Source organism: Nicotiana tomentosiformis, chromosome 7, assembly GCF_000390325.3.
Source record: "Nicotiana tomentosiformis chromosome 7, ASM39032v3, whole genome shotgun sequence".
NCBI lineage: Eukaryota > Viridiplantae > Streptophyta > Magnoliopsida > Solanales > Solanaceae > Nicotiana > Nicotiana tomentosiformis.
Window position 1 is genome coordinate 19,755,673 of NC_090818.1, and position 72,089 is coordinate 19,827,761.

Sequence of the window (72,089 nt, forward strand, 5' to 3'; positions counted from 1 at the left end):
CCTCCCAGCCTATCGGGAGTTCATCCGGTTTTCCATGTATCTATGATCCGGAAGTATCATATCGACCTATCACATGTGTTAGACTTCAGCACAGTTCAGCTAGATAATAGCTTGGGTTATGAAGATGAGCCAGTTGCCATTATTGATAAACATGTTCGCCAGTTGAGGTCCAAGAGGATTTCTGCAGTTAAAGTCCAGTGGAGGGACCAACCAGTCGAGAAAGCGACTTGGGAGGCCGAAGAAAACATGCGGAGCAGATATCCACACTTATTTAGCACTTCAGGTATAATTCTAAACCCATTCGAGGACGAACGTTTGTTTAAGAGGTAGAGAATGTGATGAACCAAAATGTCATCTTTAAATTTAATAATTAATTATGTGTTCTAAGACCTTGAAAAGTACTATTTATCATTCCTCGACTTGCGTGCACAGTCCGTAAAATTTTCTAGAAAGCTTTTATGTGAAAAAAATATATTAAAATATGGATTAGAGCTTTAAAACTTAATTGGGTTAACTTTGGTCAATATTTTGAGCGAACGGACTCGGATCAGTATTTTGACAATTCTGGTAGGTCCGTATCGTGATTTGGGACTTGGGCGTATGCCCGGAATCAAATTCCGAGGTCCCTAGCCCGAGATATGGAATTTTGATGAAAAATTAAAATGTTTAAGTTCAAATAGTGACCGGATGTCTAATTATGTGAAAACGACCCCGGAATAGAATTTTGATGATTCCAACAACTTCGTATGGTGATTTTGGACTTAGGAGCGTGTTTGAAATTTTATTTGGAGGTCCGTAGTTAAATTAGGCTTGAAATGGCTAAAAACAAGAATTTAAGTTTGGAAGTTTGACCGAGGAGTTGACTTTTTGATATCGGGGTCGGAATCCAGTTTTGAAAATTTTCACAGCTCCGTTATGTCAATTATGACTTGTGTGCAAAATTTGAGGTCAATCGAACTTGATTTGATAGGTTCCGGCATCGAATGTAGAAGTTGAAAATTCTTAGTTTCATGAAGCTTGAATTGGGGTATGATTCGTGGTTTTAGCGTTGTTTGATGTGATTTAGAGGTTCGACTAAGTTCAAATGAGGTTTTAGGACTTGTTGGTATATTTGATTGAGGTCCCGAGGGGCCTCGGGTGATTTTCGAATGGTTAATGGATCAAAAATTGGACTTAAACAGCTGCTGCAATTTTTTTCTCTTCTGTTGGAAATTTGGGGCTGTGATCGAGGCCCAAAATCGAGCTCCCAAGATCGAGCTCTCGAGATCGAGCTCCCGAGATTGATCTCCCAAGATTGAGCTCCCATGATCGAGCTCCCCTGATCGAGCTCCCTTGATTGAGCTCCCAAGATCGAGATCTCATGATCGAGCTCCCAAGATCGAGCTCCCAAGATCGAGCTCCCATGATCGAGCTCCCATGATCGAGCTCTCATGATCGAGCTCCCTGATCGAACTGGACAGATCTGTAAGTTATAAAAACAGAGGCATTCGACCCATTTAATGGATCAAAAATTGGACTTAAACAGCTGCTGCAATTTTTTTCTCTTCTGTTGGAAATTTGGGGCTGTGATCGAGGCCCAAAATCGAGCTCCCAAGATCGAGCTCCCGAGATCTAGCTCCCGAGATGGATCTCCCAAGATCGAGCTCCCATGATCGAGCTCCCCTGATCGAGCTCCCTTAATCGAGCTCCCAAGATCGAGCTCCCATGATCGAGCTCCCAAGATCGAGCTCCCGAGATCGAGCTCCCGAGATCGAGCTCCCATGATCGAGCTCCCTTGATCGAGCTCCCATGATCGAGCTCCCTTGATCGAGCTCCCAAGATCGAGCTCCCATGATCGAGCTCCCGAGATCGAGCTCCCGAGATCGAGCTCCTGAGATCGAGCTCCCATGATCGAGCTCCCTGATCGAACTGGACAGATCTGTAAGTTATAAAAACAGAGGCATTCGACCCATTTGCCATTTTTGACAAACTTGAGCTTGAGCAGAGGCGAATTTTGATAGATTTTCAAGAAAAGATATTTGGGGTAAGTGATTCCAACTCGGATTTGGTCTATACATACAAATATATCATTGTTTTCACCATTTAATTAGTGTTTTGAGATTGAAATTTGGAAAATTTTAGAAATCTCATAGAAACGAATTTTTGAGATTTCGGTATCGATTCGGAGTCGGATTTGAGTGAAACTGGTATGGTTGGACTCGTAATTGAATGGGTTGTCAGATTTCATAACTTTTGTCGGATTCCGAGACATGGGCCCCACAGACAAATTTTTAATTAATTTCGGAATTTTTATTAAACATATAGTATTTTCTTATAGAATTGATTCCTATAACTTTTAGTGATTGTATCGAATAATTTTGGCTAGTTCGAGCCAGACAGAGTTGGATAATCGTGGAAAAGGCCATATAGTGGATTAAATTGGAGCAAGACGAGGTAAGTCTCTTGTCTAATCTTGTGAGGGGAAAATTACCACATAAGTGATTAAAATTAAATAATTGATGCTAATTGTGGGGGTTACGTATGCACGAGGTGACGAGAGTCCGTGCGTAGCTACTATTAATGCTAAAGTTCGGGTAGTTTAGAACTCAAAGTATGAATTACTTGTGTAAATTGTATTCTTTGTTTAATTAATATTATTTGATATATACATATATTGTGAATTGTTAGATAAAAATATTAAAGGATGAAAATCTCATATACTTGATTTTTTTTTAAATTAATTAATTGTTAAGAGAAATTATTCTTCATCCTGAATTTATCTTATAATAAATATACTCTCCTTCCGGAGGTACATAAGAAAATGTCCTCTTTTCTTGTGGAGCGGGCCGAACGCCTCGGCACGATAGATGCATCTATGGATTGTGTCGCACGTCCCTCGGCAGTGTACACGACACTCTGGATCGGGTCGTACGTCCTCGGCACAAATCGTGCTTAATAATAATAATCACACGATACTTTAATAGCTTATTTCAGCTTGCGTAGCTAATTGATAAAATTGAGAATCCTTGAAATTTAATGAATTATTATGCCTGATTATTAAGGAATTAATTGTTATTCCTGTAAATGAGATTTAATTAATATATTGAGAATTGTTGCAATTGAAGGAATTTGATTATTTTCGATGGTTAAATGATTTATTGTAAATTCTGTGATCATGCTGATTTAAATATTTTAGTCGTATTTCCATTATTATTATTGACCCATAGTGAGTGTCAAAGTCGGCCATCTCGTCTCTACCACTTTGAGATTAGGCTTGATACTTACGGGGTACACGTTGTTTACGTACTCATACTACACTTGCTGGACTTTTTGTGCAGGACCTGAGGCAAGTACTAGTGGGGGACCTATCGTCTTACACTCACGCTATCCAGGGCCATAGTGGTGAGCTGCTTTTCTGAGTCGTTCTGCAGCTACTAGTGTCTCTCCTTGTATCTTTTTATTCTGCCTATTTTATTTCAGACAGTATTGAGGTTTTGTATAATCTACTAGATGCTCATACACTTGTGACACCAGGTCTTGGCACACACATTGGTAGAATTTGGGCTTTATTATTTTTTTTGATTTTAAATTTTGTCAATATATGCTTAATATATTAACTGGGCTTGCCTAGCTGTAGTGTTGGGCGCCATCACGACCTATACGTGAAATTGGGTCGTGACAGCAAGATAAACAAGTACATACACTTTTACAACCATATAACGGAAAAAAACACTATGTGCATCCTTGATTATTGGGCAGATTAGATGAACTTCCACCAGTAATAGGATTACCACCGACACCCAAACCAGCTGAAGTACATTTACGACGGTCGTGTCCTATTTGCGAGCATATGCCACATTTACCCGCATAAACGATATCACCAACATCCATTTGGTTTCGTATACGCGTTCTTTTTTGCACTTGTAGCTTGCGCAAATACTCCTTGTTACACACCATTTTAAATGGTTCCGACTGCCAATAATGCTCAGCACCCAGTGGCTGCAACTGCCCACTTAAGTATGCAGCAACACTATATTGCTTATCAATATACCGGGTTGCCGCGAAACCTGTATGTTGAAAGCACTTCATGGCATGTGAGCACGGCATGTGGTAGATGGACCATTTCCCATAAGAACACAACCTGATGGCTTCATTTATAGTGTGTGTATTATTCCCATGGTTTTGATAGATAGCGGTGCGAACTTCAAAAATATTTCGCTCGTTGCAATACTATAAAAATGAATGCCAATGTGCCCGCCTCCTGTATTTCTCAAATCTTTTCATTGGTATTGGCATAAATTCAACACCCCTCTCCATCAATTCTGATGTACCTCTATGCCTTTCAACAAAGCTCTCCGCCATCTGTTTGAATGACATCCACACTATGGCAGTGACAGGCAATCCACATACAAACTTCAATAACCCGTTGAAAGACTCTAACATATTTGTAGTCAGGGTTGCCCATCGTCTGCCACCATCCGCATGCAATGTCCACTTGTCAAGCTCATATCACATCAACCAATGATAGCCCATTCCGTCTTCCTACCTGATAGATTCCATGCACCTCTTGAATTTGCACTCCTGGTGATCAGTTGTAGCCATCCACAATAAAATCATGCAAGTCCTTGTTGGGATGTGCCTTCTGGAAATTGGCCTTCATGTGCCTCACACAGTAACGGTGGTATGCATACGATTCCTGCCATTCAGGTAAATGCTGTACAGAACTTAAAATACCGCCATGCCGATCAGATATTAGACAAATACCTGAATGTTGTTTGGCAACGTGCTCCTTCAAGTGGTTCAAAAATAGCGTCCATGTCTCTTGGCTTTCATTGGCACAAATAGCAAAATCTAGGGGAAATAATTGTCCATTAGCATCTACTGCAACGGCGATCAACAGCTTAATATCATACTTTCCATAGACATGAGTGTCGTCTATGGATATTACCGGCCGGCAATGCACAAAACCATCAATTGCTGGTTTGAAGGCCCAGAACACGTATCTGAATATATATTCCGATTATCCCGGACTCTGCTCAGGATTCCATTCAACAACAATTCCGGGGTTAAAGTGTTACAATGCGGCCATGTAACTGGGGTAGAGATGCAAATGACTTATCCCAGTCACCGTAAATAATTTTAAACGCACGTTTGCGCCCGAGAAATGCCTTTCTTTTGGTAATGGTACACCTATATTTCTGGTGGACAGATGTAATACACTCTTTGATTTTGTCCCTTATTGCGGCTTTAATGTGTGGAATTAAGACAAGAGAAATCAAGTCAACATCTAAGTTAAAGTGATTTCCGCTGAATGTGTCCATTTCACAATTGTGGGTGCCAATGTATTTACCCACAACCCACATATTTGTTTTCTTCTTCCTCACACGCATCATCCAATTACAATACGTAAACCCTATACGACAAACAACCTTGTATACATCCGGAGATGACTCCCATACCATCATCTCACGACACTCTTTACGTTGTACATTTTCACCTCCCTGATTAGGCACGCCTTATCAGGAAAAAGCATGCCCTTTGACATCACCGTTGGTCTAGATTCATCACACATTGCTGTCCGAATTTCGTCAATATCCCTTGTGAGGGCATCCACATCCGGCATACTTGGCAAATGATCAAGGTAGGGAATATGCCTTGAATGAAATGGCACGCGGGACTCGTATACTCTTGGTCTAACTGGAGGTGGAGCATGCTCCCTCGTCAAATCAGGTTCGACATTCTCTTCCTCCTCATCATCACCCTCATCAAGGATGGGTGTGTCATCTCCAGACTCATCGGCATTATTGTCATAATCACTATTCGCTTCCTAACTCTGCGCATCTGCTAGATTCCGATTAACTACGTCGTCTTCGGGCAATTGAGTAAGGACAGGACCATCAAGTTGCTCGTTTTCACTGCACAACCAAAGAAATAATGAGTTAGTCAAATTGGCCCAAACAATACATATAACTTTATATATTTACTTACAAATCATAATGTGTTGATATCCCATGATGCACATTATCTTGTTGATGCTGACTCCCGGATGGACCACCATGATCCAACATACCAAAACCCGGCATATTCCAACTGACCGTTGGTTCATAACTTGTAAAATTCATATCTGGTTGGTACCCCCCCTGTGGAATATATGAGTGTTAATACAAATACAATACACAAAAATATACATCGTAATACAAAGGAAAATTGAAGTTACCACTCTGCTTGTGGATTATATATATACTAGGGGAGAAATTATTTCCTCGCTCCTCATTCGCCTGTGGAGATAAGTTTAGATCCGGTCAAACTCTTTCACCCGAAACCTGTTCGGATTTCCCTACTTTGCGCAACCACATTATTGCGAACATCTTCAACCTCGACGTACATTTCCAACATTTTTATTGCAATAAATTCCCAGTATTCATCTGGAGTCCTCAAAAAATTTCTCAGAGTTTCATCGTCTTCGATGTTAAACTCAGCATAACAAGCAACCCCTTGCGGAGTCACAGAATACGGATATCTTCCGGTTATTTTAAGATTCATTGAACGTTTGCTCATACTCATTTTTTTATATAACAACCCATACCAATGTATCGTACTCCATTGTAAGTGACAACTTAACATGAGACTGTAGAGATAAATTGTAGCTTACTGAGTTATTCGCCACCACAACCTCAACCCCCCCTCCCCCCAAATATAATGAAACCCTAATTCTTCGCTCTTCAGACATTATGACAAAATGCAAAACAACTTAACAAAGAAAAATTTCACAACACTTGAAAGTATTTCTGAATGATTTTTTTTCAAAATCCTTAACATCCTTATATAAGGCAAAAACCAGTCCGGGGGTGAATTAGTTGAGGTATAGCGTCTTAGCTTAAGACGCTATACCCAGTTGAATTATTGTTATGTCAGTTAAGTCCAGAAGAATTATTTGTGGGCCCACATAATACATATAACGTCTTAGTGAGTCTTTTTAAAAGACGCTATACTTAACTGGCCAAACGACCGTTAAGGTATAGCGTCTTTTAAAAAGACGCTATATATAATTTGGTGACTATGTATTTTTTCCACATATTTTTGTTCTTTGAATCCAAAAGAATCATATTTTAGTTCCGGACTAAAATTTTATAGGTACCTATAAAATTAATTAAGGTCGCATTAGCTGATTCGGACACGGTTATAAAAAACAAAATTTCGAACCATCAAAGATTCAAACAAACTCGCCTCTAACTTCAGCTTGTCTCCTTTCTATTGTAATTTATTTCTAAGACTACAACAACATACTCAGTATTATTGTTTTCTAAGAGTATTATGAATTTATTAAAATTTAACACTATTACTGTAAAATAAATTTTTTGAGATTATTTCTGTATTTTACCATAAATTAGACTGCATTTGTTTTTTCCGAGTGTCATGATCTTCATCTCCAGAATTTGTAAACCAACTAAATAATAACCTTTTCAAGCAGCTTGAACCAAGAGAGACTTCTCTTTTCTCATTTTTGTTTCCTACATAGTGATAGGGAATTCATAAGTTCCAACTGGAAATAGTAGCTAAACCTCAATTGTTATTCGAACTCGTGACATTACAATTTAGATTTGTCTATTTGTAACATCTTATAAACTAGCTGTCCTCTATTAACACATGTTTCTTCTTGAGTGGATTATATTCTTCGCATGTTTTGAATGTAAACATAGTGGAGTTTTCTTTTCCCTCCGTGCATAGCAGATCATCAAGAGTTTTATTATTGTTCGTATTTATGGGTTGTTTATTAGCACGAAAAATAATGTTCAAATGGGCACTAATAAGATGCATCATATCTTAGCCCATGCCGGGGGGGAGTGAATAACCCAATAAAGTTGGGCTCTGTTTAGAAAAAAGAAATTTCATTTTTGGACTTCTTTCTTCATTTCCCCTAAGTCATAATGGGTGATTTGCACAAATAGGAGATTTTTGTGCCACTATTTTTGTTTTAATTCTGTTTAAATAAGTTTAGGAGAAAAACGTGATTCGGAACTTGGAATTTGCGGGTTTGAACTTGATACATGTCTTGGCGGATCGCCAGAGGTTCGGATGAATGGACAAACACTTGCCTTGTCACAAGTCTTGCAAGTCACCGACCTTTTTAGTGCAAATTGTATCATAATTGTTGGTACAAATGTAAGTCGTTTTGAGAGTTGTAGCCTCGTTCTCATATTTACTACTCATTTTATACTTTATAGCTGTTATGTGATTTACCGGGGTAGTCGGTTCGGGTCTGGAGGGATTTTGGAATGAAATGAGACACTTAGTCTCAAGGTTGAAGCTTAAGTTGAAGTGATTCACCGAATGTGACTTATATGTAAACGACTCCGGAATGAAGTTTTGATGATTCTGTTAGCTTCGTTAGGTGATTTTGGACTTATGAGCTTGTCCGGATTGTGATTTGGAAGTCCGTAGTGGAATTAGGCTTGAAATGGCAAAAATTAGATTTTGGGAAAGTTTGACCGGGAGTGGACTTTTTGATATCGGGGTCGGATTCCGATTCCAGAAGTTGAAATAGGTCTGTAATGTCAAATGTGACTTGTGTGCAAAAATTGGGGCCAATCAGACGTGATTTGATAAGTTTCTGTGTCGTTTGTTTGTTGGAATTCCTTAGCTTCAATAGGCTTGAATAGGGGTGCGATTCGTGTTTTAGATATTATTTGATGTGATTTGAGGCCTCGATTAAGTTCGTATCGTGTTTTAGTACTTGTTGGTATGTTTGGTTGAGGTCCCGGGGGCCTCTGGTTGATTTCGAATGGTTTTCGGATCAAAGTTTGAGTTTGAGAGACTGTTGAAGCTCGGACTCTGCTGGTGTAACCGCACCTGCAGAGCTTTGATCGCAGGTGCGGGCTGTGTTGCGGAGATGCGACTTTTTGAGAGGAGTGTGTAGTGGTCGCAGGTGCGGTAGTGGGATTGCAGAAGCGGAAATGGAAATGGGAGCTGGGTCAGGGGCCGCAGGAGCGGAGGAAGCCGCATAAGCGAGAATGCTGGGCAAATTACTTAAAAACGAGAGTTCGCGATTTTGCTTCATTTTAAACATTTCAAGCTCGGTTTTGGGCGATTCTTGAGAGGATTTTCGAAGGATTTCTTGAGGTAAGTCCCTTGTGCTCATTTTTTATCAATAATCTTGTTTCCCCCATTGAATTTTCCACCTAGTTTTATGTGTATTAAGGTGGAGTTTGGGAGTTTGAGGCTAGGGATTTGAAGAGTTTGATTTGAGGATTTGAGTGACGATTTGGAGTCGGATTTTGGTAATTTTAGTATGGTTGGACTCCTCGATGAATGAGCTTTCGGGTTTTGTGACTTTTATCAATTTTTGAGACGTCGGCCCGAAGGCCGACTTTTGAGCCGTTTTTTGACTTTTGATTAATAACTTAGTATTTTTCTTTTGGAATTGATTCCTTTAGCCCGTGTTGATTATATAGAATTATTTATGGCTAGATTCGAAGCATTCAGAGGCCGTTTCGCGAGGCAAGGGTGTGTTGGGGTAGAGATTTGCTCGGATTGAGGTAAGTAACAGTCTTAAATTTGGTTCTTAGGGTATGAAACCTTGTATATGTGTAATGCGATTGGTTTTGAGGTGACGCACATGCTAGGTGACAGGCGTGTGGGCGTGCACCGTAGAAATTATAACTTATTCAAATTCCATAAAACTGTGTAGTTGAATAATCTATTGTTATCCGTATATTCTCCATGTATTAGAGAAATTTAACTACAAATCATGTTAAAAATCATGTTTAGACTATGTGTTGGCACACTAGGGACCCACATAGGTCGTGTACATTTTGAATTATCTGCTAAATTATTGTTTTATACTCAGTCACAATTTTACTTGCATATTACATCTCAGTTTCTATTGTTCGTTATTGATGCATTATATCATTGATGTTTGGTCTAATTATCATGATTTTCGAGGGCCCGAAAGACTGAAGATGACTTAGTGAGGCGGAGGGCCTGATTGTGAGGATATTTATGGGCCTGGGTTGCATGCCGCAACATGTTTAATTTATTTATACCTTGATTGGCTTGTTATAGTGCTTGTGCTGAAGGAGCCCCTCCCGAGTCTGTACACACCTCCAGTGAGCGCATGTACCTACTGAGTGTGAGTGCCAAGTGCTGAGCGATTGAGAGGAATACGTGACTGAGAAATGAGTGATTGTGAGGCTGGAGTGAATGGAAGGACTGAACGACTGTTGCTCTGAGAGGATGCATTTGACTTTAATTTCTGTTGCACTTCAGCTGTCATATATCACCATCTTGTAATTTCTGGAAGATATTATACTCTGTTTCACTTGAATTTGACATGGATTAACTGTTATGGCCTGAATTGTCGAACTTGAAAGCATGCCTACCTTCCTATGTTGAAATTACTGTAATTGAACTATAACTGTGAAGCTCGTCACTACTTTCAGTCCTTTACTTAGTCTTGTTACTTACTGTGTTGGTTGTACTCACGCTACACCCTGTACTTCGTGTGCAGATCCAGGTATTTCCGGACACGGTGGATGTTGATTCCTTTGCTCAGTTGATCGTTTGAGGATTTCAAGGTAGCTGTCCGACGTTTCGTAGATCTTGTCTCTCCTTCCCTATCTTTCTGCTTTATGTATTTAGTTTGAGACTATTATAGACAGTACTCCTAGATTTGTGATGTTTAGACGCTCATGTACTTAGTGACACCCCGATGTTAGGAATTTTCTATATTGGTTTTGACTTTCTATCCAGTTTTTAGAGTTTGATGAATTTAAACCTGCGTTGTTTTACCTTTTATTTAAAAGTGTTGGAATCATTTTGAAATGTCGGCTTGTCTAGTACCATGTTAGGCGTCATTACGACATGCTACGTTTTGGGCCGTGACAATAAATTATTTATAAGTCTTTGACGGATCACCATAAATTTTTTATGAATGAGGAAAGACTTGCGTTGCTACAAGTCCTATGAGATCATAGACAAATTGTATAATAACCTGTGAACAAAATATTCAGAAATCATAGTGGATAACTAGGAGTTTATAACAGATGGACTTACTTGCATTTGCCAAGAGTCCTAGGGTATTATCAACACTTCAGTTCAAAATTATGTAACAATTTTGGTACAAATTATTCAAAAATCATGATGGATAGTCAAGATTTGTACAAAAATTTCATCAACACAATTTTTTCTGCAAAAATTATACAAATTAACTCCAAATTTGATATCCAACCTTCTAATACCAATCTCAATAATTTTCAATGGTTAGATTAAGTCTAAACTTTCAAAAATCAATACAAGCACCTTGCCAAATTTTTTTATTTTGTCCCTTACACAACTGATACTTGTTGTACGAGACTTCTTTTTTTGTCTCACAATTTTGTAGTTCTCAAAATTTTGTGGATCGAGATGTGTAAGATATGAGTCCACAAATGTGTTTCACAAAAAGAAGCCCCACGCAACTAATGTTAGTTGCGTGAGGCACACAGTAAAATCACTCCACTTTGCCCTTTTCAACATTCAAGTTCAATAAACCTAACAATGTTCTTCTGTAAAAATTTAAAAAAAAGAAAAAGAAAAAAAGCCTAACAATGGTGGTCATAAAATATTCATATCATATGATTAATAAAATAATTATATTTTCCCTGAAAAAAGCGCCACCACTAAAGTTTGAAATCACAATTCCCCGCCAAACCAAATACTGCTGAATTTCTCATTCTTTGTCCCCAATCTCCCATTAGCACCTGCTCAGTCCATGCGTAACTTGCAATTTATGCAGAATAGAGGGAAGAAACAGCGGAACAATGGAAAGTGGAATGATATCAGTGGATCGTTGGAGCAGGGGAAGCCAAGTCTACTTCCTAACTCACCTTCACGCCGACCACGTACGTGGACTTACTCCGAACTGGACACGTGGACCCCTTTACTGCTCACGCATCACTGCTAAGCTCTTTCCCATCAAATTCTCAGGCTTCGACCTTTCTCTCATTCGCATTGTTGAAATTGGTCACTGGCACTCTGTTTCTCTACTGTCTCCTTCCTCGGGTTCTTCTACTACTGTCTATTTCATGGCCATCGATGCTCATCATTGCCCCGGTATAGAGCTTTAATATGCGTAATTTTGTCACTCCTTTTTTTTTTGTGCTCACTACGTGTTTGATTAATTTCCCTATGTGTTTCAAGCTTTTATGTGATTCAATCTCTATAGTTGTCTGCTGGAATAAGATCAACGGGTAGTTGCAGTTTACACGTGGATAGATATTCGCATATAAATTAGTTCTAAGATTGTCTTTACTTATTTACATAGACAAATTAATTGACCATTTTCATATGTTTTTGTCTCAAAATTTTGAACTGTTCAGAGGTCTTGATACTATGAGTATACTAATATATCTCTTGGAGTATTATTACTAATAGCGACTTTTTATTGAGCTTAAATTGCTCGCAGCTTTCTTGTGTTTTTCTTCCACTAAAGTGAAAACACTGATACCAGGAGCAATGATGTATCTGTTTCGTGGTGAATTTGGCTGCACGCTCTATACTGGGGATTTTCGTTGGGAGAGCACAAGTGAGAGAGCACAAAATGGAAGGACCATGCTGCTTAATGCTCTGAAGGATTTACAGCTTGACATGCTTTACTTGGATAATACTTACTGTAACCCTACATACTCATTTCCTTCTCGTGAAGTTGCAGCTAGACAGGTGCATTTTGTAAAATCATAATCGGCCTTCTGTCTTATGACATATTATAATTCCCTTTTCAATCTCAAGCTGCAAAAATCCAACTTGTAGAAATTGTTTAATAATTGTGATACTTGTTTGAGGAAGTTACTACATAGAGCATTGCCAGATTGGTTTAATTTCTGATGAATGATTCCAGGTTTTAAGCATCATATCTAGTCACCCTAATCATGATATTGTCATTGCCGTTGATACACTGGGGAAAGAAAATCTTCTGTTGTACATATCACGTGTCCTGAAAACAAAGGTACGTTTCTATCTATACAAAATAATCAGAGCTACTGTTTCTTTTGAGTCAGTATTACGAGACACCCAAAGTTTACCAGAACTATACAACTTTATCTTTATGATCAGTAGCAATGCAGTTATTCCTGGCAAGAAATTTCCGTATTCTATTGTTTGGAGGTAGAAATCCTAACTTAGGATACTTGATACCAGTAGATGGGCACATCTCTCTCCTCTTGTTATATATTTATTTCTTGCTCTAAAAATTGCAATTTCAAGTTAAAACTGAGTTAATAAATTTTCAGATTGTTTCCCTCTGGATATTATTAGCATAATTGTGTCACTACAGGAACAAAAAAAAGTCCTTTCATTCTGTGCTCTTGGAAACTGCTGCCCCATTGGCAAGCTTTATGCTTCAATTGCTCTTCAACTGCCTTGCAGATTTGGGTGTGGCCAGAACGCTTACAAATTATGCATCTTCTTGGGTTCCATGAGATCTTTACGACTAAAACTTCACTAACAAGGATTCGTGCTGTTCCTCGTTATAGTTTTAACATTGAAACTCTGGAGGAACTGAATACGATACGTCCAACCATAGGGATCATGCCATCTGGTCTCCCTTGGGCGCAAAAATCTGCCAGAGGAAAGGACAACTTTTCCTTTACATGGCACACAAATATTACCACCTCCATTAGCACAAGCAAGACAATTGGAGGTTCACTAACTGCAGGGAGTTATGATAAGTACATATATAGAGTTCCATATTCTGATCACTCATGCTTTCCCGAGTTAGAAACATTTGTTGAGTTTCTCAAGCCAATTAATATCAAAGGCATTGTATCTTCATCTACTTCTTATGTGGAACCCCTTTACCACTTTGGACACCTTTGTCGGACCCAGCAAGAGTCAGAGTTCTTATTTCAGAAGCTGAGAAGTAAAGGATGTGAAAAAGTTGAAGTTATTCATGCAAAGTCTCCCTTTGGAGACACCAGTACAGTGCCATTAGGGAGGAAAAGGAGAATAAGACGAATTTTTAGTACAGGTAATCATGTTAGTAGGGTGAGGTTGTTGAGAAGAGAGAGGCAAGGAGTAAAGATTGTGGACAGAGATCCTGATTAACCTTCTACATGTCCTCCACAGCATTTTTTTTATATACACAGGTTCTGAAGTTAATCCATTGTGTGTAATGATGTAGAACTTCCTTCCACCATAAAAGAGACATTAGAAGCAGAAAAGGAATCTTTGCTTAGATTATGATTTGTATGTCTAGATCTTCTGGAGAACTTAGAAGAGCTCAAGAGTTCATTTTCTTACTTGGTCTCCACATACATGACTCATATTACTCTGCAAAGCTTTTCTTAAGGCTTGTAGACAAGTAATCTTTGTATTTTGTGTTAACATGAATTATTCTTTTTGTACAAATGAGATTATTTACCCGAAAAACGGATATAGTTAAATTTATACGCAGTTCTAAGGATACGTGGTGCAACTTAATACAAATCGCAAGTATAAATGAAAATATCAAGTATGGATTGCGAAAAATGCAAAAATAGACAAGGTTGTAAAGAAGATGAATTTTAGGACTAAACAAGTGGAATCAAATTAAGAAGTTTGAAAGAACAACTCTTCACTGTAAGAGAATATGGTGCTTGAATTACAATGTTAGCCAAAACCTCTTTTCTACAGAAATGATAACCACCCTCTTTATAGTAGAGGGATCTTACTTTAGATATAAAAAAAATACGTAGTGGGAGACCCATGATAAATCAGTTTTCCCACAATTCCTAACAAGATTCTCTCCTCTAGTGGGATTGCAACGGCTCTTGTCTATGAGCTCGATATTGATTCGAGTTTTTCGGTCTTGACTCGAGCTCTCGATCATGGCTTGAGTTCGATTCTGACTCGGACCCTTGAATTGATTCGGGGTCAATATTGGTTGGTCTCTGAATCATAAGCTCGAGAACTTTACTTTGCTTCATAGTTCGATTTGGATTCGAGCTTGATGATAATATCGAGCTCGATATTGATCGGCCCCGCGGACTCGAAGCTTGTTTGTACCATCTTCGGAACCCATCTCGAAGCCTTACTTCGATCGATTATGTTTCGAACTCGATCAATCATACGAAGGTCGAAATCTATTTCAACCGTATACAGATAGTCCCCTCGTTTCTCAGGAAGAATATGGTGAGAAACGATATGATTTTTTCAATGGCTCGATCGGATAATAAGCTGACGTTTACATTGAGCTCGACTATGACGCATGTGACAACTGTTCCGTCGATTTAGTCTTTCAAGGTATTTAATGCATGTCAGACGGTGGTCGGCCACCGCTGATACTGAACCGCCATTGCTTAAACGTATAAATAACCCTTTCTTTAATCATTTATCACTTTTACATCTTCAACCTTCCAAATTTCCCAATTTCTTTTTTGTATTCTCTGAGTTTATACGCAAATCTGTGATTCCTCTTTGCAAAATTCTTCTTCCAAATTACCAAATCTTTGTTACCTTCTTTAAATCCAAAATGGTGAAGACATCCAAAACCGTCTCCCAAAAGGAAAAAGCTTCTTCTTCCCAATCCGCCGCCGATAAAACACCGGTGGATCCTCGCCCTGAGGAGTGCATTCCGGCGGCGTGTGTTCTTACCTCCGATTTCAAACTTGATAAATGTTCGCCGGTTCCTGGCCGATGTGAGCCCGTATCGAGATATATTTGTTTGATAACCCGGGAGCACATCGAGCGGATAAAAAGAGATTGTAACTGGGAGAACAAAGAGGTGGTAGTGCCGTCTCCTGAAGAGGATATTACTACTCACGTGAGAGGGTTTTTAAGCGTGTATACTTACCCTTTCACGTTAGGCCCCCTCGACCCTGTTATCATAGATTTTTGTCGTAAATACTTAATAACCCTAGGTTAGATACATCCTTCCTTTTGGCAAATCATTATTTTGATATGATATTTTGTGAGTAAAATCGAGGGGATGCCTTTCACCCTTGATTATCTTGTCTGATTATACCGTCCTCGCCTTTTTCGAGGAGGGTTAATAAAACTCCAACGTCGAGCTACCAAGGCTTTGTTCTCGAGTATAGACGAGGATAAGGATCGAGGCTGGATGAGCTGGTCCGTTCGAGTGAGGACTTCGGACCTGATCCCGACCGAAAAGATGCCATTTCCCGAGGAGTGGAACTTGAAGCGTAAGTGTAATTCTGCTGTTATCTGCTATTATTTTGTTCTTTCATTTCTTTTCTCACCAATATTCCCCTTTTGTGATGCAGCAGTTCCCTGAATGCCCGGCACAGTGCCCGATCTCAAGAACTGGGTACGTGATCTGGTTTCGACCTCCTCATATGCCGAGCGCTCATGGTGCGACTTGTCAAAGGGCCGATGGGAGGCCAAAAATCACGGTGAGCACCTCTCTCGTATCTTTTGGTAATTTGAATAAGATGCTTTTAACATACTTCAATAAAAATTTCCGTATGCAGGTGTGGGCAAGGATGCGGTTTTGAGGCCCTCGTCTGTCGAGTAAGAGGCTTCGGCCTCTGTCCCAAAGCCGGTGAAAGATAATAAGATGAAAAGAGCCTCTGTCCTCGAAGACCAAAAATCGAAGAAGAGGACGGCTCGTAAGCCGAACAAGAATACCATTCCTTTACCGTAGAATTAGTTCTGCGTCTGAGGGATGAAGAAGAGGAAGAAGAAGAGAACGATGGGTCCGCTCTGGCGGCCCGAACAAAGAAGACCACCGACACTCCACAGGCAGCTGGATCGATGGTGGTTCATAAGGCTCCGCCTCGAACTGAGGATATATCGGAGAGAGATTCGGGTAGAGTCCCCAAGTTGCTGGAGATCGAAGATGTTTCCCATCGAAGCCGACTGATGGGGGATATGTCTGAAGGGGCTCTTCCCAAATCTTTTCGAACCGAAGAGAATGCCCTAGATAACTCATTTGGGGTAGTAGCAATCGAAGGCTCGCCCACCTTCCCTGCTTTTTCTACAGGGGCGATTCGGGAAGCCCAAGCTTTGGGGGCTCTCGAATTAGATAGGCCTCATGATGGAGAGGATCCTTTTCGTGACCTGTTCATCGGCGTCGAAGACACTGCCGGTACAAGTGACGCATCAGATCTTTTTCACGGAGTGCAGCATGCTTTGAATCAGGTAGGTCTTAAATCATATGGCGTTACCCTTAAGTTTGCTTTTCCTTTCTGACTTCGTTTCTTCTTTCTCTGCAGGCCGCGACAGTTCATCGAGAATCATGTTCTCGGTCCCGAACCGAGCTGCGTCGATACGAGGCCGAGCTTCAACGGGTTACGGAGGAGAGGAACTCCTTAAAGCTCCTTTTGGGCCAAAAGGGAGAGGAAATAAAAGACCTCCAAGCTGAGTTGGCCAGGGCTCACCAAGATCAGATCGATCTATCCGAGCAGGTAATAATACTTTTAAAAGCCTATGGGCTTGATACCGGAACGATGGCTAATATTTCAATCTCACAGCTGCAGCAGAAAATCGAGATGATCGAAAAACTCCGTGAAGAAGTTGATGTGATAAGAGCAGAGTCTTTGAAGTGGAAAGTAGGAATGGACCGCTTTGCTGCAAAGAAAGAAACTGCTCGAGCCCAATTGTCATCAGCCGAAAACCAACTTCAAAAAATGAAGGAAAAAAGCTCGGTCCAAGCAAGAGGAATAGAGGAGCTCGAGGCTCGGTTGGCCTCTGTACTTGCCAAGGCCGAATCTGACACCGAAAAGGCAAAGGCCGATGCGGATGCACTCGTGGCCGTCTATCGGGCCGATGCTGAAGCTGCCCAGGTCCAAGCAAGAGAGGTAGCCGAGGCCGCCGATACTCGAGCACATTGGGTCACTGAACTTGCTAAGTTCCGATCTCGGAGAGAGACCCTAGAGGAGATCCATGCTCGAGGTTTCGACCTCGCTGAAGAGATAAAAAGGGCCAAAGAATTCGAAGTCGATGCTGAAGCCTTGGTTTCCGATGACGATGATGATGACAATGATGATGACGATGAGAGTAACAGGGGGGGGGGGAGCCCGATAGAGAAGAGACCGCTCCTGGGGATGACTAGGAAGCTTAGTCCTTAATTTTTACGTTGTAATCAATCATGTAAATAATTTTGTATATAAAAATATCCCCTTTTTTGCCGACTTGCTTCTGTTTTTGTTTCCTGTCTTGTGAAGACTTTATTCACGCCTTATGAATATTTTCACAAGGATTTAAACAACTTAATCAAATTTGGACTTCATAGCCTCCATAACCGAGCGAGTGCTTACTCAAACTTGAAGCGATGTAGCCCTTAGGCTTATTAGTTGAGTCAGTGATTCGAGGTCGAAGAAATATAGCCCGTAGGCATAATGGTCGAGTGAGTGCTTGCTCGAACTCGAAATAAAAATAACCCGTAGGCTTAGTAGTCGAGTGAATGATTCGAACTCGAAATAATGTAGCCCGTAGGCGTAATGGTCGAGTGAGTACTTGCTCGAACTCGAAATAAAAGTAGCTCGTAGGCTTAGTAGTCGAGTGAATGATTCGAACTCGAAATAATGTAGCCCGTAGGCGTAATAGTCGATTGAGTGCTTGCTCGAACTCGAAATAATGTAGCTCGTAGGCTTAATAGTTGAGTGAGTGATTTCGAACTCGAAGTAATGTAGCCCGTAGGCTAAATGGTGGAGTGAGTGCTTGCTCGAACTCGAAATAAAAGTATCCCATAGGCTTAGTAGTCGAGTGAATGATTCGAACTCGAAATAATGTAGCCCGTTGGCGTAATAGTCGATTGAGTGCTTGCTCGAACTCGAAATAATGTAGCTCGTAGGCTTAATAGTTGAGTGAGTGATTTCGAACTCGAAGTAATGTAGCCCGTAAGCTAAATGGTGGAGTGAGTGATTTCTCAAACTCAAGATAAAAGTAGCCCGTAGGCTTAGTAGCCGAGTGAGTGCTTGTTCGAACTCGAGTCGGTGTAGCCCTTGGGCTTCGTTGATTTTCGGTTGGCAGTCCCCGATTTAAGGGGTAGTGGTCGGCCCTTAATCCTGTTTGCATAATAAATCTCGAAATAGAGGAAATTTTTCTTAGATATAAGATGTGGGTTAAGAAGAAAGTTTTCTTTGTAAATCATTATACATGTGTTCATGTTTTGTGTCAGGGATCGGGCCAACTACATGAGCAAGGTTCGTTTTGACCATTTGGCTCTTACAATTTTTCCTATCGGAACCCTGTTCATTATGAAGTAACTTTCTTGCATCGAGCTCGATATGTTTGAGGGGTACTGCCCCCCTAGTATTCGAGGTCGATGGTAAAGAGGCCTCAGATACTGTTGAATTATTCTAAGTTAGCACGATCAATGGTTGCCTTATTAAAAACCTTGCCGAAAAAATCCATTTGGGATAAAACCGGTCTAAGGGAAAAAGAGTGCAACGCGTACTTTCAGACCTAAGGCTTTGTATTGAAGGATCCATCTTAGCTCCTGATCGGACTTCTGCAGGGGTTAGTTTTGAAATGTAAACGAATATGGGAGGGTCGTACCTTAGCAGTAGTATCGTTTTAGATGCGACACATTTCAATTGCTTGATAGTAGTTTGCCGTTTATAATGCCGAGCTTGTATGATCCATTTCCGACGTTTTCGAGAACCTGATATGGTCCTTCCCAGTTCGGTCCTATTTTTCCTTCGTTTGGGTTTCGGGTATTGAGGGTGACTTTCCTTAGCACTAAGTCCCCGGGCTTAAAATGGCGGAGCTTGGTTCTTCGATTATAGTATCTTTCGATTCGTTGCTTTTGAGCGGCCAATTGGACGAGAGCAGCTTCTCGTTTTTCGTCTGATAATTCGAGGCTAGTGTTCATAGCCTCGTTATCTGATTCTTCTGTTGCATATCGAAATCTGGCACTGGGTTCGCCGACTTCGACTGGTATCAAGGCTTCGGAGCCATATACTAAGGAGAACGGGGTTGCCCCCGTACTAGATTTTGATATTGTTCGATATGCCCAAAGGATTCGGGTAGGATTTCTCTCCATTTTCCTTTAGCGTCATTCTGCCTCTTATTTTGGTTTTGAATGATAGTTTTGTTCGTTGATTCAGCCCGTCCGTTCCCACTGGGGTGATACGGTGTTGATAATATCCTTCTTATTTTGTGGTCTTCGAAGAATTTCGTCATTTTGCTGCCGACAAATTGTTTCCCATTGTCACACACTATTTCGGCGGGTATCCCGAAATAACATACGATATGATCCCAGATAAAGTCTATAACCTCTTTCTCTCTTACTTTCTCGAACGCCTATGCTTCAACCCATTTAGAGAAATAGTCAGTCATAAATAAAATGAATTTAGCTTTGCTTGGGGTCGATGGTAGAGGGCCGACGATATCCATTCCCCATTTCATGAATGGCCATGGGGATAAGACTGAGTGAAGTTGCTCTCCGGGTCGATGGATCATTGGTGGAAACCTTTGACATTTGTCATATTTTCGAACAAACTCCTTTGCATCTTTGCCCATATCGATCCAATAATACCTTGCCCTGATTATTTTTCGGACTAATGAATCGGCACCAGAGTGATTCCCACAAGTGCCCTCGTTCACCTCACGTAGGATATAATCGGTATCTCCCGGGCCTAAGCATACTGTCAATGGTCCATTGAATGTCCTTCGGTATAGCGTTCCGTCTGAAGCTAACGTGAATTGAGCAGCTTTGGTTTGTAATGCCCTTGAATCTTTAGGGTCCGATGGGAGCTTTTCGTTCTTTAAGTATTCAATATACTTATTCCTCCAATCCCAGGTTAAGCTTGTAGAATTTATCTCGGCATGACCTTCTTCGATCACGGATCTCGAGAGTTGAACGACAGTCCCCGAGCTTATCTCGCCTTCCTCGATCTATGACCCTAAATTTTCAAGTGCATCGGCCTCATTGTTTTGCTCTCGTGGAACATGCTGTAAAGTACATTCTTTGAAATGGTGCAAAGTGACCTGCAGTTTGTCCAAATACCTTTGCATTCTATCTTCTCGAACTTCGAAGGTTTTGTTTACTTGATTTACCACCAGCAAAGAGTCACACTTGGCTTCAATGACTTCTGCCCCCAAGATTTTAGCTAGCTCGAGACCTGCAATCATGGCCTCATACTCGGCCTTGTTGTTAGTCAACCTGGTAGTTTTGATAGATTGCCTAATAGTGTCACCCGTGGGTGGCTTTAAAACTATGCCTAGCCCGGACCCCTTCACGTTTGAAGCCCCGTCCGTAAAAAAGGTCCATGCCCCCAATGACGTACCCGATTTCAACAAGAGTTCTTTTTCGACTTCGGGTACGAGGGTTGGCATGAAATCGGCCACGAAGTCTGCTAAAATTTGAGACTTGATGGCCGTACGGGGTTGATATTCGATATCGTACCCACTGAGTTCGACGGCCCATTTGGCCGATCGGCCCGATATTTCGGGCTTGTGCAAAATATTACGGAGCGGGTAAGTGGTTAATACGCATATGGGGTGACATTGAAAGTACGGTCTTAACTTTCTAGAGGCGCTTATCAGTGCAAGTGCCAATTTTTCTAGGTGCGGATATCTAGTTTCTGCTTCTCCTAAGGTCTGACTTATATAATAAACGGGAAATTGCGTACCTTGATCTTCTCGAACTAGGACACCGCTTACTGCTATTTCCGATACTACCAAGTACAAGCAGAGTTTTTCGTCTGTTTTTGGAGTATGAAGTAGTGGTGGGCTCGATAGATATCGTTTTAGTTCCTCTAGTGCGTGTTGGCATTCCGGGGTCCAAGCGAAATCGTTCTTTTTTTTTAGTAGAGAGAAAAATTTGTTACTTTGATCTGATGATCTCGAAATGAATTAGCCTAAGGCTGCAATCTGTCCCGTTAGCCTCTGTACAGCCTTCACGCTGTCCACGATGGTGATGTCTTCGATGACCTTGATTTTATCAGGGTTAATCTCGATTCCCCGATTTGACACCATGAAGCCGAGGAACTTGCCCGAACCGACCCCGAAAGCACATTTCTCGAGGTTGAGCTTCATGTTGTATTTCCTCAAAATCTCGAACGTTTCCTGCAAATGGGTCAAATGGTCCTCTGCACGCAGGGACTTAACTAGCATGTCATCAATATAAACTTCCGTCGATTTACCTATTTATTCTTCGAACATTTTATTTACTAGGCGTTGGTAGGTAGCTCCTGCATTGTTTAGCCCGAAGGGCATCACATTATAACAATATGTTCCATATTTGGTGACAAATGAAGTCTTTTCCTGGTCTTCCGGGTTCATCTGGATTTGATTATACCCGGAATAGGCTTCGAGAAAAGTGAGTATCTCGTGGCCGGCCGTGGCATCGATCATGCGATCGATGTTGGGCAGCAGAAAGGAATCTTTGGGGCATGCTTTGTTCAAATCTTTATAATCCACACACATTCTAAGTTTGTTCCCTTTTTAGGCACTACAACTACATTGGCTAACCATTCGGGATATTTTACCTCCCGAACGGACCCTATCTTGAGAAGTTTGGTTACCTCGTCCTTTATGAATGCATGCTTTACCTCGGACTGGGGTCTTCTCTTTTGCTTCACCGGTCTGACCCTAGGGTCCAAGCTTAGCCGATGCATCGTTATGTCCGGTGGAATCCCCGTTATGTCTAAATGGGACCAGGAAAAGCAATCAATATTATCTATAAGAAATTTAACAAGTTTCTTCCTGAGTTCGGGGTCCAACCCCGTTCCCAGGTATACCTTCCGTTCGGGCCAGTGCTCGATTAGTGTGACTTGCTCCAATTCCTCAATCGTTGATTTGGTAGCGTCAGAATCACCGGGAATCACGAAGGATCAAGGGATCCTCTGATCATCATCTTCTTCGATCTTCTGGTTGTTTGGTAGGGTCAAAGCCAATGCCTGTGATTGCTATTTGGTATCTTGTTCCTCTTCTGAGCCCGATCCCTTTACTGGCGAAGGGAGGATATTGGTTTCGCTTCCTCGACGGCGAACATTTCTCTTGCGGCTGGTTGTTCTCCGTACACTATTTTGACTCTTCCCGATGTTGGGAATTTAAGGACCTGGTGTAGGGTCGAAGGTACATCTCTCATGTTGTGGATCCATGGCCTTCCGAAAAGGGCGTTGTATCTCATGTCGCCTTCGATCATGTGGAACTTCGTTTCCTGGATGGTTCCGGCCACGTTTATCGGTAGAACTATCTCGCCATTGGTGGTTTCACATGCCATATTGAATCTGTTTAGAACCAAGGTTACATGTACGATCTGGTCCTGCAGGCTGAGCTGTTCTATGACCTTCAATCTAATGATGTTGGCCGAGCTACCTGGATCAATCAACACACGCTTAACTTTAGTTTTTTTCATGAGTACGGATATTACCAGTGCATCGTTGTGAGGTTGTATGACTCCTTCTGCATCTTCATCATCGAAGGACAAAGTTCCTATGGGTGTGTAATCTTGAGTTCGAGATCGTTTTTCCCTCACAATCGATGTCTTAGTGCGTTTAAGCACCGGTCCCTGAGGGGTATCGGCGCCGCCGATGATCATGTGAATGATGTGCTGTGGTTCTTCTTGTTCGTTTTGCTTGCCGAAATCCCTATTTTTAAAATGGTTCTTCGCCCTATCGCTTAAAAATTCTCGAAGGTGCCCTTTATTGAATAACCGGGCTACTTCCTCTCTTAGTTGCCTGCAATCTTCTATTCTGTGGCCATGGGTGCCATGATATTCACACATTTGATTGGGATTCCTCTGGGCAGGATCAGTCTGCATGGGTCGAGGCCATTTAGTGTCTTCGATGCGTCCGATAGCCGACACGATGGTAGATGTATCAATGCTGAAGTTATATTCCGATAACCGAGGCGCTTCCTTAGATCCGGCAGGCCTATCGAACCTACTTCTGTTCATCAGCCCCCGGGACCCTTGACCTCGATCACTTCTTTTGTTATTTTGCCCGGGGTTATGTCTCGATTCACTGACTCTGCGGTTTCCGTTGTACGGTCGGTATCGATCCTCGATCGGACCTTGTTCTCGATTAATATCCCTTCTAACAGCGGGTTCAGACCCCAATTGATCATTTTCGATCCTAATTTTTGATTGGTACCGATTGTGCAAGTCGGCCCACGTGATGGCTGGGTATTCGATCATGTTATGCTTTAACCGCCGTGAAGCTGTCGAACTTCGTTCGTTCAAACCTTGAGTGAAAGCCTGAACAACCCAATCATCTGTGACTGGTGGCAGATCCATTCGTTCCATTTGAAAACGAGATACGAACTCCCTCAGCATCTCGTTATCCTTTTGTCTTACCTTGAAGAGGTCCGATTTCCTTGTTGCGACTTTTATGGCGCCGGCATATGCTTTCACAAAAGAATCTGCTAACATGGCGAACGGGTCGATAGAATTTGGTGGTAGGTTGTGATACCAAATCATTGCTCCCTTCGAGAGGGTCTCTCCGAATTTTTTTAATAACACAGATTCGATTTCATCGTCTTCTAAATCATTGCCCTTGATGGCACATGTGTAAGAAGTGACGTGCTCGTTGGGATTGGTCGTTCCGTTAGATTTGGGAATTTCGGGCATACAGAATTTTTTGGGGATTGGTTTTGGGGTTGCGCTCGAGGGAAAAGGTTTTTGCACGAATGTTTTTGAATCCAATCCTTTTATCATTGGTGGAGCTCCCGGGATCTGATCGACCCTGGAATTATATGTTTCTACTTTTTTATCGTTGGTTTTGACTCGCTTTGTGAGTTCCTCGAGCAATTTAGCAATTTTGGGAGTAGTCCCCGATTCTTGCTCATTTGACTTCACTATGGCTGGCTCCATTATGTGGGTGATTTCTCGAGGTGGATTGTGCACCGGCCTGTTTTGTAGCTGGGTTTGATGCCTGTTGAGCTTGCAACATTTCGAAAATCATACGCAAGCTGACGCCGTTTTCCTCGACGTTGTGGGTATCTCGAGCTGCAGACCGAGTGCCACCATGAATGCTATTTTCTGATTCAGAATGTAGGTTCGCCTCAATGGCCACATGCAAATTGATATCTATAGGTGTTCCGATTCGGGCTCCAATGGCGTTGACAAGTGGTCTTTCAGTACTGGGTGCCAAGCTATTGTTCTCATCTTGAAGACCGGCTTCGTTGTCAATCGGTGTGGCCATTTGACTGGTAGTTAGTCATTGCTAATCCGAAATCCAAGATATTTTCGGAAACAAGTGCAAAACACAACGGTGTGTTTTTGCAGATTCGTATCAAATAATCACTGTTATCCTTAGCCCACAGTGGGCGCCAAACTATTTACCCGAAAAACGGATAGAGTTGAATTTGTACGCAATTATAAGGATACGTGGTGCAACTTAATACAAATCGCAAGGATAAATGGAAATATCAAGTATGGATTGCGAAAAATGCAAAAATAGACAAGGTTCTAAAGAAGATGAATTTTAGGACTAAACAAGTGGAATCAAATTAAGAAGCTTGAAAGAACAACTCTTCACTATGGGAGAATATGGTGCTTGAATTACAATGTTAGCCAAAACCTCTTTTCTACAGAAATGATAACCATCTCCTTTATAGTAGAGGGATCTTACTTTACATATAAAAAATACGTAGTGGGAGACCCATGATAAATCAGCTTTCCCACAATTCCTGACAAGATTCTCTCCTCTAGTGGGATTGCAACGGCTCTTGTCTATGAGCTCGATATTGACTCGAGTTTTTCGGTCTTGACTCGAGCTCTCGATCATGGCTTGAGCTCGATTCTGACTCGGACCCTTGAATTGATTCGGGGTCAAAATTGGTCGGTCTCTGAATCATAAGCTCGAGAACTTTACTTTGCATCATAGTTCGATTTGGATTCGAGCTTGATGATAATATCGAGCTCGACATTGATCGGCCCCGCGGACTCGAAACTTGTTTGTACCATCTTCGGAACCCATCTCGAAGTCGTACTTCGATCGATTATGTTTAGAACTCGATCAATCATACGAAAGTCGAAATCTATTTCGACCGTATAGAGAGATGTCATTGAAGAATTCTGAGCAAATTATACTCTTTGATCCGTCCTGTTTGTTACGAACATTCAATTGCTTTGTATATAAGATCAGATTGCATAATTTGCTACTGGCCTCCAAAATTCTTGTGGGGGAGAGTCTACATTCACTCAAAGGTATTGTTACTTGAAACAATCTTTGATACTTTGCTTCAAAATTTTCTTTGATAGGTTGGCTCAAAGATAATTCACACATTTGAATCTGACTTTCTATTTCTTTTTGATAATTTATGCTCGTATTCAGCAATTCCTTCATCTTTTAGTGCATGAACATTGACATTAAATATTTGTGACTGTTTTTCATTGAGGAGCTCATAACCGGTAACTTTGATTGGTGGTCCTCTTTTCAAGAGAGATCAATGTCTCCTTTTTTTTTTGGTTGGGGGGGGGGGGGGGGGGGGGGAGTTGATAGAGACCTCCATGAATTGCTAGCCTACGAAACCTTGTATGGTTGCAGACTGATGCTCCACAGACAATATGGTATAGGAATTCTCACATAAAAAAGCATTTTATATCTCTTTTGTCTTTGTGAACTTTTAGTGGGCATTTAGTTGTTGAGCCTGATCAAGTTGGTTTGAAGGGAGTTCAGTTGACAGTTATATCTTTAGTTGAATTAAATACTTAAATTGAGTAGCGTTGAAGAGTACATTCTTTTTCCCTCACAAATACATAATCTTTTTTTGTACTTAATTATCCGATTCAAGGTCTCGATCTGTATGCTGAACTATTGTTTGAACTCAATAATACATGCATAAATTGCGATAATACATTGTACATGGGTGGTGACAAATGTTTCTTTATGATATTTGTCGATAAAAGAAGTTACACATTCTGTGATATATAAATATTCTTTTTTTCTATACCACAAGAAAATTACCCTTTCGCATGTAAGTAACGAAATTAAAGAATCCTCTTGTCCCTTTGGAGAAAAAGAGGAAAACATACATCAGGTTAATGTAAACTTTATTTTGAACTAGTACTTGGCAACTTGCAAGTATCAATTCGGATGAGAAAGAAAGAAGAGAAGAGAAAATGATGCAGCTATTTGATGTCTGACTGAGTCTTTGGTTTCTGGATGAATCCTAAGATATAATCTTCCAACGCGTAGGTAGTGCAGGAGACTGGCTTCTAGTGAACCTATTTTTTTTTTGTCCGTTAAAAAGAAAATGACTCCTTTTTAAATTTGAAAATAATTTTACTTAAACTTACAATTCTACCCTTAATGAGAAGCTTTTATAACCAAACAAATACTTTGGGCCCGACTTATTTAGGGTTACAAATTCCAAAAGTCTTCACTATTTCTTAAACTCTGTGTCCAATCAAATAGGTTCATATAAATAAGAATGGAGGTAGTACTAAGTCAACTTTTGTTGGTTTGGCTGATTAAGACTACCTTTTCAGCAGTATAGCAAAATATTTAATTTCTTTCAGAGTTTTCCTTCTCCTTTTTTTACTTAGCATCCTTTAGCTTGGAGTCTTGGACTTCTATCTCCCTTAAAGAGTGGTCCCTTCTTTCGCTTCATTAGTTTTAAGATTAAAATGTTTGATTTGTAAATTTTACTTAAGTCATCCGATTTTGGTTATATGTATAACATTTTTATCTATCAATATATTCTCCGGGGAAAACGAAATTAGGTAGTATTTGAATTGTTTGCATATTAGCCACCGCAATCCATCTAATCTTATCTCAAGAGTGGATGGAAGATTTATCATGAATTGTGTGTTTTACGTAATTGCCGGTATACTCTAATCCTCCTTAATTCGGATTTTGATTCGGCAATGTAAGCAAGTTTACATTGGCGGAATTGGGAGTTTTTTTGTCATATATAAAAAAATAGGTCTTTGGGTGTTGATGATGGGGATTGAATTTATTTACATTCTAAAGTTGGTAATAATAAGTGATTACGCCCAACTATGCCTTATAAAAAAGACTAAGCGGTCGTTGCAAATATAATCCGGTTTACAAGTCCGGAGTCGAATCCCACAGAGAACTAAGGCTTAGCTACAGTTGTTCAATATTGCAAAGAAACACAAGTTCGAATAATTTTCTAGTTATAAAGATTTGATTTTTATTTCTACTAATTAACTAACAAATATTATAAACTGGTAAAATTATCAACTAACATGGATGAAATTCTATACAAGACTATAGAGGTCTAGAGTTGTGATTTTCCCTATTGTCGGAATCTTTTTCGCTACGTTTTCTATAAATTTGCCTAAGTCTTCTCTATCGACCATGAGCACTCTAACTGTCGTAATTCTCTCCCGAGTAATTACCACAATTTACTAGACATATTCTCCCGAATTACGCTAGCTAGCATTAAGCACAGCTCCCTCAGATCGCACCAAGGTTTCGTTATCCCTAAACCCACCTTTAAACATCCGTATTGATCCCTCATATACGTTTAGGAGTGATGTTGTTCAACAACTACTTAAATATGCACTCTCTCCCGAGTAATACATACTAAATAGGCACAGCTAATTGAGAGGCCTTCAATCAAACACAAGAATAATATAGTTGAACAAATAGAGAAAATACTACGGCAAATCTATATTAACATAACAAGAAAATCATCCTTCAATAGGTTCCATCAAAACCCTAGATTAGAAAGTTAGCTACTCATACTCATAGTAACAATATCCCAAATATTATGCATAATTAAAATACAGAGTAAAGATGAAAAGATATAGAAATAGATGATTCTAACTCCCAAGAGGTGACTCCACCAGCTCTCCTTGCCTCTAGCTGCCCAAAAACGTGGCTGCTGATAGAACCCCCTCCCAAGTGGTGTTTTAGGTCTATTTATATGTGTAGAAGAAACCTTAAACGTGTGGGCCGGGTCTTAGTCAAACCCGGAACGAATTAAGTCTTCAAAACTCGGATTGGATCTGGCATTAGGCCTGGCGTCGCCAACCTAACGCCTGGAATTTGGCTGGCCTCTCCAGGCTAAAGCCTGGTCTCTCTTTTTCACTATTCTCGAGCACACTTTCAACGTTTAAGTATCCCTTTTGCTCTACTTTCATCTCCAATTCACCTACACATAAAATAGACTCCATTATGCACAAATAAAGTGTAATTTATCATTATTTGGCTGGCCTCGCCAGGCTAAAGCCTGGTTCAGCCTGGCCTTAGGCTGGCCTCGCCAGGCTAAAGCCTGGTCTCTCTTTTTCACTGTTCTCGAGCACACTTTCAACGTTTAAGTATCATTTTTGCTCTACTTTCATCTCCAATTCACCTACACATAAAATAGACTCCATTATGCACAAATAAAGTATAATTTATCATTAAAGCATGTAAAATGCAAGACACATAATGTACGAAACTATGGAATTATAGTCAAACATCACTAAGCCCAAGTATCAAAGTAAATGGTGAAATGATTCTCCCCTAAATTGTTCATTCTAAATTAACATTTGTTAAAACAATTTAGTACTATTTCTTATCGTCCACTTCATCTGTACCCAATTCGCACGAAATGGGAAAGTGGATGTGAATGGTTGGCCCATGAATTGTGGGAGTACTGCCCACCAGTAGCAACCTAAACTTTATCGTTTGCTAGGTATTCATTGCTTTCTTGGACAATCAATTAATGATTAATGATAATTTGGTGTTCCAGATATTTGGTAAATCAATTATATAATCAATTAATTTGGGGTTTCATAAATCAATTATATCAATACATATCAATTTCTAAAGCGTTGTTTTATAGCCTGCTTGGCCAACTGAAAAACACTTTTTGTATTTAGTTGAAGTGTTAGGCCAAACTTTTAAAATAAAAAAAATGCTTTTGAATAGAAACAGAAAAAAATAACTTCTTTTTCTAAAATATTTTTTGAGAATCACTTTTGAGGAAAAATCTCCTTAGAAACACTTTTTAAAAGTTTGGTCAAACACAAATTGCTGTTTAAAAGAATTTTTTAAATTAATTAGACAAAACTAAACTGCTTTTCATGCTTTTCAAAATAAACTGATTTTTCCAGATCAGCCAAAAATGATATTAGAAATAATTTGGTGTTTCAGATATTTAGTATAAGAAAAAACTACTGTACTGGATATTTGGATACACTTGAGAGGCTGTTGGCTTAGCATTTGTTGTTCTCCACTAAGAGTTAAATGGGTAGCTGAGACTTATTCAAATTTGATAGTGACTTATGAAATAATGGTAAATGCTAATGTTAGAATTTTGATGCTGTTGATGTATTAGTCCAATGGAATTATCGGATTTAGCTAAACCAGGTGACTGACATGTTTAACTTTGAACAATCTCCATTAAAAATGGGTGACTATTAAAAATCTACAACCTTGACTTTTCATCCTCATAGATAGCACGTGGGAGACTTTTCCAGCTGTGTTTTCCCATTTGTTAATAGAATGACTATAATGCCCATTTAAAGAGAAATACTTTTAAGTATTAAGTAATTTATTTGTCGTGAAATGAAATGCAAGGACTTGCTGACGGTTGAAAAAACAAAGTCACACCTCATGATATTGTGCATCAATAACATATTCACATTTTAATGGTTGACTCATTCTAAATGAAACATTTCGCCATTTCAGCTATGTCATAATTGAACTTTGATGTTGTACCACGAATTTAAATATTTGTCTGGAATATAATATTAGATCATGATCGGCAACAGAATATTTTATGTCCTGCTATGAACTATTAATTTGGAAATTATGACGCGCCAAGCATTTTGGTTAGTTTTGGGTTCTCACGCTAGAAATTTGAGCAGATTGATCAAATATTTTCACCCTCTAATTGGAATTTACACAAGGTAAATTGGGTTAAGTTTTAATATTTAAACAATATGATTGTGAATTTGTTTAGACTCTGACGTAAAATTTTCACCAGAAAATGTCACAGTAATTAATGTAAACATGGTAGAAAAATTCATTTTCGTCATTAATTGGTAGTGAAAATTAGTTTGTCGTCCTGTTAAACAATATTTTGTTAATTCAGTTATTTCTTCCTTTTATTTAATTTTGAATTATGGAGAGGGATGATTAAGGGTGATAAAGTCAATTTAGGATTGCCTTGTTGACTTGACGCCAGACCAAAAGTTTTCTTTTCCAGCAGTCATATGAAAGTTGTTCATTTTCAAGAACTGACCCATTCTTCAAGAATGACTTCTAAGAATATGCAAATCTACTTTGTTCTATAAGATCTTTGTCCTCTGTGTAAGCTCTGAGCAGCTATGGACAACAAAAACAATTCTTTTTTACTCCTTTCTTTGCTGTACTTATGCTTCTCTCTCAAAACCCATCTTTCCTTAGGAGCTGACACCATCTCTGCAAATCAATCCCTCTCTGGAGACCAAACAATTTCCTCTTCAGATGGGAACTTTGTGCTAGGCTTCTTCAAACCAGGTAATAGTTCCAACTATTACATAGGCATATGGTACAAAAAAGTGACCGAACAAACTCCTGTTTGGGTTGCAAACAGGGAAACACCAGTTTCTGATAAAAACTCTGCAGAGCTAAAAATCTTGAATGGTAATTTGGTACTGGTTAATGGATCCAATACTTCAATTTGGTCCACAAATATTAGTTCCAGCAAGTCCAATTCTGTGGTAGCATTTCTCCGGGATGATGGTAATTTAATCTTGAGAGATGGGTCTAATTCAACACCACCACTTTGGCAAAGTTTTGATATCCCTGGCAATACTTGGTTGCCTGGTTCTAAACTTTCTTACAACAAAATTACCAATAGAAAGCAGCTTCTTACTTCATGGAAGAGCTTGGAAGATCCTTCACCTGGGTTGTTTTCTCTTGAGCTGGATCCAAATGGTAGCCAGTATATTATAAGGTGGAATAGAACTGAGCAATACTGGACCAGTGGACCATGGAATGGCCAAATTTTCAGCGGGGTGCCTGAAATGAGGTCCAACTTCATTTACAATTTTAGCTATGAGGACAAGCCGAATGAAAGCTATTTTACATATTCTGTTAATAATGCTTCTATCATTTCAAGATTCATTATGGATGTCTCTGGACAGATTAAGCAACTCAATTGGTTGGATAATTCAGATCAGTGGAATCTGTTCTGGTCTCAACCAAGATCACAATGTGAAGTTTATGCTTATTGCGGGCCATTTGCTACCTGTCGAGAGAACTTGCGGCCCTTTTGTAATTGCTTGGATGGTTTCAAGCACAGTTCAGAGGCTGATTGGACTCAAAATGATTATTCTAGAGGCTGTGAGAGGAAAACGAAGTTGCAATGTGGCAACGCTAATGGGGAGAAAGATGGATTTTGGATGTATACCCAGATGAAAGTACCCAAACAATTTCAGCTTGTTGCTGCCGGGAGTGCTGAAGAATGTCAATCAACCTGCTTGAATAATTGCAATTGCACTGCTTATGCTTATGACAATTCGTGCTCAGTTTGGAAGAGCGAGCTCTTGGATATGCAGCAATTCTCACAAAATGAGGGTAAGGGCGAGACAATCTTTGTCAGATTAGCTGCATCTGAGATCCCAAAATCCAAGAGTAAAAAGGGAATTGGAATTGGTGTTTCTCTGGGGTCTGCTGCTGCCGTAGTGGTCCTTTTAGGCATTCTTTTTGTTGTATTCCAGAGATGGCGTAGGCATATTGTTGGAAGTGGAAAATCAGTGGAGGGTTCATTGGTGGCATTTGGTTACAAAGACTTGCAACATGCTACCACAAATTTCTCAGAGAAGTTAGGGGGTGGAGGTTTTGGTTCTGTTTTCAAAGGGAAACTATCTGATTCATCTGTTATTGCGGTTAAGAGGCTCGATAGCATCAACCAGGGAGAGAAGCAATTTCGAACAGAAGTCAGCACAATCGGGACAATCCAACATGTTAATCTTGTACGCCTTCGTGGATTTTGCTCTGAAGGTAACAAGAAGCTGCTGGTTTATGATTACATGGAAAATGGTTCCTTGGATTCACATCTTTTTACCGAGAAGCAGTCAGATGTTATGGATTGGAAAACAAGGTACCAGGTGGCGCTGGGGACAGCTAGAGGCTTGACTTATCTCCATGAGAAGTGCAGGGACTGCATTATACACTGTGACATAAAGCCTGAAAACATCCTTCTTGATGCACAACTATGCCCCAAAGTAGCAGATTTTGGCCTGGCAAAGCTTGTTGGGCGCGACTTTAGCAGAGTGCTTACTACTATGAGAGGAACAAGAGGTTATCTTGCACCTGAATGGATATCAGGGGTGGCCATTACAGCCAAAGCTGATGTTTATAGCTATGGCATGATGCTTTTGGAAATCGTATCAGGGAGGCGAAACTCGGAGCAGTCTCAAGATGGAAAAGTGAAATTCTTCCCTAGTTGGGCTGCACGTGTATTAGCTGATGAAGGCGACATTCTTAGCCTATTGGACTATAGGCTGGACAGAGTTGCTGACGCTGAGGAGGTGTCAAGAATCTGTAAAGTTGCATGTTGGTGTATCCAAGATGATGAATTACAAAGGCCCTCGATGGGGCAGGTGGTTCAGATTCTTGAAGGAGTTTTGGAGGTGAATTTGCCTCCTATCCCACGCTCTCTTCAAGTTTATGCAGACAACGATGAGCACATAGTGTTCTTCACTGAGTCATCCTCGAGCCAGACTAGTTCACAAGCTCAGAGCAAGACTTCAAGTGCAACATCTCAATCCAAAAGCACCACAGAGTCTATGAATTCCAGGTCTTGAAGATGACTTTCAACTACCACTTGCAATGTATATTACTAGTAACTAATTCGAATTACCTATGCTTAGCTCTGTAAAACCATTTCATGCTTAGACCTAGCATCGTCTGTTGAGTTTCCTGGGTTCGCTACTTGTTATTCTATTTCATTTAATGCTTTTGGCAATTTGTGGTGATTAGTATCAACTATTAATATTGATAATGGCAGCTGCCATGTGATAAATACCAAATACTTGCCCCCGCGTTATGGCCTCTTTTGAAGAGAAAGAAAAATAGAGAGAAATCATGTGATGGAATGGCTTTGCTTGAGAGTCATGTCAATGTAAAGCTACTCTTATGTCATGTGGTTTCTCCACAAAGTTTTCCAGTACTTTAATCTTAGAGTGCAGAGTAAGATCAAAACTTGAAAAGATTTCAAGATATGTAGTTAAGGTTCTGCATGTTCTTTGAATTGATATAATATGGTATAATCTGATTGTGGGAATGTTAGCAAAACAGGCACCCCTGTTTATTTTCTCATGTGAGTAATAAAACTGACATGATTCACTAGAAATTGATAATAAAAGGCTATGCCAGGTAAATTTTCAAATTTATAGTTTACAATGGAAAAAGAAACAAGGACAAGGCAAAGTAGAATGAGTTTTACCTGCATGAATTTTCTTAGAAGAGGTGCTAAACCTTTTCTAACTAGTGGATTGAACTTAGCTTGCTATCTCACATAACTTGAGGCCCTTCCTATAAAATCTCAATCTAACTAGTTAACTTATTTTTACATTTGGCTTGAAGTTTAAAGTCTTTTCTTTCAAATCAGTAAAAGAAATGAATGAAGAACAAGGGAATTGCCCAAACTGTTGGATTAGTTCCGACCAGACTCTTTACTTTTAATCCTTAAGCATGTTTCTATTACAAGTAGGCACAGCAATTCTTTCTTTTTCCTTTTTGTTCCTTATGAAAGAGGCCTTGTGGAATATTGTCTTAAACGGTAAATGGGTAGAAATAGTACCCACTGGCAACCCTTCGACCCTGTCTTTAAAAAGTATATAGTCACTATTTTAGAGTTTCAAATACTACAATGCGCTGGAATTTCATTTATGAAACTTGAAACTCCCTGGTTATTTTTCAATTATAGGAGCTGAAGTGTGGCTATTTGTGATTTTTCCCCCTGTAAATAGACCAGTTACCAAAAGCCCAACTTCTTCATAACAAGTTTGGGCCCAATATAGTTCTATTGTTTTCAATGAAGAATTATTAACCTAAATAGTCGTCAATCCAATCGCTTAAACTAAAAATAACCACGTACAATAGAATATATAATATAAGTATAATTCATGCTTAATATATGTATGACTTTGTATAACCAATGCATAATCTAAGTACACTGGCTAGAAAAAATAAACAATAAGTTTGTCTGGTTATTTGTGTAAAGAACCCTAGTTCAACATAGTCAGGCCCATGTTGTTCTTGAGGAGGGCCCAACTTCACTTGAAGGAAATATATACAACATATAAGGCGAAGGATATTAAAAAAGAAAAGTTCAATAAAGAAATGGAGATGGCATAACTTTATGTATGTATACGGTCAAAACCGAGTTTGCCATTCGTATGACTAATCGAGACTAGAACATGATAGACCAAGGTTCAACCTCATGTGATATTGAGCCGTGATGCGAAGTTAAATTGTCAGGCTCGTGACCCAGAGATCGATCAAGATCGAGATCAGCCAAGATCGAGATCGAGCAAAATAGAGACCGATCAAGATCGAGATCGAGCAAAAGAGAGATCGATCAAGATCGAGATCGGCCAAGATCGAGATCGAGCAAAAGAGAGACCGTTCAAGATCGAGGAAAGCTTATCGAGCCAAAAAACAGAAAGTCGGAATATCCGTAATTGGGCGAGAATCTCGGCAGAAATCCCAACGCATATCAAGGAGAGGTCAATTAATTAATCTATCATGGGATTCCTTACTGTATTTAGAATTATATTCAAAGTAGGACTTCCCTACTATATAAAGGGGGTCTGGTCATTTGTAGAGGGTAGAGCATTTTTTATGCAATAAAAATAATACATTGCCTTATTTACGCTTCATTATTCTGTTATTCTGTTCATATACCAGCGAAGTCTTCACCTAGTTCGAGGGTGATTGAACTTGAGGGCCAAGACTAATTGATTCGTTTGGTTTGCATTTATTTCTTTTATAGTTAATTTCAGTACTAATTTATATATTTTCTCAATTTGTACCAAATTATATCACGTATCCTTAGAGCCGCGTATAAATTCAATTGTTATCCATTTTTCGGGTAAATAGTTTGGCGCCCACTGTAGGGCTAATGAGAATAGTGGTTATTTGATACAAATCTCTATAAAACACACAATTTTACACTTGCTCATTGAAGTGTCTTTGATTTCAGGCTAAGAATGACGAACTCTCAATTATTGCCTTTGCATATCGACAACGGATTGGGCCATCAAGTTGAGAATAACAACATGACGCCCGGTGATGTAAGGCCACCCACTGACCCCGTTGGGACTCGGGCTGTGGATCCAATTGACGGTAATTCACATGTGGCCATCGACGCGAATCAACATACTGGTCCCGAAAACAGCGTCCATAGTGGAACCCAATCTGCGGCTCGAAATACCCAAAATATCGGAGAATACGGGATCAACATACGAATGATCTTCGAAATGGTGCAAGCTCAACAGGTGGCGATAGCATAGTTGTAGAGCCAAACCTAGGCACCGAGCAGGGCTGAGCCCGATCCACCCCAAGAAGTCACCCACAGAACGGGGCCAGTTGTGGTAAGGTCAAATGAATAAGAATCGGAGACTAACCCCGAAATTATAAAAATGCTCGAGTAACTGACAAAGCGGATAGAGTCAGGGGAAAAGAAGATCGAAGCAAACGACAAGAAAGTGGAAACTTATAACTCCAGGGTTGATCAGATCCCGGGGGCACCACCAATATTGAAGGGTTTGGATTCCAAAAAGCTCGTACAAAAGCCCTTCCCCCTGAGTGCGGCTCCTAAACTGATCCCCAAGAAGTTCCGCATGCCCGAGATTCCTAAGTATAATGGAACAAACGACCCCAACGATCATGTCACCTTTTACACGTATGCCATTAAAGGGAATGATCTAGAGGACGACGAGATCGAATCCGTGTTACTAAAGAAATTCGGGGAAACCCTGTCAAAGGGAGCTATGATATGGTACCATAATTTACCACCTAACTCAATTGATTTTTTTGCCATGCTTGTAGATTTTTTTGTAAAAGCACACGCAGGAGCCATAAAGGTCGAGACTAGGAAGTCGAACCTTTTCAAGGTAAAGCAGAAAGATAATGAGATGCTCAGAGAGTTTGTGTCTCGGTTCCAAATGGAACGAATGGATCTACCACTGGTCGCCGATGACTGGGCCGTTCAAGCTTTCACTCAAGGACTAAATGAACGAAGCTCAGTGGCTTCACAACAGTTGAAGCAGAACTTGATTGAGTACCTGACTGTTACCTGAGCCGATGTACATAATCGATATCAATTGAAGATTAGAGTGGAAGACAACCAGCTGAGGGCTCCTTCCGAGTCTGTTACCAAAAGGGACGTTGATCGAGAACCAAGGTCGAACAGGGATCGATACCAGCCATATAATAGAGATCGTAGGGGCAACGGGCCAGGGCACAACTCCGCGCGAGGTGTAAGGAGAAATGATTGAGGCCAGAGCTCTCGAGGGCTCATGAGCAAAATGGTTTCGACAGGCATACCGGACCTAAGGAAGCACCACGATTATCAGAATATAACTTCAATATTGATGCATCCGCCATCATATCCGCTATAGGACGCATCAAGGATACTAAATGGCCCCGACCTCTGCAGACCGATCCAGCCCAGAGGAATCCCAATCAAGTATGCAAGTATCATGGCACCCATGGCCACAGAATGGAAGATTGCAGATAATTGAGAGAAGAAGTAGCCCTGTTATTCAATGAAAGGCACCTTCGGGAGTTTCTAAGTGATCGGGCCAATAATCATTTCAAAAACAGGTAGTTTGACAGAAAAATAAGCAAGAAGAACCGCAACACGTTATTCACATGATTGTCGGAGGGACCGATGTTCCCCAAGGTCAAGTGTTAAAATGCACTAAGGTTTCGATCACAAGGGAAAAACGATCTCGGGCTCAGGATTACATACCGAAAGGAACCCTGTCCTTCAACGACGAAGACGTAGAAGGAATCATACAACCCCATAATGATGCACTGGTAATATCTGTACTAATGAATAGGACTCAAGTTAAACGTGTGTTAATTGATCTAGGTAGTTCGGCCAACACCATTCGATCGAGGGTCATAGAACAACTCGATCTACAAGACCAAGTTGTGCCCGCGACCTGAGTACTAAACGAATTCAACATGGTATGTGAATCCACTAAGGGCGAGATAACTTTGCCAGTAAACGTGGCCGGGACCATCCGAGAGATGAAGTTTCATGTGATCAAGGGAGACATGAGGTATAACGCCATGTTCGGGAGACCATGGATCCACAACATGAGAGCAGTGCCCTCGAATCTTCACCGGGTCCTAAAATTCCCAACAACAGAGGGAATCAAAACAGTCTACGGGGAGCAACCCGCTGCAAAAGAAATGTTTGCCGTTGACGAATTGATTCCGATATCAACACTCTCATCTATGAAGGGGTCAAATTCGAATGGAAAACATGAGGCCAAATAGCAATCACAAACGCCATCCTCGACCCAGCTAGAGAAATAGGTGACTGATGAAGATGATGATTATAAGACCTCGATCCTTCGTAATCTCCAATGACTCCGACGCTACCAAATCAACGGTCGAAGAGCTGGAGCAAATCATACTAACCGAACATCTGCCTGAACGAAAGGTATACCTAGGCACGGGGTTAAAACCCGAGCTCAGGAAAAAGCTTATTCAATTTCTTATAACTAACATGGATTGTTTCGCTTGGTCCGAGGTCAAACATGCTTTTATCGATCGTATTTATGCTTTTACCACCCATAAACTGAGCTTGGACCTGAAGATCCGTCCAGTGAAGCAAAAAAGAAGACCCCAGTCCGAGGTCAAACATGCTTTTATCAAAGATGAGGTAACCAAGCTTCTTAAAATAGGGTCCATCCATGAAGTAAAATATCCTGAATGGTTAGCAAACGTAATTGTAGTCCCTAAGAAAGGAAACAAGCTTAGAATGTGTGTAGATTACAAAGATCTAAATAAAGCATGCCCCAAGGATTCTTTTCTTTTGCCTAATATCGATCGCATGATCGATGCCACGGCCGGCCACGAGATCCTCAGTTTTCTCGATACCTATTTCGGGTACAATCAAATACGGATGAACCCGGATGATCAGGAAAAGACCTCTTTCATCACTAAATATGGTACCTACTGCTATAATGTAATTTCATTTGGATTAAAAAATGCTGGTGCCACTTATCAACGCCTAGTAAATCGGATATTCGAAGAACAAATAGGGAAATCTATGGAAGTTTACATTGATGACATACTAGTTAAGTCCCTACGAGCAGAGGACCATTTGATGCACTTGCAGGAAACTCTCAGTATATTGAAGAAATACAACATGAAGTTGAACCCGGAAAAATGCGCATTCGGGGTCGGTCAGGCAAATTTCTCGGATTCATAGTATCCAACCGAGGAATCAAGATTAATCCCGACAAGATCGAAGCTATCGATGGCATCACGGTAGTAGACAGTGTAAAGGCCGTACAGAGGTTGACCAGGCGCATGGCCGCCCTGGGGCGATTCATCTCGAGGTCCTCCGATAAGGGCCACCGATTTTTCTAGTTGCTAAAAAGGAAAAATAACTTCACATGGACCCCGCAATGCCATCAGGCCTTATAAGAGCTTAAAAGGTACTTATCGAGCCCGTCGCCGCTTGCTTGCTTCACACGCCAAGGGCAAATGAATAACTTTACTTGTATTTGGAAGTATCATAGGTAGCGGTAAGCGGAGTCCTAGTCCGAGAAGAATGAGGTACACAATTTCCTATTTATTATGTTAGCCGGACCTTAGGTGAGGCCGAAACTAGATATCCCCACCTAGAAAAATTGGCGCTCGCTTTGATAAGCGCCACTAGGAAACTAAAACCATACTTTCAATGTCATACATATGTGTTGTAACAACTTATCCACTTAGAAAATATTTTTCATAAACCCGAGCTTTAGGGATGGTTGGCCAAATGGGCCATAGAAATCAGCGGGTATGATATTGAATACCGACCCCAAATAATAATTAAGTCTCAAATTTTGGAAGATTTTGTAGCTGATTTCACGCCGGCCCTAGTACCCGAGATCTAAAGAGAACTGTTGATAAACTCGGGTACGTCTTCACGAATCTAGACCCTCTTTACAGACGGTGCCTCGAACGCAAAAGGGTCCGGGCTCGGCATCGCAGTAAAACCACCCACATGCAACATGGTTAGACAATCTATTAGAACTGTGAAATTGACTAAAAACGAGGCAGAATATGAGGCCATGATTGCAGGTATCGAACTAGCCAAAAGCTTGGGAGCGGAGGTGATCGAAGCTAAATGTGACTACCTCCTCGTGGTGAATCAAGTTAACGGAACCTTCGAAGTTAGGGAAGAACGAATGTAAAGATACCTAGATAAGTTACAAGTAACTTTGCACCGATTTAGGGAATGGACTTTACAACATGTGCCTCGAGATTAGAATAGTGAGGCCTATGCCCTCGCAAATGTAGGGTCATCAGTCGAGGACAACGAGCTCAATTCGGGGGCCATCGTGCAACTCATGAGGTCAGTAGTCGAAGAAGGCCACACCGAGATAAATTTCACAAGCCTGACCTGGGATTGTAGAAATAAATACATAGAGTATTTGAAAATCGAAAAGCTTCCCTCAGACCCGAAAGAATCGAGAGCCATGTGCACAAAGGCAGCACGATTCACCTTGTTCGAAGATGGAACCTTGTTCAGAAGAATGTTCGATGGTCCATTAGCAATATGTCTGGGACCAGGAGACACCGAGTATGTTCTGAGGGAAGTTCAAGAGGGCACTTGCGGAAATCACTCAGGTGCCAAATCATTGGTTCAGAAGGTAATCAGACCCGGTTATTACTGGATCGACATGGAAAAAGACACAAAAGAGTTTGTTCGAAAATGTGACAAATGTCAAAGGCATGCACCAATGATTCACCATCCCGGGGAACTGCTCTATTCGGTCTTATCACCATGGACATTCATGAAGTGGGGAATGAACATCGTTGTCCCTCTTCCATGGGCACAGGTAAAGCTTAATTTATTTTATTTATGACTGATTATTTTTCTAAGTGGATTGAAGCACGGGCTTTCGAGAAAGTTAGGGATAAGGAGGTCACCGACTTCATTTGGTATCACATTATATGTCGATTCGGGATGCCATCCAAAATTGTGTATGATAACGGAAAACATTTCATCGGCAATAAAGTAACCAAATTTCCTGAGGATCACAAAATCAAAATAATCCTGTCAACACCTTATCATCCCAGCGGGAACGGTCAAGCCGAATCGACCAACAAAACCATCATCTGAAATCGTAAGAAGAGGCTAACTGATGCCAAAGGAAAGTGGAAGGAAATTCTACCCTAAGTTCTTTGGGCATACCGCACAACCTTGAAGTCCAGTACCGGGGCTACCCCATTCTCATTAGTTTATGGCCCCGAAGCTCTAATAACGATCGAAGTCAGAGAGCCAAGTATCCGGTTCCAATATGCAATAAAGGAATCAAATAACGAGGCCATGAATACGAGCCTAAAACTATTAGATGAAAGGCGCGAAACATCCCTCACCCGAATAGCCGCCCAAAAGCAACGGATCGAGAGGTACTACAATCTAAGAGCCAACCTTCGATATTTTAACGTCGGGGACTTAGTGCTATGAAAAGTCACCCTCAACACCCGGAATCCCAATGAAGGGAAATTGAGTCCGAATTGGGAAGGACCATACCAAATTCTCGAGGTCACCGAAAAAGGGTCCTACAAGCTCGGAACGATGAATGAGGAACAACTACAGAGCAATTGGAACATATCTCACCTAAAACGGTACTACTGCTAAGGTACACCCTTTTTCCATTCCTTTTCTCTTTCAGATCAATACTTGCATGTGGTCGACAAGAAACGATGATGGATTTTTCAGCAAATGACACGAAGTCTTTAGGTCTGAAAGCACGTGTTGCACTCTTTTTCCCTCAGACCAATTTTTTCCCAAATGGATTTTTTTGGCGAGGTTTTGACGAGGCAATGATGAATCGTGCTAACTTAGAATCAAGCCCGATTACGAATCGGCATCGAAGATCCATTCAACAATATCCGAGGTTTCTTCGCAATCAACCTCGAATACCGGGGGCTACCCTCGGATATGTGTTATCTTCGAATATCAACTCTAGAGAGGAAACTACTTCATAAAGAGAGGGTCTCGATAGATAGGATTTATTGTAAGGGTCAAACGGCCAAAACAAACCATGCCCACGTAGATTGCTCGAGCCCTATTTCAATCAAGAATAAAGAGAAGTACGTTCCTTACAAACACTTTAGGCTTTAAAAATATTTTCTAGCTTCTCTCTTTACATCTCTTAAAGAGCTTCGTATTTCCGAAAATAAATGAGCCCAAGGGAAATACTTAACCGGAATACCAATGATCTCTCCCTCCTTCGGGGACTGCCGTCCGACTCAAACAACCCAAGTCAGCGGGCCTCGAGAGCAAAAGACATAATAGGCAACGCCCCTATTTCTAAAAGTCACGGCCACCCCACTTGGAAACTATTATCTCGGGCAAGCCTAGATAAAACGGGAAAACAAGCCCAATGGGTAGCTCCCGAACTAAAAGGCTACGGCCAATTTAACACGGCTTGGAGACGTCTGAAATCCGTAACAAAAATAGGCCTTCGAAAAAGAGAAATCTTTCACAACTGATTCTAAAGACTACCCTCGGCAAAGTCTCAAACTTAAGATATTTTCGGAGAAAAACTTTGGTAACATCGAACCCCAATAACGCCTTAACCCAGAAAGGCATTAAAGGCAAGGTTTGTTCGAACCCTCTAACACAACCTTAATGTGTCATGCTAAGGCATTTCAATCTTTGTAAATACAAATAACAAGCAAAGGAAACATATGAGAGCCAAAAGGGAAAGAAAAGCCTTATATTTATATACAAAAATTTTATACAAAGACCAAATCGACCTAACACAAAAATTTACAATGGCCAAAAACGGTCTCAGAAAAAATGCAAAAGATAAAAAGTCCTAAGTTGCTTGGTCTTCATCGGAGGTTGTATCTCCACTATCAGAATTTTCTCCATCTTCAGATTTACTTGAGCTCTCGTAGTTATCCTCAGAGAAGGCCAGCCTTCGGGCCCTATCTTCCTCTGCTTTTGTATGTTCGAGCTCAGCCATAATATCGAAACCCTGGGCATGAACTCCCTCGAGGGCTTCCCTTCGAGTTTGCCATTTTGCATGATCCACCATGACCTTGGCCTTGGCCTGGATGGCCTCGACGTCGACCCTAAACTGGGCCACTTTAGCATCATCTTGTTTATTGGCCACGGTCACCTCAGATCTGGTCACGACCACCTCATATCTGGACACTTCGAGTTCGTTGGCCAAGCTTGTTTTATCAGAAACGACCAAATTTAATCGAGACTGAAGCTCCTTGATTTTCTCGACCTGCACCGACGCCTTCTCTTTTACAGCTTGGAGCTGGGTCTCGGCCGACTCCAATTGTGCTTGGACAGATTCCTTTTTTGAGGCTAAGATGTCCATGTTCTTTTTTAAATCTTCAGCCTCGACCTGTATCGCATCTACCTGCGTAGGGAGGCTTATAATTTGTTCGAGCCTCTGCCGGACCTAAAGAATCGGATCATTAGTAGTTATATCTAATTCATTTTCACTATTGTGAAGAACTCGGAATACTTGCTCGGCATGCTCATCCCGACCCGTCACTAAATCAGCCTGAAGTTACTCATTGAGAAGCTCGTAAGTATCATTTTTCTCAGTGAGGTCCCGAACCTCAGCCTTATGCTCCTCCTTGATTCGGAGGAAAGCCTCATGATGTAACACTGAAGCTTGCAAATAAGAAAGAAGATGTTAGAATTATCTACAACTCCAAAGTTTAAAAGCAATAATGAGAGACCCTCGAAGTTACCCGATTCAGAGCATGCTGGGCCTCATTAAACAAGCAAGAAGCTCCCACCGCGTTCATCATGGATTGATCTTCCTCGGTGACCAAGGATCGAAGGTAGCTAGCAATCCCCATGGGGGGAGAGAAAATCCGGGCATCCTCCGGGATAAAAATCACTATATTCCGCCTATGGTCGGGGTTAACACTTGGGGTCGGGAATCGGTCCACCAGGTTTGGGATCGATGAAGAACCGGTAGCGCCCGATGACAGTACATTTTTCGATACCAGTAAACCACCAAACCCGGTGGTATCCTCCGAGGCAGCAGACTTAAACCTATCCAAGAAACCATGGATATTAGTCGCCCCCTGAATACCTTCGTAAGAGCGACCTTCCAATGTATAGGCCTCACAGATCATAGCATCCGAAATCTGAGGGGATCCAAAAATATCGATCAGTCCGAGATCGTCCCTCGGGATATCTTCCACTGCCTGGGAAGCCTCGACCCCGGTCTCTCTCTCGACCATCTCAGCTTGGGATGGAGTGGCCTCAACTCTTTCTAGTTCAGGAATTATGGCCAAAGCTCCCTCATCAACCTCCGCCGATTCGGAGGATTTTTGTATCAAAACATTAGCCCGCACACGGGCTACTAGTTTGGAATTATCTTCCTTTTCTCCTTCTTCAGGCTCATCCCTTAATCGGCGGATCAAGTCTGAAGGCATAGCACCGGAGCCCCCCTTGGGTTTGCGAGACTTCCTCGCTGGTTTTTTCTTTTCCGAGCCCGGGGAACTCGGAGCCCCTTTTCTCCTCTTTTTTTGACCTACTTCGGAGCAGATGGAAGGACTTCTTCGTCACCTGATGGGGGACTTATGGCAACGTCCTTCCCGAGGCTTATAAAGGAAAAAAATGGAGTAAGCAAGAGAAGAAGATCGAACGATAACTGTTCTAAGAAAGAAACTTAACATGATTGCAGGCCTCCCATCGGCCCTTTGATAATTCCATCCAAGCACGCTCGGAGTATGGTTTTTGAGACACTAGGCCCTCGACCCATTGCTTGAGTTCCGGTATCAGTTTCGGCATCTGGGCCACAGCTGTAATAACATAAAAAATAGATAAGGAAAGAAAATGAAAAGCAGAACCACAAAACTGAACGTTCAAAAGGAAATACTACTCACGATTCATATTCCATTTCTCCGGAAACAACATGTATTCAACAGGGATCAGGTCCGAAGTCCTTATTCAAACAAATCGGCCCATCCAACCTCGATCGCGTGTCTCGTCTATGCTCGAGAATTGGGCTTTGTTGGCTCGGCGCGCAAGCTTGATCAGCCCTCCTTGATAGAGTCGGGGACTATAAAGGCACATAAGGTGATTGGGGGTGAAAAGACACCCCTAGATTTTGCTCGAGAAGAATCAGTGGAGGATCACTATTCTCCAAAAAGAAGGATGGATCTGGCCGAAGCTCACGTCATATCTCTTGCAGAAGGCAACGATGACAAGGTCTAAGGGACCCAACGTGAAGGGGTAAGTGTAAACACTTAGGTACCCTTCCACGTGGGTAGTAATCGGTTCTTCGGGCGATGGGACTACCACATGTCTTTCGCCCAAGTTGCATTTGTTTTTCACTTTGTCAAGGATTTTCTCTGTGATTGAACACATGTACCTCGAGATCGGCTTACATTGGCCCGGTACCGAGGAGTCTTTTTCTACCTTAAAATCGATGACGGTTTGGCACCCTACCGGAATGAATTCCTCAGGGTGGGGCTCCGCCGTATCCTCATCACCGACGGGCCATGATGAAGAAATGACCTCTTTTTGCGGTACTGTTTTGAAGGTTTTTGCCATTGATGAACAAGAGAAAAGAGAATTAGGATGGTATGTGGTTTAATTAGAGTTCTAGAAATTTGGGTGTGAAAATAATGAAGCAAAGGGATTTTCTGAAGAAGAAGCAAGAGTAGAAAGAGCTTTGAGTGTAAAGTTTGGAATGAGAAAAGATAAGGTTCTTATAGGTTGCTGGTGACGGTTTAGAACCGGTAATCGCCAACCAGTAACTGACAGGCATTTAATGCCTTGGTAACTGAACCGATGGGATATTTTTGTCGCATACGTCATAATCGGGCTCGTCACTGACGTCATTACCCATCGAGTCGGAGTTCGTAAATTCATATCGTTTCTCGCCATTTTCTTTCCGAGAAAGGATGGGACTATCTATATACGGTCAAAACTGAGCTTGCCCTTCGTATGACTAATCGAGACTAGAACATGATAGACCAAGGTTCAACCTCATGTGATATCGAGTCGTGATGTGAAGTTAAATTGTCGGGCTCGTGACCCAGAGATCGATCAAGATCGAGATCAGCCAAGATAGAGATTGGTCAAGATCGAGCAAAAGAGAGACCGGTCAAGATCGAGATCAACCAAGATCGAGATCGAGCAAAATAGAGACTGATCAAGATCGAGATCGAGCAAAAGAGAAACCGATCAAGATCGAGATCGACCAAGATCGAGAAAAGTTTATCGAGCCAAAAAACAGAAGCCGGAATATCCGCAATTGGGCGAGAATCTCGGCGAAAATCCCGGCGCATATCAAGGAGAGGCCAATTAATTAATTTATCATGGGATTCCTTAATGTATTTAGAATTATATTCAAAGTAGGACTTCCCTACTATATAAAGGGGGTCTGATCATTTGTAGAGGCAGAGCATTTTTTATGCAATAAAAATAATACATTGCCTTCTTTAAGCTTCATTATTCTATTATTCCGTTCATATACCAGCGAAGTCTTCACCTGGTTCGAGGGTGATTGAACTTGAGGGCCAAGGCTAATTGATTCGTTTGGTTTGTATTTATTTTTTTTATAGTTAATTTCAGTACTAATTTATATATTTTATCAATTTGTACCAAATTATATCACGTATTCTTAGAGTCTCATATAAATTCAATTGTTATCCATTTTTCGGATAAACAATGCAATTTGCTATTATAGCGTGAGTGATTATGTGATAGAATGGGCTTTTCCTCTTTCTTCCCCAAGCACCTAATCTAAGGTTAAAATAGTAAGGGCTAGCCAGTTTTCGGATTGGTCATTCAAAAATAGCTGGCGTTTGCCAAGTCATTGAAAAATAGCCACTATTTTGCTACAACAGAGATCGATCCAACATAATATACTTGAGTTCGGTGCACCTGTGTGTGAACTTCCAGCATATTATGCTGGACCGGTATACTTTGCTGGCTCCAGTATATTATACTGGAGTTCCAGTATATTATGCTGGAGTATTTTCCGGATTTTGAACAGTGTTTTTGTTCAGATTTTTCTTTACATGAAAAGTAGCTAAATTTCGATGACTTTTGAAACAGTGGCTATTTTTGAATGACCACTTGTAAATCTGGCTATTTTGAATTTTTTCCTCATCTAAGACATACCAAAAGAGGAGAGGATATTCTTCCAATAAAATAGAGAGAAAAAAAAGAAAGAAAGAGAAAGGAAAGTTTTTCCAGAAGCATGAGTGCTAAGCAAAGGCCATATGACGTGTAACACAGAAAAAAGAATATGATTGAGATCAATGATCAATATCTTTTAAACGCCTTGTTTGCGCAGATGAATGAAGTTAGGTTTAAGCCCAACAAGAATCAATATAATTAGATATACCATCATATGACACAAAAAGGAGAAACTAAAAATGATACTTTATAGGAATCAAGCAAACACCCAAGTGGGAGTTAATCTTTGTTGAACCCTTCTGTTCAATAAGATATCGTAAAGGATTTTACTGCTTTCTCTTTTTATTTTTAATTGTTACAATATTATGCGATTGCAAATTTGTTTGCGACGAGTAATATGCTAAATTGATTAATTTAATGAGAAAAAGTAAGTAGTTAATTAGGAAAAAGTTTAAGTATGTGGATGGGCTGTTAACCTTTAAATGTCTAATCCAATCTAACAAAATTTATGCAGCTATTCTTTTAAAACTTACTTGCATTAACGACACGTACGCTCCCTTTTCATGTAAGTGAAAGTTAGATTAATGATTGATTATAAAGTGGCGTTTTCTGATTAACTTTCTTTCTTGTTTGTATTTTTTGTTTTTCCTTCTTAATCTTCCTTCCATATTATAATTACTTACTGTTTGAAAAGTTAAACAACTTCTTACTTTTTATCTGTTAGTATAATAGCATTTTATTATTAAAATAAAATATGTCATAATTCCCGCTACTCCATAATGTAGAAAATGGCCATAACTCTTTTGTAACTCTTCTCCCATGTTCTACCACTAATTACATAGAAAGTTAACCAATATCTCATGTTCTCCATAATTTCATAACTTATTAACCCACTTTCTTCCAATTTAATTCAAGGAAGAATTCTTATACCCATAAATATGAGTCTTTCTTCCACAATGTGGTATGAGAAATAATTGTAGAATGTTTCAATAAAATGAGGTTAAAGTTGTGAAAGAAAAAGAAGAGAGTTTTTTTACTTTTGTTGAATGAAGGTATTCATCTTGGTGGAGTTTTGGACTCAACAACTTGTCTAGAGTTTGTTCGAGTCATACGACGTGATCGGGCTGTTGTATCCCAGGGGAGACAAGTTAAGAGGATTATTGTTGGACCAGTGAAGACTTTGCTGTATTGGGCTTGAATCTCCTTAAAGAGAGCGAGATATCTGCGCCTCAACCTGAAGATATTTTATTTTCTTCATTTTCTTTTTCAACTGTAATTGTATTTTCATCAACAAATTTAAGGAGATTCATTATGGCTACAGTTGAAAAATCCGCGGATATCAAGGTGGGAGATCTCAACAAGCCATTCCATTTTAACGGTACTCATTTCAAGAGATGGAAGGGTAAAGTACTTTTTTATTTCAGTCTTCTCAATGTTTCTTACGTTTTAGCTGAGAAGAATCCAAGCAAAGTAGACAACTCCTCCATGAATGATGATGAGCTAATTGCCCTTCAAGAAAAAATTAAAAAATACAACGATGATTCATACAAGTGTCGATATTATCTTCTTAATTGTCTATCTGATAATATTTATGATTATTATGATAGAACTTACTCTACTGCAAATAAAATTTGGAAAGCATTGCAAAGTAAGTATGATATCGAGGAGGCAGGTGCAAAAAAATATGCTGCTAGCAGATTTTTTCGTTCTCAAATGGTGGACAACAAATCTTTAGTAGACTAAGCTCAAGATTTCATAATGATCGTTGGAGAGCTTAGATTCGAGGATATCAAAATTGGAGACAACCTTATTATTTGTGGTGTAATAGATAAACTCCCGCCTTTATGGAAGGAATTTAAAAAAACTATGTGCCACAAACAAAAGAAAACTTCACTTGAGACGTTGATAATGCGGATTCGCATGGAAGAAGAGGCAAGAGGCCAAGATGTACTTATGCAATCGGAAGAGAACACTCTACAACCTGTCACTATAAAGGTAAGTTTAATTACTTCAAATAATATTACTCCTGAAACTCACAAAAATACTCCTTTGAAGCCGAAGAAGAAGACTTTTAAGAAAAATTATGGTAGACCTCCCAAAAAGAATAATGGTGCAAACAACCAAGCACATAATCAACAAGTTCAAATTGCAAAACCATGCTTTGTCTGTGGCAAGAGTGGGCATATTGCTCAATTGTGCAAATTTCATAAATGTGGTCCTACACCACAGTCAAACATTACAGAAGAGCCACTTGTGGCGGTGATAACAAATATTAACATGGTAGAAAATGTTGATGGATGGTGGGCTGATTCTGGAGCAACCCGTCATGTTTGCTATGATAGAGATTGGTTTAAAGTATATACTCCATTTAAGGAGCCCAAAACCATCATGCTTGGTGATTCTCACATAACCTAGGTGCTTGGAAAGGGAGAGGCCAAGTTGAAGTTTACTTCAGGAAGAGTATTAACGTTGAAAGACGTACTTTATACTCCTTCAATGAGAAAAAAAAATTTGATGTCTAATTTTCTTCTTAACAAGGCAGACTTCAAACAAATTATTGAGAGTGATCAATATGTAATAGTGAAAAAGGGTCTTTTTGTGGGTAAGGGGTATACATGTGATAAGATGTTCAAGTTCAATGTTGAGAGGAATAAAACTTGTTCTAGTTCTGTTTATATACTTTGTTCTACTAATTTTTGCATGCTCGTTTGTGTCATATTAATAATCGTTATGTAGGAATCATGAGTAGTTTAGGATTAATCCCAATAATTAAAAAGAGTTTTGAAAAATGTAAGGCATGTAGTAAAGCTAAAATAACTAAAATGCCTCATTTTCAAGTTGAAAGAAAAACTAAATTGTTAGAATTAGTTCACAATGATATTTGTGAACTTGGAGGAATTTTAACTCGTGGAGAAAATATATATTTTATCACTTTTATTGATGATTTCTCTAAGTATACATATATTTACTTGATGAAAAATAAAAGTGATGCGTTTGAAAATTTTAAAAATTATTTTCATGAGGTTGAAAATCAATTCGGTAGAAAAATAAAAAGAATTAGAAGTGATAGAGACCGTGAATATGAGTCTAATAAATTTTATTCTTTTGTTATATCATTGGGAATAATTCATGAAACTACTTCACCTTATTTTCCTGCATCAAACGGTGTGGCTGAAAGAAAAAAATAGAACTTTGGTAAAGCTAACTAATCCCATGCTTATTGAGTCAAATGAACGTTTAAATTTGTGGAGTGAAATTATTTTGACTGCATGTTATGTGTTGAATAGGGTGCCTCATAAGAAAACAAAATTGACACCATTTAAGTTGTAAAAAAATCACAAGTCAAATTTTAGTTATCTTAGAGTTTGGAGTTGTTTAGCCTATGTTAGGCTAACGGATCCTAAAATTACAAACTTGGGTAAAAAGGTTACCATTTGTATTTTTCTTGATTATGTTTCTAATAGTACATCCTATAGATTTTTAAATCTTAAAGAGAATATAATTATAGAATTAGGTGATACTATTTTTCATGAAAATAAATTTTCATTTGAGTCTAAAAATAGTGGGGGTCAAAGAGATAAAGATAATATTTTGTCCATGCCTAGTTCTTCTACTTCTATTTTGCAAAATGAAGAAAATGATGCTTTTGAGTTAAGAAGAAGTAAAAGAGCTAGAATAGAAAAAGATTTTGGTCCTGATTTTTATATTTTTAATATTGAAAATGACCCTCTTACTTTACAAGAAGCTTTATTGTCACCAGATACTATTTTTTGGAAAGAGGCTGTAAATGATGAAATGGATTCACTAATTTCTAGTAAAACTTGGAAGTTGGTTGATTTACTATCGGCTTGTAAAAATATTGGGTGCAAATGGGTCCTAATAAAAACATTAAAACCGGATGGATCCGTTAATAAATACAAGGCTAGGTTAATTGCTAAAGGTTTTAAGCAACTAGAAGGCCTAGCATTTTTTGATACTTTTTCTCCGATAACTAGAATTACATCCACTAAACGTTTAATTGCTATTGCTGTAATTTTTGATTTGCATATTCATCAAATGAATATAAAAATTACATTTTAAAATGGGGATCTAAATGAAGAAATTTATATGGATTAACTTGAAGGTTTTATAGAAGCAGGCCAAGAAAGTAAAATGTGTAAACTTACTAAATCCCTATATGGCTTGAAACAGGCACCTAAGCAATGGCATGAAAAGTTTGATTCATGCATGATTGAAAATGGTTTTAAATTAAATGAGTGTGATAACTGCATCTATCATATGTCTTGGAATAATTCACATGTAATTATTTGCCTCTATGTTGATGATTTGTTAATATTTGGTTCTAACATGAATGTTATTGGAGAAACTAAAAGCATGCTTAGTAGCCATTTTGACATGAAAGATTTGGGTGAGGAAAATTTCATTCTTAGAATAAAAATTACTAGAACATGTGATGGAATTTTCCTTGACCAGTTGCATTATGTTGAGAAAATTTTGAAAAAATATAATTTTATTGATTGCAAGCATATTGTAACTCCTTTTGATTCAAGTGTTCACTTATTTTCTGTACAAAGTGACAATGATATGATGAATCAAAAGAAATATACTAGCTTAATTGGAAGCTTGAGATATGTGACTGATTGTACTCAGCCTGATATTGCATACGCAGTAGGAGTACTTAGCAGGTTTACAAATGTGATGACCCAATATGTCATCTTTGATATTAAATATTCATTTCTATGTTCTGAGACCTTGAAAAGTACTATTTATTATTTCTCGATTTGCGTGCGCAGTCCGTAACTTTTTTCGAAAAGTTTTTATATAAAAAATTGATTAAAATGTAAAATAGAGCTTTAAAACTCAACTGAGTTGACTTCGGTCAACGTTTTGAGCCAACAGACACAGATCAGTATTTTGACAGTTTTAGTAGGTCCGTATCATAATTTGGGACTTGAACGTATGCCCGAAATCGAATTCGAAGGTCCCTAACTCAAATTATCGGCATTTAACAGAAACTAGAAATGTAAAAGTTTAAGAATTCCTAAATTTGATCATAATTGGGTTTTTATTGATATCGGGTCCCGATTTAGATTTCGAGAGTTCGATCAGCTTCGTAACAATATTTATGACGTATGTACAAAATTTGAAGTTATTCCAAAGTACATAGGCACGTTTTACGTTAGTTTATGAAAAAAAATAAAAGGTATAATTTTATAAAGCTTGAATTCCTAAAAGTTTGACCGGAGATTTGACTTTTGAGCAAACGATCTCGGAATAAAATTTTGATGTTTCCAATAGCTTCATATGACGATTTACGATTTAGGCACATGTTCGGATTTGGATTTGGAAGTCCGTAGGATAATTCGACACATTTTGGCGAAAGTTGGAAAATACAAAATTTTTGAAAAGTTTGATCGGGAGTTGACTTTATTGATATCGGGGTCGAATTCGATTATGAAAATTAGAACAACTCTATTATATCATTTATGACTTGCATGCAAAATTTAAATTCATTCCGAATTGATTTGGCATGTTTCGGCGCGAGTTATAGATTTGACAATTTCATAAACTTATAAGTCTGAATCGACGCGCGATTTGTAGTTTCGTCGTTGATATGTGTGATTTGAGATATCGAGTAGGTCCATAATATATTTTGTGACTTTTTGGTGTGTTCGGACGGGGTCCTGAAGAGCTCGGGTGAGGTTCGGACCATTATTAGGTCATTTTTAACTGTTGGTTTTTTACAGTAGTGTGCGAAATTTTGGATGCACAGAGCTGAATTTGGAAGCATATATCTTGCAATCTATAAGTAATCTGGAAATTATCAAAACTTGAAAATTGTAGCGCTTTGATTCTAGTTTTCAGAAAGATAAACCATTCATCATTTGGACATTCATACAGAAAGTTATAATCGACTGACTGAAGGCTGGTACTACAATTTTTTGCTTGAAAAGTTTGAGACAAGTCGCATCTCACAGATGCGACTTGCCTGGACAGAATATATATGTCCGGAGTCCGACATTTTTGTTCATTTTTAGAGTTTTAGACCTCGGTTTTGGGCGATTTTAGAGGCATTTTCATGAGTTTGAGTTGGATAAGTATTATTTATCAGAAATTAGTTATATTTCATGATTCTATACCCATTTACATCATGAATCCGTGAATTTATGGAAGAAAAATTAGATTTTTATAAAATCTTCCAAAAATAAAATTTTAAGATTTGAAAGCTAATCTGATGTCGGAATTCGATAATTTTTGTATGGTTGAAATCGTATCGAAATAGGTATTCGAATTTCGTGAGTTTTTTCGGGATTCGAGACGTGGGTCCCACTGTCGGTTTTTGAAATGAATTTCGAATTTTAATTCGAAAAATTAGTAATTTCATATGAAATTAATTTATACAATTCATGTTGAGAATATTGAATTGTTTGTGACTAGATTTGAAACTTTCAGACATCAATTCGCGAGGCAAATATTTATTGGTATCCTGAATTTGGTTGCGAAGCGAGGTAAGTGTCGTGGTTAATCTTGACTTGAGGGAATAGAACCCTTGAATTATTGTTACGTGAATTTCATGTGTAACGACGTATATGCGAGATGACAAGTGCCAATACGTCATCAAATTGATTATTTGCACATTAATTTATCTGGAAATCATAAATTAATTTAAGTCATGAATTAATTATTTCTCTCATATTCCTTGCTCAATATTATGAATTGAATCATACTATATTTGCTACATGCTTATTTGATTTTTGTGACTTAATTGTTACTTGACATTTAGCATACTAAATATTAAATTGCTTATTTACTCCTTAATTTCCACAATTAATTGCTACTTGTCATCACTTGTTTCTAAGTAAATCATAATTATTATATGCTTGTTGTCTTACAATTTCATATTAATTGTTGCATTTATTGGAATAATTTCTTTTATAAGAATTGGTAAATTATATTATTAAGGAGCGGGTTGCACACCTCAACAGAAATGAAAATGATTATATTGGAGGAGCGGGTTGCACATCGCAACAGAATTAATTGAAAGTGAATATATTGGAGGAGCGGGTTGCACGGCGCAACAGAATTGATTGAAAAGATATATTGGGGATCGGGTTGCACGCCGCAATAAAATTAAATTAAAATTAATATATTGTGGGATCGGGTTGCACGCCGCAATAAAATTAAATAAAAATAAATATATTGTGGGACCGGGTTGCACGCAACAACGAAATTGAATATGAATATATTGTGGGATCGGGTTGCACGCCGCAACGGAAAGTGATTTAAGTAATAATTGGTTATGACTGCCGAGTTGGCTTGATTGTTGATATGATTTACTGGTTTAATTTCTATTCATGTTCTCATATATTGTTGTTGTTATTATTATTGCGTACATGTTAATGTAAGCGACCACAAGCAAGCCAGGTAATGAACATTGACATGCCATAATAAAAGTTATGAGATATTTACTTGGTACAAAAATCTATGGCTTATTTTATTAAAACATATCCTGCTGTACTCGAAGGCTTTTCTGATGCAGATTGGAACACTTTATCTGGTGATTCCTGTTCTACTACAAGTTATATTTTTACTTTGGGAGGTGGTGCCATTTGTTGGAAATCAAAAAAGCAAACAATAATTGCTAACTCTATCATGGAGGCTGAGCTAATTTCTTTAGCTTCAGCTAGTGATGAAGCGAATTGGTTGAGAGATTTATTATTTCAAATTTCTTATTTTGAAAAACTAATTTTTCATATTTTAATTCATTGTGATAGCACAACTGCAATTGGTAAAGTACAAAACCGTTATTACAACGGTAAACCTAGACCTATAAGGAGAAAACACAATACTATGAGATCATATTTGACAAGTGATACCATTCATGTTGACTATGTTAAATCTTGTAATAATCTTGCAGATCTACTGACTAAAGCCTTAGCAAGAGAAAGGGTCTGGAGCACATCGAGGAGGATGGGATTGAAGCCTATAAACTCATAAGTCATATATGAGGAAACCCAACCTGGGGACTAGAAATCCTATAACCAGGTTCAATGGGAACAACGAATCATATGATGGTTTGATTTGAAATGCACTATTTTTATTATTATTCCATCCATATGGCATGAGAATTGGGCTTATTTTCTATGAGAATTGGGCTTGTTTTCAAAAACACTCATGAAAAATCGGGATAGCATAAGGCCGTAATGTGCTGGCTAATAAAGCTCATGCCAACACCTTGATTATTATGTGTATGCAGTGATAATTTATTTCCCTAAAGCAGTCATAGTTAAAGTCTGAGACCACTACTGACTCTAGAGTAAAAATCGTTGCTTTGATAATTGGAGGTTCAATGCAAAGCAGACCTTCATTATGCATGATAGTCTCCCTTCAACTGGTAAACTCGCTTATTTTAATATTAAAATAAGTGGGAGAATGTTCGTATAATATCATTTTATTATTAAAATAAAATATGTCATAACTCCCACTACTCCATAATATAGAAAATGGCCATAACTCTTTTGTAACTCTTCTCCCATATTCTACCACTAATTACATAATAAGTTAACCATTATCCCATGTTCTCCATGATTTCATAACTTATTACCCCACTTTCTTCCAATTTAATTCAAGGAAGAATTCTTACACCTATAAATATGAGTCTTTCTTCCATAATATGGTGTGAGAAATAATTGTAGAGTGTTTCAATAAAGTAAGATTAAGGTTGTGAAAGAAGAAGAAGAAAGTTTTTTACTTTTGTTGAAGGAAGGTATTCATCTTGGTGGAACTTTGGACTCAACAACTTATCTAGAGTTTGTTCGAGTCATACAACGTGATCGGGCTGTTGTATCCTGGGGGAGACAAGTCAAGAGGATTACTGCTGGTCCAATGAAGACTTTGCTGCAGTGAGCTTGAATCTCCTTAAAGAGATCGAGATATTCGCGCCTTAGTCTGAAAATATTTTATTTTCTTCATTTTGTTTTTCAAACTGTAATTGTATTTTCACCAACTTTATCCACAAATTGTGATTTCTACTACGTACCCTCTATATAGTATAGTTTATAAACATGTAGCTTCTATTTAAATTTTTTAAATAAGTACATATTTGAATCTATACCGAAAATTGGACTCGTTAATCTTTATACTCCAAATTCGATAAAAATTTACTCGCATAGTATGTTTACACATATCAATAAGTGCATATTTGTAAATAAACTTATCTCACTTAATTATGGTTAATTAAAGTATATATTTTCATCTAATAAAATCACATAACTATGATGAATTGGTACAATTTAATATAATGACCCGTCCGAAAAGTTTAATTTTAACCCTACTACTTCCTCTTCTTCTTTTTTCTTGAATGAAGAGCATACTATTTTTCTTTTATTTCTCTGCTTATGCAATAACTAGTCATCTAGAGCAGAAATATTTTACTTGGAATAATTTTCTCTTTCAGCTATTATGGGAGCATCCTAGTTGCCTTGTTGACATTATTAGTGTTTATCTAAAATTCCCAAATGCAGATTTGCGGGTAACCTTATATGATCCTCATTGAATTGCATTCCGAATAAGTATCTAACGTTGTATAACAAAAATTAAAACATTTCTAAGTTTAAGCAAAAACTATTATCATTATAGACTCTATATTAATCTGTTGGTATTCTCTTGACTAGTGTGTGTTAAAGTATCAGTCTATATCAGTTTGTGTTGGGAAACATTTGTAAATATCCTTTAATCGATTGATAAAAAAAACTCAACGTTAATTTTGAAGTTTCTAATAAACAAACACGAACATGATAGTTTGGCGAGAACATAAAATAAAGGTGAAGGAAACAAAATGAAATCTCATTCTATAATTTCTTTTTTGTATTGTTTTATTTTTATAACCTAACTTCTGTATGAAGCAAAAGTTAAATAATTTATCAATACTACATGGAAAAAGTTTGGACACTTTGCGTGATGCTCGTGGCACAAAAGCTGATCATGAAATTGACGAGAATGCATTTAATTAATTCAATGCTCATCTAAACCTTCTCTATCGAACGCCCAAAAGTAAACCTTAGGGATAGCGACAATCAATTGTTTGACGAGGCAATAATAATGAGAAAATAATATTATATAGCATGTCTCAAAATAACAGTATATATGTATATTTCGTATGTTATATATAAAAATTATACAAATTTTATAGATTTTTTTAATTAAAGAATATAAATAGTTTCTAGCGCGGACTAAAAGTAATATTTATCCAACGTAGAAGATGATGTTTGACGAGGCAATAATTTCGATAAGATTCTTCCTTTAATTTTTCACTTTTGAAACAAGCTACTATGTAAAGCTTAGTTTTGCTTTTATTATATGTACTAACGTAGAAGATAATACTCCTTTTTAACCATTCAATCTTTATTTATAGTCCGCTTAATAGTTCGATTAATTTAGAATCACAATAATGAACCTATGAAAGAAAGAAAAATACTTTCTACTAAAGGGTTCTTTATTCTCAGCTTTTAATGTGAGACTTTTATTTAAAGATAGTGAGATACTAACAATCTTATCACATCTCTAATGGTATAGATATTTTCTAAATACAACTGTACAATACACTAATTACTCCCCGTTCATTTTATGTCTGTCTTAATTTGACGAGATATAAAATTTAAATAAAAAAGACTTTTAAATTATATATTATTAAACTAAAAATATGTATAACCTAAATATATCCTTTAAATCTTAGGCTCTTAAATATGTTATGACAATCTTATAAAAAAATTTAGTAAATCAAAACATTCTTTGTAGACGGACTAAAAAGAAAGCAAAGACTATTAAAATTTAAACAGAGAGAGTTGATGTTTATCTAAAATTCCAGATTTTATCCAGCTGCAAAACTGAAGTCTTCAACCCCTTTACCTTCTATTTGTGATGCCTGAGAATTTCACGGCAAAAGATAGTGTACAAAAACCTAGAAGAAACTTACACAATTGATTGAAAAAAACTCAGAAATTAAACGTTGTCGTACCATGCTGACTACAGAGGGATTTCTTTCTCTGTTTTCTTACTTCATTTCCTGCAACTGCATAGGGTTTTCCAATTTCCAGCGTCCGAATAAGGTCAAAACTATTAGCCCTAATGATGTTGCAACTATTGAATAAACCCTACCCATATAGATGAGGCAAAACAAAACGAAAACAAAAAAATACAAACAAAACGAGCTAAAATTCATGACTAATTTGTCACATTCTGCTGAACCATTTTTAGGTTCTTTCTGCTCGTATGAGATTGATGAGTTTGAGTTTGATCTTGATAAGTCATCTTCTGTAAAAGTTGAAGATGATGATGTAGTTGATGATAAAGATGAAGTTGAATAAGAAAGTTCAGATGATGAAGAGCTTGCTTTTGATACTGACTTGTCTTTTCTACTACTACGCCTCTTACCTTTTGTTTTCAACTGCAAATTAAACCATAAAAAGATTATACATAAACCCAACAGCAATAAAATTCAGTGTATTTTTTATAAATGGGATGTGAGGAGAAAAGTGTCCATCTTCTCAACGTTAAGAGATTATTTCAGATAGATTTTCGGTTAACAAGCTTGCGAATAAAAAAACTGAAGCGAAAGAAATAACACGAAAGACTCACAGTTGGATTTTCTTTATGATGTTTTTTGGAAGAAGAGTGATGATCAACACCATGCTTGCGAATAAGAGAGTCCTCTGCAACTTCAAGAGGTCGAAAACAGAGGAAATACTTGTTCTTCATTTGGACAGCTGATTTAGGAGAAAAAACGGAGATGACAATTTCTGAAGTGTTGTGAATTTATATTAAGGGAGTTGTAGTTGAAAACAAGAAAAGGTGCTCTTGTTTGTCAGGTCACAGGTGGTAATTCGGCTGCTTAGGCCGGCGTCTCTCCTATTCTTCTGTTTTGCCAGTTGCTAGTAAGACATGTGATGGAAAACAACCGACTTTACTCTATTATTTATCTCAAATCGGATCAGAGAAATAAATTATGAACTTCACAAGTATTTACTTTCTTACTCCAATTTGAAGAATTCAAAACACCTAAAAAAAAATTGCTCCGTCAATCCTAATTTATACGACACATTTATGTTAGAGGGATACTTTAATTTAATTTAAAATTTATTTTATTCATAATACGATTATTTATAATCGCATAAGTCATATGACTTATTTCGAACCATAAATTATAGTCTTTTTTTTTCTTTCGTTTTTAAACCTGTGCATAATCAATAAGACCATATGAAATGGAGCCAACGGAGTATTATTTATTAGGATATATTATAAACTATGTATTTTGTTTTAGTATTCTTTATGTAATAATTATTTTATACTGATTTAATAAAATAATTTTCTAGTCCATTAAATATACTTATACTCTTAATCTTGATATAAATATTATTATTTATGTGTGTTATTTATTGTTTTGATTTATTAAAAGGCGAGATCCTTTTGTGAGTCAATATGTCTAGTAAATTTGTCACGATCCGAAATTTTCACCGTCGGGACCGTGATGGCGCCTAACATTTCACTTGCTAGGCAAGCCAACATTAGAGAATCATTTAAACCAATCCTTATTCCTATTCAGTAAATAACAATAATTAGATAAGATGAAATATAATAATTACGGAATAATATAAAAAAAAATTATATTAATTACTACCACCCAGATCTGGAGTCGCAATTCACGAGCATTCTAGAATTTACTACAAGTGATAGTTTGAAAGAAATACAACTGTCTGAATGATAGAAACATTAGAACAGAAAAGATAGACGGGGACTTCAAGGTCTGTGAACGCCGACAGATCTACCTTGAGTCTCCGGATAGCGGCCCAATAGCAAAAATCTCAATCAACCCGAGCCGGTACCAAAATATGCACAGAAAGTGCAGAGTGCAGTATCAGTACAACCGACCCCATGTACTGGTAAGTGTCGAGCCTAACCTCGACGAAGTAGTGACGAGGCTAAGGCAAGGCACCTACAAATCAACCTGTACAATTTAACAGCGTATATATAAATAACAGTAATAAAGAACTAGACAGGAAGTATCGGGAGGGAAAAACATGCTAGAGGAAATAAGAAATGAATAGCAACAGTGTCACACCGCCTTTTTCCCGAGGGATATGGGATAAGGGGAGTTTTTTCAATTAAAGTGACATTAATCGAAATGGGATTATTTATTTATTTCAGAGTCGCCACTTGGAATAATTTATGGTGTCCCAAGTCACCGGTTTATTTTAAAATCCCAAATCGAGGAAATTTAACTCTATTTATGGTCCGCGAACACAGAAGATCGGGTAAGAAATTCTGTTAACCCAGGAGAAGGTGTGAGGCACTCCCGAGTTCCGTGGTTTTAGCACGGTCGCTTAATAATTAATACTTGGCCTAATTATCTGATTCATTACATGTTTGAAAACCTATTGTGTATTTTTAACTTTTAAAACCGTTTTTAGTATTTATGGAATAAGTCACGATGTCGTACACTTGTCGTTTTGGTACACATTGCAAACCGCGCCACATGAAATGCACCTACGATTTACGACATGTTTATTTTTATTAATATTTAAAGTTATAGTCGAGTCACGTGAAACGCACACTCGAATTGGGATTTGCGTATCTTGACTATGCCACGGGAACCGTACCCATAGTTACGATGATTTATTTACGCGCCTAAAGCAATCTACAATTATAAACAAAGATGATGGCTTTGAAACATTATAATTACATTTTAATACCATGTGAAGCCGACAAGAAATGACAACTTAAAGATATCACCTGAATTTTTCTCAAGCACATACAACCCATTTACCGTTATTGACAAAGTAGGGCCCAAACCATATGCAAAAAAGGGAAAAGATTAAAAGAAAACGCACAAATACCCACGCTCTAAACCATGTGAATTCTCATATCCAATTTATGAAAAAAAATTCAATATACTACTTATCATTCCCTTTGGCAGTGAGAAAATAATTTTGGCAATATTAGGAACCAAATTAAATTTCAATAGAGATAAAAAAAAACTATGAAGGAAAATGGTCAGAACTAGATGAATCAAGATATCCTTGACCAAAGTTTCACCTAAAGCAAATCTTGAAATTTCTTATAAATTAAAACTCATATGGAAAACAGATTTTATAACTTTGTATAATACTCCAAATTTCTAATGACTTCATCAAGAACTTTAACCCAGAAGAGTTAGAAGACAATGGGCCAATATCATGCTTAATATCACATAACAACACATGGAGTTAAACTTGAAATAATAGAGGGATAAGAGTAGGAACCTCTGGTGCGAGTCTTCTTTATTAAACAAGAGAAATAATCCAACAGTTACAAATGAATCTGATGTCGCTAACTCGACTTAGAATACTCCAAATCAGCGACATAAATCGCGAACATCCTACGGAACCAACGAACCTGCGACCTCATATAGGAACTCGACTACCAGATTTTTCAAAAAAAAAAAACTCGGATTTCTCAACCAAATCGCATTTTTGTTGCTCAGCCTCGAATTTATTTCAAACTTTAAGAACGACCTTGGAGGCCCCTTTGTTCTATGGTGTTAATAGTGAGAAAATTAGTGGAATCCTCTGTTCTAAAGTGTTGTTTCTCACTGCCTATTCATCCCCTCTCTGTATTTTTCCGTCTCTGTTTTGCCCTCTCCCCCTTCTCTCTATTTTCAGATCTATCCCCTTTTGTGTGTTGGGTGAGTGAAAAATATATAGGTCTAGGTATAGGGATTAATTGGTGGCCAAGAAAAAGAGTGTGTATGGGCATGTGCATTTTTTGAGAGAGCATGTGAGTTTGTTACAAAAGATAAGGAAGAATCTTGCCACACGGAAATGACTCATTGACTCTTGCATTAATTAATATATATATTTTTAAGAGTGTAAAATAAAAATACTAGCTAAATATTTTAAAATCAAGAACATATAATTTTTGTGATTTTTAATTTTCTTAAATAAAATCTACTAAAAATGAAGTTAAGGTTAAAATATGTAGATTAAACTTAAAATTATTTACATACTAAAAAATGTTAAAAAATCACAAGTATGGTAAAAAATTAGGTGCTCACAGCTGCCTCTCTTTGCTTGGGAACATAAAGAGTTTTCAGGCAAAGACAAAAGTGAGCCGTGTGACTAATTTTTTACCAAATCTTTATTCAAAAGGGAAAATAAACAAAGGAAAGGGTGCAACCGAGTCCTGGTTCTGGACAGCCTACATATCCCGGGTCATAAGGGAATCAGATTACGTATAGTTCAAGGGGAGGATGGAATGATGGGTTGAGGAGTCGAGTGAGGTTCCGTCGAGGCTCCGGTCCGTGGTCCTGTTATTACATAAAAATCAAAATCTAAAGGAACTAAACAACCCTATCAGCTATGAGTTACAAGATTCCTATCTATAAGTCTTCTGAAGCTTGATCTTGAGTCTTGAATGGTTCTTCATGCAGACTTTTAATTTGAACCTTGATGCTTGCTAGCTGCAGGTGCTAGTTCATTCTTCTATGGTTTCTTTGGATCAAGACGCGACATGCAAAGCTTGTGACTTCAGCCATGTCTTGAGCAATCCACATCCTTTCATCCGCTTCTGTATTTCGGATTTACTTCTTTTCCTTTTCTTTTCTTTATTTTGGATTGAGACTTCTTTTTTGGTCATCTTGAACCCTGTGCCTCGAGGTAAAAACCTTATTCCTCAAGCAACTTGTGCTACTTTTGATTTGAATTGAAAACAAAAACTGGAGATTGCCCCTATTCTTCAGGCGGGATCCTGTCGTCTCTGACATGAACTTGAAAACTGAAACTTGACCTTGTTCTTCAGGCGGGCTCCTGATGCTGACTTTAAACTTGGAATGAATTTTGAAATGAATTCCCTCATTCTCCAGGTGGGCGCCTGCTACTAACTTGAAATTTGAAGTAACTCTGAAATGAATTCCCTCGTTCTCCAGGTGGGCGCCTGATGCTGACTTAAAACTTGAAAAAAATTTCCTCATTCTCCAGGTGGGCGCCTGCTGACTTAAAAACTTGAAATGAATTCCCTTATTTTTCAGGTGGGTGCCTGATGTTGACTTAACACTTGAAATAAATTCCCTCGTTCTCCAGGTGGGTGCCTGATGACTTAAACTTGAAATAAATTCCCTCATTCTCCAGGTGGGTGCCTGTGCTGACTTAAAATAGAAATGAATTCCCTCATTCTCCAGGTGGGCGCCTGATATTGACTTAAAACTTGAAATGGATTCCCTCGTTTTCCAGGTGGGCGCCTGCGACTTAAAACTTGAAATAAATTCCCTCATTTTTCAGGTGGGTGCCTGATGACTTAAAACTGAAATAAATTCCCTCATTCTCCAGGTGGGCGCCTGCTGACTTAAAACTTGAAATAAATTTCCTCATTCTCCAAGTGAACGCCTGTGCTGACTTAAAATAGAAATTAATTCCCTCGTTCTCTAGGTGGGTGCCTGATTTTGACTTAAAGCTAAAATGAATTCCCTCGTTCTCCAGGTGGGCGCCTGTGACTGACTTGAACTTAAAATAAATTCCCTCATTCTCCAGGTGGGCGCATGATGACTTACAACTTGAAATGAATTCCCTCGTTTTCCAAGTGGGTGCCTGATGACTTAAAACTGAAATGAATTCCCTCGTTCTCCAGGTGGGCGCCTGATGACTTAAAACTTGAAATAAATTCCCTCGTTCTCCAGGTGGACGCCTGATGCTGACTCAAAACTTGAAATAAATTCCCTCATTTTCCAGGTGGGCGCTTGATGACTTAAACTTGAAATAAATTCCCTCATTCTCCAAGTGGGTGCCTGAAAACTTAAAACTTGAAATAAATTCCCTCGTTCTCCAGGTGGGCGCCTGATGACTTAAAACTTGAAATAAATTCCCTCGTTCTCCAGGTGGGCGCCTGATGACTTAAAACTTGAAATAAATTCCCTCGTTCTCCAGGTGGGCGCCTGATGACTTAAAACTGAAATGAATTCCCTCGTTCTTCAGGTGGGCGCCTGATGACTTAAAACTTGAAATAAATTCCCTCGTTCTCCAGGTGGGCGCCTGATGCTGACTCAAAACTTGAAATAAATTCCCTCATTTTCCAGGTGGGCGCCTGATGACTTAAAACTTGAAATAAATTTCCTCGTTCTCCAGGTGGGCGCCTAATTTTGACTTAAAGCTAAAATGAATTCTCTCGTTCTCTAGGTGGGCGCCTGTGACTGACTTGAACTTAAAATAAATTCCCTCGTTCTCCAGGTGGGTGCCTGATGCTGACTCAAAACTTGAAATAAATTCCCTCATTTTCCAGGTGGGCACCTGCAATCATGACAACACAGACAAAACAGAGAAAATTTTCTGCCCCAGTTTATGCGGGGAACATTCTTGAGTGTTAGTTGAATCCCATTATCCAGGAGGGTCCTGAAAATTTAAAACTAGATCCCATTATCCAGGAGGGTCCTGAAAACTTAAAATTAAATCCCATTATCCAGGAGGGTCCTGAACAGTTAAAACTGAACTTATCTGGAGCATGCTTTCCTCATGGGGGATTCCTAGCAAAGCAAACAAGATTTCTTTCCCCTGCTTAAAACAAAGAAAATTTTGTGAGTTTGAAAATATGGTGGTTAGTTTGTGGTATCCTTGCTGAAAGTGTCTGCTTCTGCCACTACCCCGCTTCGTTTTGATTAGCTGCTTCGGACTACAAAGAATTAGTTGACCTTTTGATCGGACCTCGACCACAAAACCTCTGAATGACTTAAATCTCTTACACTCAACTCGTCGTATGGCACTTTCATTCTGATAACTGTTGAACCTTTGCATTTCCTACAAATTCACGAATCACTTGACCACTGAACTTCAGTTATCACCGCATTGCTCATTCTAAATCATGTCACTTGTGATGTGCCTGGCCGAATTTCACTTGGTGTAAATAAAAAGCTGGTAATGAGATTTGAAGTCCTTTCTTGCTTGCTTAATAAAGACTGATTTGACAGAGACTTAGAAAAATAGACCCAAAAGAGACGAAGCAAAGTGACTTTGAGAATTAGGAATAAAAAGGAAAAAACTGAGATGACTATTTGAAGAAAAATGGAAAAGAGACTTATCTGAATGAATCAACTGGCTCTAATGATCATGACATGCATTTCGGATTGATCAGCCTAATCCATCTAACTAATCACATTTCTGTTCATGTCATGTCTTCATACTTCAAAAATCGGGCTTTCAACGATCCAACTTTTCTGTAAAGTCACCAACCTCTTTCGACTTGTAGTGCCCCGAAGGGTTTTCACCAACAAGCCTCTCTCATTTGTTCATCTCTCAACTCACCGCCGCCTTACGTTGCCCGTGAGGGTTTTCACCAATAAGACTCTCTCATTTTAAATTTTTCCTCAGCTCACCATCGCCTTACGGTGCCCGTGAGGGTTTTCACCAATAAGACTCTCTCATTTTATTTATTTTCCTTGTACCCAATGAACAAAGTGTTACCCATGATGGAAATCATACCTCTATCTCACTTGACTTGGCATCCTCAAAGATTGATCGGAAGGTCTTTCTTTGGACCGTAGTATAGGCTTTTGGAAAGGGTTAGAAAGAAAAGGTGGTATAAGGCTCAACATGACTTAAGATGAAAGGGTTCAAAATTATAACTTTTGGAATCAGACCTTTTGCAAAACTAAAACTTCTGCCCCTAGTTTCTTCGAATCTGGGGAATTTTAAATTTTTATTTTGATGGGACCGAACCGTTAAGGCTGCCTACGTATCCTTAAAAGAAATCAGGTCGAACGTAGTTCAAACATAAGAGTTTTGTTTTTGTTACTTTGCTTTTCTTTTTCTCCCTTCTTTTCTCTTTTCTTTCTTTGCTTTTCTCTTTTCCTTCTCTTTTTTTTTCTTTTTTTTTCTTTTTTTTTATTTTCTTTTATATTTTTAACTCTGCTTCTGATTCCAAAAGAGGGGTATGAAAGAAAATAAATAAGGCTCAAAAAGGGGTAACAAATGATAAAAGTGTTTGGGATAGCAGAATAAAATGCCTTCGTCATTCCAACTTTGAACATGCCTAGTACAAAATGCGATTGAAGATAAGCAAAGAAATCATACATAATATCTCTTGACTGCATCAGAATTGATAGCCATATCCACACATTTACCTTCTATGTCTGTTAAATACAAAGCACCATTGGGCAACACCTTTGTCACAATGAACGGCCCCTGCCAGTTTGGGGCGAACTTGCCTTTAGCTTCAGCCTGATGTGGAAGGATGCGTTTCAATACCAGCTGACCCATTTCAAATTTTCGGGGACGCACCTTCTTGTTGTATGGTCTTGCCATTCTTTTCTGATACAATTAACCATGACATACTGCTGCCAATCTTTTTTCATCAATCAAACTCAATTGCTCTAGCTGGGTTTTGACCCACTCATCATCATCAATTTCAGCTTCAACAACGATCCGCAGGGATGAAATCTCAACTTCCGTAGGTATAACTACCTCGGTTCCATATACCAGCAAATAGGGAGTTGCATCTATTGAAGTGCGAACAGTAGTGCGATAACCCAGTAAAGCAAAAGGTAACTTTTCATGCCATTGCCTGGAACCTTGCACCATCTTACGAAGTATCTTCTTTATGTTCTTGTTAGCAGCCTCAACAGCTCCGTTTGCCTTAGGACGATACGGAGTGGAGTTTCGATGCATAATCTTGAACTGTTGGCATACCTCTTTCATCAAATGACTGTTGAGGTTAGCAGCATTATCTGTGATGATTACCTTGGGAATTCCGAACCGGCAAATGATGTTTGAATGAACAAAATCTACCACCGCCTTCTTGGTCACGGACTTGAAAGTTACAGCTTCGACCCACTTGGTAAAGTAATCAATGGCCACCAGAATAAACCTATGCCCATTTGAAGCTGCCGGCTCAATTGGTCCAATGACATCCATGCCCCAAACAACGAAGGGCCAAGGTGCAGACATTGTGTGCAACTCAGATGGCGGGGAATGAATCAAATCACCGTGCACCTGGCATTGATGACATTTGCGAACGAAGCTGATGCAATCTCGTTCCATGGTGAGCCAATAATAACCTGCTCGAAGAATCTTCTTCGCCAAGACATACCCACTCATATGTGGCCCGCAAACTCCCGGAATGCACTTCGGCCATGATAGTCGAGGCTTGTTTAGCATCTATACACCTTAGTAATCCTAGATCTGGAGTTCTCTTGTACAATATTCCCCCACTTAAGAAAAATCCACTAGCCAGACGTCGAATGGTTCTCTTTTGATCGCCTGTGGCATGTACCGGATATACCCCCGATTTGATGTATTCCTTGACATCATGGAACCAAGGCTCGCCATCAAGTTCCTCCTCAACCACATTGCAATAGGCATGCTGATCACGGATTTGGATATGCAGAGGGTCGACATAAGTCTTATCCGGATGGTGTAACATTGACGCCAGAGTAGCCAAGGCGTCGGCAATCTCATTATGAATCCTGGGAATATGCCTGAATTCTACCGACCTGAATCGTTGACAAAGATCATGCAGACATTGTCGATACGGTATGAGCTTCAAATCACGAGTCTCCCATTCTCCCTGAATCTGGTGAACCAACAAATCTGAATCTCCCAAAACCAATATTTCTTGAACTCCCATGTCTATAGCTAGCCTCAAACCCAGAATGCATGCCTCGTATTCAGCCATGTTGTTAGTGCAATAAAATCGAAGTTGAGCTGTTACGGGGTAGTGATGCCTTGTTTCAGAAATGAGTACAGCCCCTATTCCGACACCTTTCATGTTAGCAGCTCCATCAAAGAAGAGTTTCCAACCTGGCTTTTCATCATGATCAGCCTCGTCAACATACATCACTTCTTCATCAGGAAAATAAGTCTTCAGTGGCTCATATTCTTCATCCACCGGATTCTCGGCCAAGTGATCGGCCAGGGCTTGGGCTTTCATCGCGGTCCGAGTCACATAGATGATGTCAAACTCTGTGAGTAAAATCTGCCACTTTGCCAATCTTCCTGTGGGCATAGGCTTCTGAAAGATATACTTTAGAGGATCCATGCGAGAAATGAGGTAAGTAGTGTAGGATGACAGATAATGCTTCAACTTTTGTGCCACCCAAGTCAGGGCGCAACATGTCCTTTCAAGAAGAGTATACTTAACCTCATAAGGAGTGAACTTCTTGCTGAGATAATAAATGGCTTGCTCTTTCTTGCCCGTGATGTCGTGTTGACCCAACACACAACCGAAAGAATTATCCAATACCGTCAAATAGAGAATTAAAGGTCTCCCAGGTTCTGGCGGGACCAGCACAGGTGGGTTTGACAGGTAACTCTTGATCTTATCAAATGCTTCCTGACACTCATCAGTCCACTTAACCGCAGCATTCTTCTTCAGCAACTTAAAGATGGGCTCACAAGTTGTCGTGAGTTGAGCAATAAACCTGCTGATGTAGTTTAACCTTCCGAGAAGGCTCATCACCTCGGTTTTGTTCTTTGGCGGTGGTAATTCTTGGATGGCTTTGATCTTTGATGGGTCCAACTCAATACCGCGTCGACTGACTACGAATCCCAACAGTTTTCCGGATGGGACACCAAATGCACATTTTGCCGGATTGAGCTTGAGGTTGTACCTGCGGAGCCTTTGGAAAAACTTTCTCAAGTCTCCAACATGGTCGGACTGCTTCTTTGACTTTATGATCACATCATCTACATAAACCTCAATTTCCTTGTGTATCATGTCATGAAATATGGTAGTCATTGCCCTCATGTAAGTTGCCCCAGCATTCTTCAAACCAAATGGCATTACCCGGTAGCAGTATGTCCCCCATGGTGTGATGAATGCTGTCTTTTCTGCATCTTCCTCATCCATCAGGATCTGGTGATATCCTGCGTAGCAATCCACAAAAGACCCAATCTCATGCTTGGCACAATTGTCGATCAGAATATGGATGTTCGGCAATGGAAAGTTATCTTTTGGACTTGCCTTATTGAGATCACGATAATCAACACAGACCCTGGTCTTACCATCCTTCTTTGGTACTGGCACGACATTAGCTAACCAAGTGGGATATCGAGTGACCCGAATGACCTTTGCGTCAAGCTGCTTTGTGATTTCTTCTTTGATCTTCACACTCATGTCAGTCTTGAACTTCCTTAACTTTTGCTTGACTGGAGGGAATGCCGGATCAGTTGGCAATTTATGAACTACCAAATCAGTGCTCAAACCCGGCATGTCGTCATACGACCATGCAAAAACATCTTTATATTCAAACAGTGCTTTGATTATTTCTTCCTTGATTTGTGGTTCCAGATGCACACTTATCTTGGTTTCCCTGATATTATCTTGATCTCCTAAATTGATTGCTTCAGTTTCATTCAGATTAGGCTTGGGTTTTTCTTCAAAGTGATTTAGTTCTCTACTGATTTCCTGAAATGCTGCTTCTTCATCATATTCTGTTTCATCATCACACTCTACTTCTTGGATTGTTGTTTCGGAATTAGATTGGCTTTTAAGATTTGGCTGAAAATTCCTCATGCATGTCATGTCATTGAAACCAGCATAAAAAGAACTGTACAGAAAAAAGAAACAAAACAAAAATGAAACGCTATCAGGAATAATGGAAAACGGGAAATTGTATTTCATTGAAAATAAAAGGATAGAAGGGTTTGTACATCAAAACAAGCAAAAAATAAAAAATCTGGATTACAACCCTGGAATAACCCAGATAACAGAAAGGAAAACAAAGCAAACTACCAAAACTCCTTCCGGGTGGGGAGAGGAGTAGCTTTCCAATTGCTAAGCTTCACATTTGGCCCAACGAGCTGCACATCGGCATTACTGGAACCTTCCCCGATTTCCACCATGTTAACCTCATCAAACAAACTCTGGAACCTCTTGATCAACTCTTCATCAAAGTCGACCACAGGTTTTGGGACCGCTGATATTGGGCGTTTTGCGACCCCTGGCTTGACAAAAGACTTGGAGATATGTGGAACATGCTTAGGAAGTGACCATGCCTTTCTTTTCAAATTTTTAGCCTTTTTCATGTCCTTCCCTGTGAGTGTGAATCCCAAACCAAATGTACCGAAACTTTCACGTGGACACACCGGATGTGCAATACCCTGCAGAGACGAACCCAGGCCTTTACCCGGCACAAAACCATTCTTCAACATTTCATTTGCTACCATGACGGACACGGATGGTAGCTTTGGACCTGGAATGCATTCTCCTTCAGGAATCTTCTCGACAGACACTGTTTCGAACGTTTGGTAAACCCAAGGCCCTTTATCATCTTCAACTTCAATAAATGGAACAATTGTGTCATTGTAAGCAGATAAGTTCTCATCACCGTGCACAACTATTTCCTGCCTGTCCCATTCAAACTTCACCATTTGATGCAGAGAAGACGGGATTGCCTTGGCAGCATGTATCCAGGGCCTGCCCAACAACAAGTTATAGGAGACAACCACATCTAGCACTTGGAACTCCATAGTGAACTCAACTGGCCCTATTGACAATTCGAGCATTATATCACCAACAGAATCTTTCCTCCTCCATCAAAGCCTCGAACACATACATTGTTCATGTGGATCCTTTCAGTGCCGATCTTCAACTTTTGCAAAGTGGACAGAGGGCAAATATTTGCACTAGAACCGTTATCAACCAGTACCCTTGAGACAGCAGAATCCTCGCATTTCATTGTGAGATAAAGAGCTCGGTTGTGCTCTGTACCCTCCATAGGAAGTTCATCATCTGAGAAAGTGATCCTGTTTGCTTCGAAAATCTTGTTAGCAATCTTTTCCAAGTGGTTTACCGTGATCTTATCAGGAACATGGGCCTCATTCAAAATCTTCATCAGGGCTTTGCGGTGTTCATCTGAATGTATCAGCAAAGACAAAAGAGAGATCTGAGCTGGTGTTTTCCTTAACTGCTCTACAATGGAATAGTCTTGCATTTTCATCTTTTTCAGGAACTCTTCAGCCTCTTCTTCGGTGACCGGCTTCTTTACTGGGATGTGGCCATCCTTGAATGGCTTGGCTTTCCTCAGTTCTTCTGGGGTAAAACATCTCCCAGAACGAGTCAGTCCTCCGGTTTCATTGACTTCTTCCTCTACTTCTTTCCCTTTATATGTTACTATCACCTGTTTGTAATTCCACGGGACGGCTTTTGTATCAACCATTGGTAATTGGGTCACTGGCTTAATAATAACGGGGGTAATACGAGTCCTTCCACGATTATGACAGGCTTGCCCGGGACCCCTGGTACAATCACTTTTTGCTTTTCCTGGTTCGCTTCAACATCAATCGGAGGCCCTTTCACAACCAATACAGATGGCTTCACGTCGAGCGTGCTTAGCTTCTCCGACACCCCTTCAACTGTCAAGGGCATTGCTTTTGCAAAATCTGGAGCTTTAAATGGATTACTTTCGCTAGCCCGGATCATCATGACAGACTTGGAAGAATTCTTGGGCTCCCCATCCTTATGAACTATCTCAATCATATGTGTCTCTGCATGAGCCGGCAAAGGATTTTGGTTGATGTTTGGCGCCTCCGGGCTCTGGACCACAATTTGATTTGTATCAATAAGCTCTTGGATCGCCCTCTTCAAATGCCAACACTTCTCTGTGTCGTGCCCTGGGGCATCAGAACAATATGCGCATCTGAGGGAATAATCAAGGTTCCTTGGAGGTGGATTTGGTGTCTTTGGCTCAATCGGCCTCAAAACGTCCAACTGCCTCAACCTTTGAAACAAACTGGTATACGACTCTCCAAGAGGGGTGAAGGTTTCTTTCCGCTGCTGCCTCTCTTTTCTATAATCCGGCCTCGATCGAAAGCTTGGACCAGTAGGGTTTCGGTATGGTTGTGGGGGTGGATAAGGATTTTGTGGAGTTGGAGCACGCCATTGCGGGTAAGGAGGGG

At 39.2% G+C, this 72,089-nt stretch overlaps 3 protein-coding genes and 1 long non-coding RNA gene across 4 annotated transcripts; 3 read left to right on the forward strand and 1 right to left on the reverse strand.

Moving 5' to 3' along the window:
- The first annotated feature begins 11,611 nt into the window (after nt 1–11,611).
- Nucleotides 11,612–14,252, forward strand: LOC104106150 (uncharacterized). The gene is made up of 4 exons (XM_070181373.1): nt 11,612–12,069; nt 12,467–12,675; nt 12,854–12,961; nt 13,381–14,252. Exons 1-4 carry the CDS (start codon nt 11,778–11,780, stop codon nt 14,056–14,058), a joined length of 1,287 nt encoding a protein of 428 aa, XP_070037474.1. The 5' UTR covers nt 11,612–11,777; the 3' UTR covers nt 14,059–14,252.
- A 1,211-nt stretch (nt 14,253–15,463) lies between these two features.
- On the forward strand, nt 15,464–18,020 carry LOC138895321 (uncharacterized). Its single transcript, XM_070179999.1, has 5 exons — nt 15,464–15,629; nt 16,601–17,091; nt 17,166–17,357; nt 17,424–17,642; nt 17,736–18,020. The coding sequence occupies exons 1-5, from the start codon at nt 15,464–15,466 to the stop codon at nt 18,018–18,020; spliced, it is 1,353 nt and encodes a 450-aa protein (XP_070036100.1).
- A 13,003-nt stretch (nt 18,021–31,023) lies between these two features.
- LOC104084957 (G-type lectin S-receptor-like serine/threonine-protein kinase At2g19130) lies at nt 31,024–33,826 on the forward strand. The gene has a single exon (XM_009588919.4). It carries the CDS (start codon nt 31,136–31,138, stop codon nt 33,599–33,601), a length of 2,466 nt encoding a protein of 821 aa, XP_009587214.1. The 5' UTR covers nt 31,024–31,135; the 3' UTR covers nt 33,602–33,826.
- A 24,244-nt stretch (nt 33,827–58,070) lies between these two features.
- Nucleotides 58,071–59,230, reverse strand: LOC104084956 (uncharacterized). Its single transcript, XR_011409308.1, has 2 exons — nt 58,816–59,230; nt 58,071–58,624 (listed from the first exon to the last, which is right to left on the reverse strand). It is a non-coding gene; the product is annotated as an uncharacterized lncRNA (long non-coding RNA).
- Between the last annotated feature and the right edge of the window lie 12,859 nt (nt 59,231–72,089).

What these genes read in the sequence shown, in the direction of transcription:
- LOC138895321 (XM_070179999.1), top strand. Translation starts at nt 15,464, where the DNA reads ATGGTGAAGACATCCAAAACCGTCTCCCAAAAGGAAAAAGCTTCTTCT. An exon ending in TTCGCCGGTTCCTGGCCGAT is followed by an intron (nt 15,630 to 16,600) that starts GTGAGCCCGTAT and finishes CCGTAGAATTAG; the next exon opens with TTCTGCGTCTGAGGGATGAA. An exon ending in TCGAGGCTCGGTTGGCCTCT is followed by an intron (nt 17,643 to 17,735) that starts GTACTTGCCAAG and finishes GAAGCTGCCCAG; the next exon opens with GTCCAAGCAAGAGAGGTAGC.
- LOC104106150 (XM_070181373.1), top strand. Translation starts at nt 11,778, where the DNA reads ATGGAAAGTGGAATGATATCAGTGGATCGTTGGAGCAGGGGAAGCCAA. An exon ending in CGATGCTCATCATTGCCCCG is followed by an intron (nt 12,070 to 12,466) that starts GTATAGAGCTTT and finishes CACTGATACCAG; the next exon opens with GAGCAATGATGTATCTGTTT. An exon ending in CACGTGTCCTGAAAACAAAG is followed by an intron (nt 12,962 to 13,380) that starts GTACGTTTCTAT and finishes ACTGCCTTGCAG; the next exon opens with ATTTGGGTGTGGCCAGAACG.
- LOC104084957 (XM_009588919.4), top strand. Translation starts at nt 31,136, where the DNA reads ATGGACAACAAAAACAATTCTTTTTTACTCCTTTCTTTGCTGTACTTA.